The sequence below is a fragment of the Larus michahellis genome, chromosome 2, assembly GCF_964199755.1.
Source record: "Larus michahellis chromosome 2, bLarMic1.1, whole genome shotgun sequence".
NCBI lineage: Eukaryota > Metazoa > Chordata > Aves > Charadriiformes > Laridae > Larus > Larus michahellis.
Window position 1 is genome coordinate 46,362,104 of NC_133897.1, and position 55,392 is coordinate 46,417,495.

Here is a 55,392-nt window from a genome sequence, read left to right on the forward strand (position 1 = left end):
CAAACCAAAAAACACCAACGCCCCTCCAAAACCCTCCACAAACATCCAGCGCTAAGATCATGATGGCGTTCATGATTCAGAGGCTCAAAGCACAACTGCAAGAACGCTGCTGGAATGGGGAAGAGACACACGCTGCGCCCAAGGACGGAAGATTTTTCAAATATTGAGGGCTTACGTCACCATCTTGATCTCACTTATGATTGAAGAGCCTTAAAAACCCAGGAACTTCTATACCCAAGAAAGCAGAAATTTTCAGCACAAAAAACCCTAAAGGGGATGGAGAGCAGGACAAAAAGAGCTGTTATTATTGGCATGTTGGTGAAGGGGGGGAGCTCAGGTTCTGTATCTACATTGACAGAAGTCCCACTGATTTGCCACGAGAGTTTTTTGATATGAAATGTTTGTTTCTTCTTATTCAGGCTGCAGATCAGTAGATGAAGAGTGACTTAAGCAATTCATGCTCTGAATCTGATTCAGGATTTGCAGGTGGAAAAAAGAATTCCTGAAGAACCAGGAAGGCTAGAAACAGCTTGCTAGATGCCTCCATCTCATCTTGCAGTTGGCAGAAACCAAAAAATGGACAAAACCATTTCCCTCTAAGAGCACAATCAAGGGAGAAAGCAAGTTTTCCTTTTCAGTGTAAATATGCATATATACAAATGTGAAGCCATATACAAGTTATTAACAAGACACAACTAAACCTTCAGCCGTGAGCAATTTGCATAAACTCTCTCAGTTCTGTGAAGGAAGGTATCCCAAATCAGGCATGTCTCAAGTGATTTTGAAGCTATTTTATCCTCAGTGCTTTTTATTGGTTTTTTGGAGTAAGGAAATTAAGATCTAAGAGGCACACAGATGGGACAATATCCTCACAAGATACTGTGAGGAAGACAAAAAGGAAACGTATTACTTCTACAGACTGTGAAGCAATGTGGAAAACATCTTACTCAAGAACAGTAGATGCACTCAATCAATGCACTTATATACTATCACCTGCTGGGAGAAGAGTAACAGTTAGTGCTAGATTCTACGTAAAAAAGGAGAATGTAGGTTCTGAGGCTGCACCTTCCTCATTATCTAATCATGCCATTACAAAACATCTATGTAAGTCAGTGTAACAATATATATAGTTAGGGAAAAAAATGACTATTTCTGTGCTACTATCTGCATTATCATCAATATAAGTATTTAAAAACACAACTTGAGTTTGAAGCCTTGCTGTAAATCAGTAAGGCGCAGCCTGAACCCAGTGGGAACTGCCTTTATTAATTTGTATTATTTTCAACAATGATCGCTTTAACCATTACAAACCAAAAATCTTTACTATTTAATGACTACTGAAACAGCCAGACCTTCCCAGCCCATTTCATATTCTCCTGAAGCCATTTTAGAGCAGATGTAAGGTCCAAGCTGTAAACTTCTTCCATGTTAACATTCATTGTCATATGCTTAAGAAAAAGCTTTGGATCAGATACACGAGCAGCCAGGATCAGTCTCTCCACTGCCGCTTGATAGTCCCTGTTATTCTGAACTGTCTGATCTTCACTTCTGCAAGTGAATTTTCACAAATGCAAAATTAGGTACCATACAGGCCCCGTGTCACTTGCCTGACACTTTATACTGGCAACAAGATTACAAAAACATTAAAATAACGTCTTGTGTTCACTTCACTTGTAATAGATTATGTTAATTTCTAGACAAATTTTAGCTGATTATTCTGAAGAATTAAAAAGTTAGAAAAAGTATATTTTTAACATACTTTACAGTAATGAAAAGTAATAGGATTTAATGCCAGTGCAAAGTAGGTCTGCAACATTCATAGCACATATCATGAAGAAATGTTCGACTCCAGACTGGAAAACTCAGTAAAGGAGTGTAAACCATTTTATGAACTGGATATATCAAGAATTCGTGTACGTGATTGACTCCAAAAGGATTAGTGATTTTTGGCATGTAAACACTTTTGGAATAAGGATGGGCCTCAGTGACATGCTGATGTTTCTGCAAGAGCAGAATTTACTCTTTAAGCAAACAAGCAGAGGTACAATAGCATACATGTGAAAACAAGAGATAAAAAACTTCTCATTTATCAAAAGAACAAAATTAAGACAAGTACTCATTGGGAAAGGTAGAGGGGAAGGAAGACAGACTACTCGAGTTTGAGATGTCCCCGTTCATCCTTCTTAACAAATGTAGCTTTTCTATGGAGTTTCACATTTTGATGCTGAGCCAGAAAATGGGGTCTTGAAAAATTAATTATAGGTATAATCTAGTGCCAGTGGTTTGTGGTTTATGGACAAAAGGAAAAAGCAAACCCCCACATTTTTATCTGAAGGTATTAAGTCTCACAGGAAGGGGGAAAAAAATCTAGCAAATTTAATATTGAGATATCCCCTATAAAGAGAACCAAGTAAAATGTCTACATGCACTTTCCAAAAAACAGCCAAGAAATGTTAGAGTAACATTTTGACTGTGCCCTGCTACTCCACTGCTTAACCACAACACAAGAATCCATACACCAAGATATCAAGCTATCCTGGTTGTGAAAATACAGTACACCCTTAGTGTGGTAGACACAGTTAGAGAACACAGGCCAATATCACTCCGGAACAATTACTTTTCTGCCGCTCACATGTAAAACTAATAATAAAAAACTGCCAAACATCTACTATTCTATAACCAGTTTAGAAACAAGGATTAAAAACAAGTTTAAAACCAAGCACTCTTTCCCAGCCAATGGAAAATTAGATCTCTCATTAATTACACGATCACACGGATAAATACAATCAAAATGGTACATAACTGACAACAAACCTTTTCAGTATTATTTGAAGAGTCTGACTAGCAGCCATTGGACTTTGAATATCACTGGCATTTGAAACAAGAAATATTTCAATGGCCAACAGCATCTCAACCTCAGACAGGTAAGATGGAACCATCAAAAGTTTGTGATATAAATTTCCCTGCAGTGGTGGGTAGCAACCCAATGATAAAGCACCTGAGAGTAAATACAGAAATTTAAGGAATTAATTAGGATTACCGATACTGAACATAGTTCTGTTTTCTTCAGTATGTGGCTAAGAATGTGGACACCCCCCTTCCCAACCTCTTAATGGATTTTATTATTTCACCTGTGAAATGGCCTGATTTGAGTACACAGAAAATAGTATGCACTGTTGTAAAATGTTATTTTTATCAATGAATATTATCAGCGATGATTAAAAAGCTCTGTCAGAAATCTGGAGCCTCCAAGTACGTAACAACGACAGGTCAAACAGAAGCTTTATTAACTATGATCACAGTGAGAGGACCTCTGAACAGCATCTCCCCCTTTGCTTCCCTGTCCTCTGCCAAGTGATCCCAGAGACCCAACCAGTATAGCATTTCAGGGGAAAAAAAAAAAAAAAAAAAAAAAAAAAAAAAAAGAGAAGAGGTGAGGAAAAAAAAAAAAAGAGGTGAGGAAAAAATCACTTCGATGTTAACAAAGCCAAGCATCCATCCCTCCCAGGACGGACTCCTTAAGTAGCCTGCTAACCACCACAATACTACGATGGAATCAAACAGTAAATAATGTGACAAAATGGAGAGATAGGTGGACCCTATCAGAGTGGCACACCCAGTATTATCTTAGCTCAGAAGTGGGGAGTTGAAAATAATCACAGACTGTTAGCTTTTAGTTGAAAGAAATTCTCTTTTAGTTAGGATAAACTTCTTAGCCAGACCTCTCAAATCTTAAATAGTAACGCTTTTACCACCAGCTCTAAACATAAGTATAAAGAAATCTAATTTGCCTAGATAAAAAAGTGAAGATTATGCACTTTTTAACTATTTAAAGGTTCACATTTTTAAAATTCTGAAATCGAATGTGAAAAGTTAATGTTATTGTTACATCTATTTCATGACAGGTAGTATGCACTGATTCGTATTTTCAGCCGTCACTATTTCCCAATAAACATTTTGTTTACAAATAAACTCCTGATAGTGATACAGAAAGTACCGTTTTCTTTTTACAAATTAAACTGTTACCCATTTCTCCCCAACATACTGAGCTGTTATGAGCATATGTTATCTAAAGAACATAAGGGAACGATATTGTTTAAGAAGCAACTTACTTTTGTAATAGGTCCTAGCTTTAGACCACAAAGAACTTCTTCCCAAAGCTGTGATTAATCCTCTAAGTAGAAAAATATCAATTGCTATGTTTTTTGAAAGCATGAAGTCTATTGCAGAAGATGACACCCCGAGGTTCTTGCTCTCAAAACAGGCATTTATCAGGTTGTTAAAAAGGGAGCTGTACTGAGAAACATCTACAGTATCTGAAACAAAATGAAGAATATTAACTACTCAATTAAGTCAAATGCAAATCTAATTGAAGGATCGCTTCTCAATCAGTACCTAAATCAGGACTCTATGCTATCAGCTACCTGCACCTATGCTATGAAGACAGGCTGAGAGAGTTGTGGTGATCCAGCCTGGAGAAGAGAAGGCTCCAGGGAGACCTTACAGCAGCATTCCAGTACCTAAAGGGGGCCTACAGGAGAGATGGGGAGGGACTCTTTATCAGGGAGTGTAGTGATAGGATGAGGGGTAACGGTTTTAAACTAAAAGAGAGGAGATTTAGATTAGATATCAGGAAGAAATTCTTTACTGTGAGAGTGGTGAGGCACTGGAACAAGTTGTCCAGTGAAGTTGTGGGTGCCCTATCCCTGGAAGTGTTCAAGGCCAGGCTGGATGGGGCTTTGAGCAGCCTGGTCTAGTGGGAGGTGTCCTTGCCCATGGCAGGGGGTTGGAACTAGATGATCTTTAAGGTAGGTCCCTTCCAACTGGAACCATTCTGTGATTCTATGATTCTTGCTTCTAACAGCAAAGCGGAACAGAAGTCTTTTCATAGTTAGTTCATTCATGTTGTGAAAGAGAACTGTTAAGATCCAAGTAATAATTTGCTGCCAAAACCAACAGGATCAGATAAAAATACATTAATTTCTCCAAGCCTATAAATAGAATCTTCACCTGATGCCTCAGACTTAAAATTTGCACCAACAGAATTCACTGTGGTGCTTCGAGTTCTGCTTCTACTCGTACTCTGAACTGTCCACTTCCCTCCAACTGTCCCTTTTGGCAGGACTGAGCAGCCTTGTATCCACCTCACACCTCAGAGGACCAGATACTTTTAGGATTCTCTAAGTAGATGGTCTTCCAACTAAGCTTTCCTAACATACACTGGCAATAAGAGTGAGACCTACACACAGGAAATCAACTGAGGTTTCCTCAGCAGAACCTAAGTAACTACCCATCTCCTCTTGAAATACACATCCAAAATTTTTCAGATAAGTTGAGTCCAAAAGAGCACTCAGTTCTTAACATGGTGCGTAAAAGCAGCCTTGGTTAGCTAGTTCAGTTACAGAAAACACCAATGCATTCATCTGAAGTGAAGATGAAACGAATCAATCAATGATATCCCTATTTTAAGTTATTGTATAGACTGTGAATGATCCTTAAAAATTTAGCGGGTCTTTCCTGTTGCCCTGTGTAAAAGAACCAATTGAAAAAAAGAAGATGTGTATAAACTGTGTGCACGTACGTGCATGTGTGTATGTGGCAACAGCTGCAGAGTACAATACATACTTTAACTGAGCCTACACTCTTTGGGGGGGAAAAAAACGGGCTTGTCTAAACCATCTTACTTCTTCAACAAATTTTAGCCAGAAAACAAACAAAAAGAACAGTACAGAATCATCTATTCAATTTTTAGCTCTTAATACAGTATCTTTTTCGTTACTTACCAGAATGATTTTGAAAACCTGGTAAGTTCTGCAGAACTTCAAATGCCTGCCTGTATAAACTCTTCCCCAAGTATTTGTCCACTAGTGTACATAACAGATTATGTCGATTGAGGATGTCCATTTTATCACAGGGCCACAATGGTGCATTTGTTGTCCACTCTGACTCTGTGGCAAGCAACAGTGCAGTGTTATTTCTATGAACTGAAACTGCTGGACGCTGAGACTTTTGGCCATTAAAAATATACTGTAAACTGTAGCAGAAAACAAATTTCAGAATTTCACAGAAAATGGAGTTCTAGTTATTAATAATTTGTTCCTTATCACCAATACTTCTCAGATTGATTCTCTGAACCTTCATATTGTAAATAACCCCTTTTACTAAATATCATGGTAGTAAATGGACTGTGAGTGGCATATATATAAGTGTGTACATAAATACATAAATATCTATATATATATATAAAATTGAGTAGCAAATTTTAGATCCTCAATATTACTTTATAGAACACCTTCTATTCTTGTTTATACTTCTGAATTTCTTCTCTTTTCAGCAGATCAGAATTCCAAAAAGCCAGTAATTATGCATTATTTAATTGCAGAAATATGGTACTGTTCTAAAGCTATTTTACTAAATGTGGATATTGTGAGGGCTAAAGAAACTACGCCTTGACCGAAGCCTGAAAATTTTTTGACGCTGAACGTCACCTGGCTGAAAGGAAAGGTACATGGGGCACGGTCACTTTCTAAGATGCACCCCTCCCTTATTATGGTAGGCTTTTGAGTAGATTGGTCTTGATAACAGACTACTAAAAACTTTTCGGAAAAAAAATATGGTATTAGTCATAATATTTCTTATACATATCAAGAAGACTGCTAACCAGTAAGATGGACAGCATTTTATTTTTGTTGTCCCAATATTATTAACATTATTTAATAACATTGGCCAGATCATAACTTTTATCTGAAATCTGTCATAGAAGGTGACTGTTCAAATTTAAATAAAATCTCAGTTTTTTATAAGACAAGCTTACCTTTCAATACCCACACCGCTCCATCCAAACTTCCAGTTTTAAGAAAGATTTCTGCAGCTTTATTAACAATTTGACATCTTGATGCTAACCTCTCTGCGCCTATAAGTCCTTTCAAGACTGTAAAATGTATCTGCTTCTCATGCAACTTATCCAAAACCTTCCTTCCCTAGCATAAGAGGGAGACGGGAAAGGGGAAAGGTCAGAGAAAGGAGCGATAACACTGAACACAGAGTATATTTACACAAAATACAGCAGATTTAATTTGGTGATATAGATGTATAGGCACCAGTTTAGTTATCCAAACTGAGTTGGGGAAAAAAAAAAGTATAGTAAAATTTCTAATGAATAATAAGTTTTTTTTGACTGTGTAGGCAAAAAAACCCCACCACCAGCCCATTGTTGAACAGTTCCCAGCACACTATTCCCTATAACATTATTTTTTCTTTATAATGTTCCTAGACAGTATTTTTAATATACTTTGTAATTCATTTGTATTTATGTACGTTAGTATATTTGTATTTTTACTCTTGATTCCATTCAGCACTACACAACCTATAAAATTCTAAAAAGATTATACAGGGAGTTTTCATTTTGCAGAGGCATAATCGTTAAACTGAAATAATTACTCCAGCATAAGCCAAAGAAAACACTGGTAGTTGTACCCAGCAGGACAATAAGCTGCAAAAAGTTGGGCCTATCTGGCCAACAGTATAACACCCAACAACTTTATCATCATATTCCAGGTTGATATTTAGACTGGTTTCCTACAGAAGCTTCCTCTTAACAACTTTTTGGTTGGCCTTTTCAGTCAAAGATGGAAGAAAGGTAGCAGTCTCAGAAATAATTAAGATCTGACCAATCTAAAAAAAGATGATGATTGAGTCAGGGTGGGATATCAAATTAACATCCCCAGCAAGGCAAGAATAGGCCGGATTCAGCACTTGTCCTGTCTGGCTGTGCCTTGCTGGTCAAGCAACACAAATGAAACTCCAAACTAGATAGGTTTCAGCTCTTGCTTAGTGGGTGTATCAATGAGGTGGCGGCACACTGACACAAGGTGAAGTTCAGAATGTCATCACTGACCAAAATACACTCCAAAATCACTGGTGGTTTGTATTGGTGGTCACGTAGAGGATCTAGCTGGTATACACCGCTTCCTTTCAGGAAGAAAAAAGGCAAATTTAACACTGAAATGAATCTTGCTGCAGTGAACTTATGATCAATACTGCATGAGGCCTAAACAGTGTAAAACATCCAGTGAAAGGTCTAGTCCCTTAACCATGGTGCTCTGTAATATCTGAAAGCAAAGAAAGGATTATAAACGGCATTTCTTTGTGAGGTCTGAGTCTTTGCAGGATTCACAGAACTTCGAACTCTAGATTCACTGGAAGAAAAGCATTTCTAGTGATGTTCTGGGGAATGAGCAGTTCACCAAGTGCAGTAGCAGCCTTGCTATGCTTCCCTTCTGTCTTCCTGGCCTTATCCATTCCATTTGAGGTCAGGTTCAGAAGCATCGGTGCAGGAAAGGGCCCACTCAAACTTCTGTAATTATTGCTTGAGTTGGGAGGTCTCAGAAATACAGCAGTATTGCCAGACAGAAGGAAGTGACATTTCTGGGAAACAATCCCATCAGCACCTCACCCCAGAATCTCAGGAAGACCTATCTCCTAATCCAGATTCATCCTTAGCTCAGAGAAATCAAAAGTTGAACCTAAACAATCAAGTTTCTCAGTTGCAAGACAAAGTTATGATGGGCTCCATAGAAAACTGCTATGGACAATTAAAACTACTGGACAATTAAGAAGTACTAAGATGGTTGGGAGGCAGGTGGTACATCCAGCCATTCAACTAGAGAAACACATTTAAAAAACTAGAAAAGAAATGACTCATTCTTTTTCTTCCACTCAGGTTCCTATAGTCCAGTATACCTTTATCCACTGCAGTACTTTGTGATAAGAATACATTACACTTATCCCAATCCTTCCAATGAAAATTCTGTCTGCTTCATTATGTTGTGAATTTTTTATTACTGAAAAGAAAAAAAAAAGTATTTTTAAAAATTTATTTTACGTGTAAATGCAGTTTTAAAGAAATTACACACTTGAAAAACACGGTCATTGTGAAAATATTAAATGTAGTTTCTGAGATATTTGCCATTGAAAGTAGCAAAGTCCTGAGTCTTAACACCAGAAGGAGGGTAAATAACTATAGTTTAATCAGACACTATTTCATAATGTCATGGTCTAATTCATCCATAGTATGCTTGGACACATTATGTCATAATTTGGTAACGTCATTATTTGTAAAGTATAAGTTTTTAATTTCTGGCACCATGATGAAATGATGGCAATTACCAAACTGAGTAATTACAAGTTTTCCCAACCATATTATACGACCACTTTGGAAGCACTGTTGGTATTGTAGAGCAGTGGTCTCCAAAGTGGGGTGTGAGCACAACAATCCGTTCAGGTGTGGGAAGAAAATATTTTTTGTACCATTAAAAAATAAAAATAAAGAAAATAAAATATTTTTAAAAATAGTGTTTATTTCATCTTCATCTCATCTTTTTAATTTCTATTTTTGTGTATGTTTTATAATGTGTTTAATGTATTAGTGCAGTAGTACACGTACATAATTTGTAAATAAATAAATTGGGGGTGAACGCTCAAATATTTTTTACTGATAGAGGTACCTATAAGTTTGGAGACCACTGTTCTAGCGAAGACAGACTAAGTTCCAAGCCCCACCAAAATCTTCTGTCTGTGTCACAACAGGAAGCTGCAGTAGCTATTTTATAATATTAAAGTCTGCGGTCAGAAAGGTCATGTCACATATCTTGAATAAATATTCATTGTGTTTTAGTAGTTAGTACAGGTTGAAAAAGATGCAAGTCATCCATTATAAAATGCTTTAACATCCCACTGACACTTCACTGAGCATCAACTTTCTGCAAACTTATTAGGAAGAATGATACAGATATGTAAATGAAGAGGCATAGGGAGGAAAGGGGTAAGAAAACCTGCCAGAACTATTAAAAAAAAGTAGAAGGTATTTTGTTGAACCAGCTCTTGGTTCTTCAGAGAATGAAATAATTCTGAAAATCTAAATTACTAAAATAAAAAAGTACATGATGTAACCCTGTTCAATGTGTTTGGAAATACACAAATATACCTATAGCTGTATTTACATCTCTAAAGTTTATTTATGCTATTAAGAGTTGTGACACTTCATATGGCAATACTTAATACATTTGCCTTTGTCCTGAGAATAGGTCATTCTTATAAAAGACAGCGATTTTGGTTTTTCTTCTTGATTTCACAAAGCTCAAATGTTCTTCTTTCAGAACTCTGACTTTAAATGTAAGCACTGTGGATTTTACTTCCACTAGAAAATGGCTTCTATTGAGCATTTTAACTGATTATATTTGCACCTTGAGAAATTCTGAATACTGTAGCATATAAAATTAATATTCAGAAAACAGTATATGAATTTGGTTTTTTACCCCTTTTAAAACCTTTACAAAGAATAGGAATGAACAAAAAGCATTTATTGCATCTTTATTTTACCTGCATCAGCAAAATCACAAAAAGGAACTCCTGGTCTGTCTGTCTCAGAATCTCTGGTTAGTATTTCAGCAATACATACAGACAATTTCTGAAGATCATTAAAATGTTCACATCCAGTTCTCGCATTAACATACAAAGCTCCCAGCTTCGTCCAATCACTATTTTCCCTGCAATGCTGTGAAGAAGGCAAGAGATAAGTGTAAGCAAACCTGCCTCCAGAACACCAAACAGAAAATATATTGAAATTCGTGAGATACAGCTGGGATAGACTTAAAGCAGAAAAAAGACGCAGATGAAACGCTGCTGCCAAGAACACCATGTTCGATATGGCACAGTTACATATTGCCTAACTTGCATGGACTGCTGATCCCTTTTTTCCCCTCAAGAAATCAAAATTCTTTTTTGGTTTATGTCATGATCCAAATTGGGGAAGCTCATAACTTACTAATCCTATTTAAGAACTGGCATTCATCCAGTATTTTACTATCTTTTTTTTTCCACAATGCATGCCAAATTGATGGTTATTTTCTATATGAATTAGTCTTTTGCTTGCCAGATCACTGATGACTTTGGTGTTAAAGGAGTAAAAAAAATCAGTCCTGGTTCTTTCCTTCTTAAATTTTGGTCTCAGGATGTGTGCAGTAAGTGTGATAATATGTAAACTATATTATAAGCCTGCATAAGAAGTACTCTACCCTTGAATATGAAAGATGCAAGTGTCCGATTAAAGAATTGTTTATAATATTTTCTTATTCTTTAAAATACCTGCTTAGTGTTGCCAATTACAGCCTTTTACCATTGTGCCTTTTTATACTAGATGAATTCTATCTACTAAATAATTTTTTGGTGAGGAATGATGTACACTACCAATTGCAAGCACAACACATGTAAGGCATAGGAAAGAATTGCTTAAAATTATAAAATCTTTGAATTAGGTGAAAAACCAAGATAAAAGCTACAAGTATGTAAATTAATACTGATGTCACAGAAAAGTCAAAGACAGTTTTACCCTGCAAGTTAATCTTTCCCCAATATGGCTTTGCATAAAAATATTTTATCATAATCTCAATATACTTAACAATAAAGGCCACTAATTTTAAATGATATAGAAATTGCTATTTCTTGTAGGTTTAAAAGAAGTCATGGTTTAAGTATTCCAACAGGCTTGGAAGAATGCACATACTGTACCTGAATTTCAGCCACTGCCAAGTTGAAGTCAAAAAGCCAGTTCTTTTCAAAATGTCTTTCCTGAAATCTTCAATAAGAAAAAAATATTAACAGTTAATTTTAACACATCCTATTGGCCTAAACTATGCACTAGCAGAAGGTGTTCAAAAAATTATCATATATGAACTAATAACTGATGTGATTTTTGATCCTATTGACTACACACTATGCAAACCGTATACTGAAAACAGACGTTTACAATCATGCCAAGGGAAGTCAGTACGCATATTAAGGAAATAATTGAGCACAGCTTTTTTCTCAGAAAATACTCCCTTGTCTCAGTAGAAATGTAACTGAAAAGGTATGAGTAAGACTTGCAATCCATTAAGTAAATGAAGAACTGTACTGTATGTATTTCTGACATAAAGGTGGAAAAAAAAAAAAGTTAATTATATGAGAGAAAGCGCTTTTCAGCTTCACAATACTTTATTCTGATGCTGCCACTGAAACAATGGGTGTATCCATCCAGTGTGCTGCTATCATGTAGATACATAACCTACACACGAATGAGCAAACACTTGTAGCACAGCTGCTGTGTCTTCATCGATACAGACCGTTTCTCAGTTTGTGCTGAAAACACATATATACTGAGGCAACCTGGAAGGGGTCATTCCTTTGTGAACCAGATTCCTGATGTGAAAAGTGATAAAAATTACCTCCAACACGTGTGTTAAGTTGCACTGGAAAAACACCGAGATCCGTGGCTGAAAGGTCCTCTATGGGAAAAGTATGAAAAGCAGCAAATAATTTCTACAGTGCTTTCACTTGAAACAGCGATGGCTTGTTTTCACATAGTAGATGCTGCGTATTTGATTTCCTCTAAGAATCAAAGGTTGCTTTATGAATCACAAATTTAGTTTCTCAACTTGTGTGTGCACGTATGATGCAGATGATACAAAAAAAAAAAAAGGATCACAGTCTTGTGCAAATGATGGAGAGACATCAACAGTTTTGGACCAGATCTGGGCTGTGATTTCACATTTTGCCCAGCATAATCCATCAGTACGTAGAAAATGAGCCTCCTCCCCAGTTGTGTTAGCACAAGGATTTACGCAGTTGCACAGTAAATGAAACTAGAAAACTACTTCACATTATAACTAATCCTCTTATTGCCTAGAAAGGTTGTTTATTGCAAGTACTGTTTGCTTATGCAGGACTAAATGATACATTAAACCATGGTGTTTCTAATTTGATTATAGTTATATAAACTTGTGGCACAGCTGGGAACAGATTGTACAATGATGATCACTATATAAAAAACTAAAAATAACTGCTGTCAGAATCTAAGTTTTAACTTAACAATCCTTGATCTTTGAAGCACAGTACTTTTGACTGACAGTACTTTAAAATACGACTACGCATGATATGATAGTATTTTCATCCAAAACACTAAATTTGCATTTTCTAATTGCCTTTTAAAGTTTTTACATAAATTCATAGAAATGGAACCTGAAGCAGGAACTGTATAGGTATAATTACAAAATAGCTCCTTAAAGACATACCTGGATTTTACGTTCAAAACAGTATTTATTTCCTGACTGGAAACTTGCAATTGGTGAAGGAACTTAATAATACAGTCAAAATGTTCAAACTCAAGGAACAAACCAGCATCAGTGAGCTGTAATATCAAACAGGGGGAAGACAAGTAAGCATACAAAAAATTGTGATCACTTACGTATTTCCAGAGGCAAGTGGCAAATGACAGTGGGAAAAACATGTCACAGGGAATCTCAGTCAAAAAACAAGGGATAAGCGGAAACCCGTACCACAAATTCAGCTAGTCACAATAAAACTTTTAAAAAATACTACTGAAATAATATTAAAGTGATATGTTTGAGTTTTAAAACAGGTAAGGAATTTCAGAAATTCCAACAAGTAAGCAGTAGTACAATCAAACTCATACCTTACAAAAGGTACTGATTAACGTAGGCACAGCATCTCTTCTATTCAAAGAAGCCACATGCTCAAAAACTTTCAGAAGAACATCTACAGCTGGCTAATTTAGACAGAAAAGCACAATCAGTTTTGCAACTCTATTCAATTAGAAAGCTTAAGAGTTTTTACAATAGGAGCTTTTGATTTGCTCCTTTTTTCCCCCCCAAGATTTGAGTAACAGAGTAAAACCAAATTTATTACTACAAATGGCATAGCATTCAAAAAACTAAGAAACCATGGATCAAAGATTTAAAAAAATATTACAAGGTCACCTACCAGTGTATTGATTTGTACAGTTACATTCAATATCTGAAATACTTCCTGCAACAAACAGTTCTCGAGCAAAGAAATGAGAAGATCATTCAGCACTTGAGAAGCAAAATCCACACCAGGAGTAACTTCTCTGTAATATTTCACAAATATTTGGACTGAAAAAGCAATTATATTAATTTCACTTTGGGGTAACTGATGCTAACTAGTTAGACAAGTTATTTCCTTAAATTTTAAATGCAGCGTAACAACTCTTAATTATCCAGGATATTATGGGACAGGGATATGGAGAAAAATGGGTAAAAGGATCCAGTTTGAATACAGTGTTAACCTTACTAGATCCAGACTGACTCATGTCTCTGAGCTGAACACCATAAGCCCTATAGGTTTCAAGAAAGTTTAGCTGACTTGGTGCAGCCCAAGAAAAATCAACAAAACCATGTTAGATTTGGTAAGCGCATCAAGGCCTTTCCAGACACGAAGCTCTACAAAGTGTAATGCAGCAATATGATGGTGGATTGTCTTGCAATCTGTTGCAGTGCCAGCCTTGGCAGACACGTACTGTATCTGCAATACAATGCTCAGTATTTCAGCATGGGAACATTACTACACATGGTGCAACTGGATCCCACGCTCACATTGTGCTACACTCTAATAAGCTTTCAAAAACTTCAGACTGCTCAGGACAGGTACAAAAGGAATGACTGTCCAGAGCTCTTTCTGACTGAACATAAAAGCTCAGATGGATGCGAATCAACTACAGTCCCTAAAATGTGTTAATCATAATTGTCTGCATACATGGTAATGTGAAAGGACTAAACTACAGCTGTCTGGGTGCTGTAACAGCACTTCATTTCAAGATCTTAATTCTAATGTTCTTGGATTTGTGATGTTTGGCCAGGGTGTTCAAAAGTGCCCTAAAAAATTTTGGTTCTGTTAAACCTCCCCCCTGTCCCAGTTAGTCATTTCTACTCTCAAGTCTAGTTCCATTCAGGCTAAGTTCATTTTCCGTGGAAGTAGGATTTATAACAACCTCCTGAGATAACTGTGTATCTAAATACCTAGCCTTACTGGGAAACTGGAACATGAAAACACATGGACTAGATGTATTCCTTCGAAATCAGAACTTCCTATTCACTGTTCAAGTAGCACCCATTTCTCTCCTGACAGCCTATTTAATTTGCTTTAAATAAGCTAAGTGTCAAAGATACATCAAAAGCTATTACTATATCATACCTGCACGTTTTAGAAGGCCTGATTCTTTGATACTAATATATGTCCTAAGTATTGCCATGCAAATCTAGAAAAAGAGGAAAAAAAATCCATAATAAAATGTTACCTCAGTTTATGCCAAACAAAAGAACTACGCAAAAACATAAGGAAACAAGCTTTACATTGCTTGTATTTAACCCATACATACTGATAAATGGTATAAGAAGGTAGCTGGCTCTCTAGGCAAAGGCGCTATCATTAGGACAGCAGAAAATTAATGTAGATGAAATGTTTGGTAAAGGAGCTGCTGGGGCCACAACTGCACACATATGTGTGCATATACTCATAGCAAATGAAAAAAAGAATTTGAAAATACCGTTACTTCAGAACTAGTGTAAAAGTGGCAGACTGTAAACAAACAGAAAAAGGGAAACAAAAAGGTGAAAGTGAAAAGACGATAAAAATTACATGAATGTACCAACTAAGAAGTCAAAAAATAATCTAGAAATGAAGTTGGTAACACTGATTGTCACAAAGAATTACTTATAATGACATAGAAGAAAAAATTCAGAACTAACTCAATGTAACGAACCATTTCACCCCAGACCCACTTGGTTAAAAAAAAAATAATCGATACCTAGGTATTTTAATACGTTATTTGGTGTTGGAACATTCTTATCTTAACATCTTAAGCCGTCAACTTTGTGATACTTACACACTTTGCTCCATCTCTGCAGATGAAGAAATAAAGACTACTGAGATTAAATCTTAGAATTCTAAGTTAGGAAAAAAACCACCCACCCCTTTCAGATACCCTTTGTCACTTATGGAACATTTACAGTCTTTCTGCACACAATGTAAATGGGTCATATTTAATACTATTTTGTGAAATAATGAAAAAAAATCAAGAGACAGAAAACGCCCTAAATTAGTAGTCATGTTATTACATAATTGAGTTGGGTTTATTTTTACATGCAACTTCAAAATTAAACAGGATACACTCATGGATTTTGTTACACAGCAAATGAATCAATCAAAGGAGAAGATACTGGCTTCTGGCCAAGACCTCTTCCTTTTTTTTAAACCACTAACCTGTTCAGATCAAAGAACACAAAAATTGTACATGTAAGTTTGATGAATAAAAATAAAGCTTATTGGTTTTATTTTGAAACAGTGTCATAATGTTGTTGATATGATAGTCTATGATAGACTTTTCAGAAAATCATGCTGCATCTTTGATCATTTATATGCAGTGTCACTTGGCAATGGGTTAACTCATTTAATCCAAATCTACAATCCCAGGTGGCTGAGGGCATTTCCAAAACAAACTTTAGCACATGCTTACAGTATGTAAATTAGTTTGTTTTCTGTTGGAATCTGTTTTCCTCCTTCTTTGGACTGACTCCCAAAAAAAGCCAAGATTGCATCTGGAGCTCTGACTGTTCCAAGTATTAGTGAAATTGCTCGGAAAATCCAGTTGTAGTAGTATTTAACCATGGGACACGTTACATTACATTCATAAAGGAAACTAAATGTGTTACTCATTTAAGCTTCTAGGAGGCTTCAGTTGATTTAGTTGTTTCAATTTTAAAACGTGTAACTGAACCTACAGACCATGTAAAAGTGTGAGAATCTCTAAATTTTGAGTTAACCAGAATAGATTTTGAATGAAGGTACATGAAAGAGACAATTCCCATTTTCAAAAGGTTGTAGAGATCAGACTATTTTGTCACCTATCAGTTGATTCCACAACTCATTTAACACAATTAAAAAAAACACATGTAACAATGAGTATTTTATACAAGCAACCAAATGCCCAGTAAAACACAGTTCTACTACAGTAATATAGAAGTGCTTAAATCAGAAGAACAAACACCAGAATTTATAAAATCCTTCAGCATCTCCCAGTTAGCGTGCACTCTGATGTTTAATAAGGGGGAAGACCCCATGCTGCAGCCCTTCGCTCAGTGAGATCAAAACCAGGACCCTTTTTACAAGAGTCTGTTTATGAACCATGGGTCATCCTTGAATGTTTATGAATCCCATGGCCATCCATCTTAAATGTGGCTGAAACTGACCAACAGGTTCAAAAATTATTTAAAGGTGGCTAAAGACAGTGCAAGGACGCTGCAACTTCAAGTCTCATTTCTTTAGGAAGCCAGATTAAAAAAACCACAAAACCTAAAAAAAACTCAACAAAAGCATACACCCAAGGCCCTGAAGTTGCAAGACAACATTAATGAAGACAGAAATCTTCCTATTTTATATTTTGTTTGTTTCCAGTTAGAGGTTCATAAGATCAAGGAAAAAAAAAAGAGTGGAAGAAGTCACAAAAAGTAAACGCTTCTTTAGTGGATACAAGTACAAAAAACTTAATGAGTAAGGTGCACAAGGCTAAAATAAAATCAGAGAGAGAAATACAGTTTGCATAAAGACATGTTTTCAAAGCACTTATCTAACTGTGCAATTTATTATCTGTGCTACAGTCTGAAGTGTCATTCAAGCCAAACTGAATGTCCTGTAATTTCAATTTATGCCCACTGTCTCTTGTCCTTTCACCGGGCACCACTGAGAAGAGTCCTCCTTCATCTTCTTTACGCCTCCCCCCTCCATCAGATACTGAGACACATTGTTAAGATCCTTCCCCCTTCAAAAACTTTAGGGAGTATTTATAACACAGTCTTTAATTGTTTTGTTTACTTTGCCTAATACAAAAGAGATTTCACTGTTTGAAATTAAAGGCATCTTTTTAAAAGAAATAAAACCCAGTAACTTGTAGAACTTGCTGAGCTCAAGAGTATTGTGATTTTCAAAACATATGATGTTTTTATGAATTAAATCAATTCTGTGTTCTGTGATGAACCACAAACCGTGGAGAGTGTTAAATCCTAGTAAGTTATGCCTTAAAGCATCAGCCAGTTACTTAATGAAAAGGAAGGAATATCCATTACGGGGAAAAGCATTTATCTTCAAAAATTCGGCTAACCATCATCACCGAAAACATAGTACTAAGCAAGTGGACCACCACCAGTCTGCGTAACAGTTCCTAAAGGGATTTATTTCCCCTATATTTGACAACATGACTTTGTTGCTGCTTTACCTGTCTTCCATTTATGTACTTTGGTGCCACCATGAGGTGCTTGGTCTATTATAATTTTTAAATGGAGAGTTCTAAAAAAATAAATAAATACACAAACAAACAAAACTCAAAGTATACTTCCAGACTACCACGAAAGCTAGGCTAGGTTTGATGGGCAGAACAGTAAGTGTGCTGGAGTGCTGCACCACAAGTAAAATCAAATGGAATGGATTTTTAATAGTTTTAGGCAAATAATTTAATTCTTTAATTTGTCTCTATATAATGAAGCACTACAAACCATGTTAATTCATACAAACTAGCTGAAAATTACTGATACTCATTATAGCCTGCCAAAGATATTTCACAATTAAGGAAAAGGGAAAACGTCCCATGCAAAATTACTCTCAAATAATCTTAGTATTTTTAAGGTGTCATACAGATTTTCAAAGGGGTTACAAAGCATTAGAAAAAAACCCACAGCTCTTTTTGAGACATAAAAAGGACAAGAGAAAACATTAAGAAAAATAAAACCCAATTACACTGATGTATTTTAAAAGTTTGGACACAGTATATTCAAAATATCAAGGAGATGGATGAGCTCCTTTAGATGCTACCTTTTTTTTTTAATAGTATTTACATCTAACAGGTTCACCATAGGTTATTTTTCACATTTTGATTCTGTAATTTCTTACTTAGTGACACCAATGATAAAATTGTGCTCATACCAATAAGATGGTAGATAAGAAATAAACCTTGTAAGACCTGATGAGGACAAGTTTAGGCATTTGTCTTTGGTTGGTTGTTTTAATGTTTTTTGTTTTTGTTTTTTTTTACTTCCAAGTGATTTAAAGAACCACATAAGTCTTGGTTTCATACAGCCAATTCCAAAAATCGTATTACATGACAGCACAATTATCTTGCCTTGCACAGTTTTTAGAAGTATTACAGACTCATAGTTTCTGTGTTAAATGGTTTGAAAACACATCTGTTTCGTCCACCACTGGAAATGTATTTTTTCTTGCAAATATTACGAGAATTGTCACTCCATTTAAGGAGATTACAGCATCTTTAACCAAACATGCCCCTGTTGCATAAAACTTGCAGAAAGTAATACACCATAGATGGCTTTTGATTTAAGAATACATACAAAGTCTGTGTTTGCTTACAGGTCTCTGCTGCTTGGGATAGAAATGTCAGAATCTCCCCATTCTACTACTACTCTATGCAGCCTGATTCTTGCTCTTTTGCTGATGTCTGTTTTCTTAAAAAGTCTACTAGTTCAAAATTCTACCATTTTTTAAGAAAAGAATTTTAAAAGACCTTGAGAGGAAGAATTTCTGGACATTTTTTTGATCCATCAGTCTCTGAAATTTATTCTCTTTCCATATATAAATGAACAAAGGAGAGGTCATTTTGTATTTAAAAAGCGTTCATGTTTACAATCTGTTCCTTTCATCAATAAATCTCTTTACCTTTTCATCTCCCTGTTCAGGAACATGCCAAAACCAACATTTTGCTCTTTCACACCCACGCAAAGTCATGAAATAAAATCTGCAATATTTACGGGGCAATTCAATCGTCTCGAGGATCCGTTGGACTGAATGAGAAGCCTAAAACAAAACAAAATAAAAACAAACACAAAAACCCTAACAGAGTATTTTTTGAAAGCAAACATGCTCTTTTTTTGTGAATTTCAAAATACCCACAAATTATAAACATAAGCAAAAATTACATGATCTACAGTTCAACCTTTGAAACAACGCTCATCTCTATACTATATTTGCAGCATTTCAAAGCAGACCAGATCAATCCCTTGTCATGTCGTGTTAATGTCTAACACAACAAAAATCTGTCTTGAAGACCACGGACAGAGAGAATGCGAGAACTGATAAATGAGCCAGACAATGAGTAGAGAAGAGGAAGAAAGGTGACAAATTCCTGCATGGTTCTGGGTTAACACTCTGAGAATTCTGGGGCGTCAATTTCCTTTGCCCTTTTTTAGTCCCCAGCATAATGGATAATGCAGTCTGTCTTAAATATGTGAAACCTTGTCTGCTTTTCAGTTTTACAAAAACAATAAAGCAAAAAGCATCATTTGATTTTGCTTAAGCTGGAAATAGAAATCAACAAAGCTCCATTGAACAGCTGTCCCCTCATTACTGATTTTGTTTTCAGAAATTGTATTTATTCAGTGGTAATATCTTCATAGGAGTAGAAATGTAAACATACATAGATTGATAATTTCTGACTATATATATGGAGAATTGTTTGAATAACCATAACAAAATTAGCGCCAAAGGATCAGTGATCATTAAGGATTTAACAACTCACAATTGCATTTTTTTCCATCTTCCATGGCTCAAAATCTCCGTGATTTTGTAATGGCAGTAAAGAACTTTTTACTGAAAATCTGTAATCTAAAAATTAGAATGAGGGCAATAAATGGTTCATGTAATAAAACGAATCATACTGAAATCATTCTCGTTTATCTTATTTTCCTTTATAGTTCCTTCAAGTCACAGCAATGATTAATGAAAATTTGATTAATACAATCTAAAGCCAGTAATTTAAGTTACAGCTTTCTTAATTATCTTAAGACTGAGACTTTACACAAACTTCAAGAGTAAGCACGTTTAAATCAAAAACTTCATTACTTTATCCAAGGTTTCTAATCTAACTTACAGAGACAAGAAAAGAAATGTAATAAAAATAACCCAAACTTTTAATTTTAAAAGGAGGCCCCCCCCGACTTTATCAGCAATCTCTGCATTCCCACATCACTAGCCACAAATTTAAACTATTTTTCCAGAATTAATATATAAAACCTTTCATACCGTATGTTTTAAGCAGTGCATTATCAAGCTAAAGCCCAATGTCAGTTACTGGTTTCTTAACCATGAAACTTGGTTTTAGAACTTTAATTATTATTGGTAACAGATTTCTTCCTCTGAAAAATGAATAGTGGAACATAAAAGTTCAAATTTTCTACTCCATAAAGACCGGCAATATAATTTGAAACTAAGTAAAAACCTCTGCCACTGTTCTCAATTCAGGAGATCCATGTTTATTAACATCCATATTAACCAGTAATTCTAAAAACACTAATTCCCAAAACAGCTGTTGTAATGCACTGTCTATCCAAAAGTAATCGATTTGTATCATCAGCAAGTCTGCAGATGACAGGAAGCTAAGCGGGAGTGTTGATCTGCATGAGGATAGGGAGGCTCTACAGAGAGACTTGGATAGATTGGACCAATGGGCCAATGCTAACCGTATGAGCTTCAACAAGGCCAAGTGTCAGGTCCTGCACTTGGGCCACAACAACCCCATGCATCGCTCCAGGCTTGGGGAAGTGTGGCTGGAGAGCTGCCTGGCAGAAAAGGACCTGGGGGTTCTAATGGACAAGCAGCTGAACATGAGCCAGCAGCGTGTCCAGGTGGCCAAGAAAGCCAATGGCATCCTGGCTTGTATTAGAAATAGTGTGACCAGCAGAAGGAGGGAGGTGATTGTCCCCCTGTACTCGGCACTGGTGAGGCCACACCTTGAGTACTGTGTCCAGTTCTGGGCACCTCAATACGAGAGAGATATCGAGGTGCTGGAGCGAGTGCAGAGGAGGGCAACGAAGCTGGTGAAGGGCCTGGAGAATAAATCTTATGAGGAGCGGTTGAAGGAGCTGGGACTGTTTAGTTTGAGGAAGAGGAGGCCGAGGGGAGACCTCATCACTCTCTACAACTACTTGAAAGGACATTGTAGAGAGGTTGGTGCTGGTCTCTTCTCACAGGTAATTAGCGATAGAACAAGAGGGAATGGCTTCAAGCTGCAGCAGGGTAGGTTTAGGCTGGACATTAGGAAAAAATTCTTCACAGAAAAGAGTGGTCAGACACTGGAATAGGCTGCCCAGGGAGGTGGTGGAGTCACCATCCCTGAATGTGTTTAAGACTCATTTAGATGCGGTGTTAAGGGATATGGTGTAAGGGAGAACTTTGTAGAGTGGAGTTGATGGTTGGACTTGATGATCCCAAGGGTCTTTTCCAACCTAAATGATTCTATGATTCTATGATTTCTGGTTCTCTCTATCTTGTATGCCAAATAAAACAATGCATTTATGTACAGCTAAATGTCGAAGTTGTTATGTACGGAAAAAAAGAGAAGGAAACTTTGACCACAGTTCCATTACATTATGATTTCTCTGGTGGCAGAGACACTTAAGAAGTACCTGTCCCAGGTGTGAAATATACCAGGTCAAAATGAAGTGCTGCTTATTAAATCTAGATCATTTCCTTGATCCAGTCTAGTGAATGCCTCACAAACATGTGAACTGGCATAAAGAACAAGTTCTGACCTTTGGCAAGGTGGGAAAATCCCTTAGCCAAGTTTTGCCAACAGATAACAAGCAAATCTGCAGTCATGTATGTTCTCTGACCACAAATAAAGAAAAAAAAGTTACTTGCCAATAACATGTCTCAAACACTATCCGTCAAAATACTAAGAATGCAGACATTGCTGTACCATTAAAGAATCTGAAAACCATACATACCAAGCTAGAATGATTGCTATTTGACCCTACCTAATAGGATTCTGATAAAAAATCCAACCCAATCAACCTCGCTAACCTATCATATGAGAGCTTGCATTTTTGCTTCTGTGTATGCAAACTAAAACAAATACCAGCCAATGCCCTCAGGAACTGAAGAAATTCCTTATGATTTTGTGTAAATAAAACACACATAAAAATAAATTCTGAAGGGTTCACCAATACAGCATACGATACCATTTGTCCGGGGTTTCGTCACTGTAGTTTCACTAAGGACATTTACTTTTGGGGCATGCAATGGCAATCGTGGTAGCAATTCACAGTTCACGAGATCTTTGTATTTAGAGTCACTGTTGAGTATCAAAAAACAAAAAGTTGTTTAAACAAATTAAACAGGTGCCTCTCCCATACACTAAACACCTAAAAAGGAGGATTAAGTGTATAAAAGAATTTTTTTAACAACTTATACAACACTTAAAAACTTGCTGTAAGTTTAAATAGCTAGTAGTCCCAAAAACTTTACTTTCGTTACTCTCATTGCCTGTTCCAATGTGATTATGATTTTAGCTGAGATTATTCTGTTCTAAAGTGTAACTATATGAAATTCAATAAATAAGTAGAAAAAGCAGCCATGAACCACTTCTATTTTTGTTCCACTATGCTGACAGGAAGACTGAGATGATTTCTGTCACCTCTGAAGAAGTATCTACTTTTCAGTAGTCTTTTATGTAATATCTGCCAAAGAAGTAATCCACAAAGCTTTTGAAATTACATTTGAAGAGCCAACTGTTTTCTTTCCTAGTAAGCGACTCTACGTGGCAGAAGATTTAGGTGATTTCAAAGGAACTCCAATTAAAGACACTTCTGCCTTTAACTACTTCCAAATATGTACATTGCAGGTAATTAAACTACTAAACTATGATGTTTTCCAAAATAAGCTACAAGTATCAGTAGCAAAATATTTAGTGATCTCTTTCTTATTTGTAAATAAAGCCACAGAAAAAAATAAACCCCTTTCATGAGCTCCTCCTTCCCTCCCCCCTTCAATTAAGAATCTAGGTTCAGTACAAAGGGCACTTCAGCCTGCTTGCTGTTTGGAGACAGCGAGAGACTTGCTATCCCCTATGAGGGGCACATTCTAGCTATTTAATACTTCTCATAGCCACGATAATTCAAATCTTTCCTAAATTGCAGGCTGCTTTTTACACAGTTCGAAATAAAAATGCTATGGCAGAGACGAATAAATTCTCTCTAATAAATCCACACTCTTCAAAATGAATATTTATTTTTATTCTAGTCAATGTATTGTATTGGTCTCCAGAGAAAAAAAATTTGAAGATCTAGTTATTCTGAATTTTCAAGTTACCATGTAAAATTTTTTTTATGCTTCCTTGTGATGCCAGCCTCAGATCTGGCACAACAGGATTTTCATAGTAGCTTACCTTCAGGATAACAATCTCAGCTTTTTTTTTAATCTAGACATGAAACTACACACCGTTTTGCCAGGAACTGTAAACTATATAGCTCTACAATCAATTTATTTTTTTTAAATAACAGCATCACTAGAAGCGGAGTTTGCTAAATTAGAACTCTAGGCAATCCTGCTTTAGCAGGGGAGTTGGACTAGATGATCTCTAGAGGTCCCTTCCAACTCTGAAAAATTCCGTGATTCTGTGAACAGTAACTGTTTTCTTCTGGATGAAACTTTGCAATGGTAATATTTTTGAGTAAAACTAGAGAAAATAGTTTGACTCCAAATGAAAGAATAAATGCCTCTTCTCTAATCACAGAGTGTGCTGCATTTCAACTAAGGAAGTAATGCAGTATCGCTTGCACAAACATTTTATACAGCATAATCTACTTATTCTATAGCATAAAGAACTATTTATGCTACGAAGATAAATTTAAATGGGTATTTTACCAGGAGGAGGAGCTTGGAGCTCTCTAGTGGATTAATGAAAAGATGCAATATTCTCCATTTAACAGAATTCTGGTACACTTCAAGTCTGTCACAGAACTGTGACCAGTACTGGAAAAAAGCAATACCCTCTTCTATGCCAGCTAAGGTTTCTTGATTATTGTGAAAATGACTCTGAAATATCAGTTGTTTCTCTTCTAATTACTTAAGTATTTCATCAGTTAAGTATACTTTTTCTACTAAGTTTTATTCTGCTTCTGTTTTGGGCTGATGTTGAAAGTAAGTTTCTTCGTTTGACATTTTAAGTCATATGTACAATAAACACTGTAAGCACAGCTTGAAGCTAGCAGAACAGTAAAACACATGCTTAATTCCACATGGCATGTTTTTAAGCAACTTTTTCTACTGCTGTTCAAATATTTGTCAGCCTGAATTTGAATGAGATCTTTCAATTCTTTCATTGGTTTAGAAAGTCCTGAGAGGCAGAAAAGAAAGCTTAAAGTTTCATGGATTATTTTTTTTTTTTAAGTTCTGGTAAATGCTGTTGTGGCTGGAAATGTATCTTATGCTATACCCACACTGAGATGCCAAGGTGAGACACTGGCATAAAGTGGATATATTTTGTCACCAGCCAGAGGACAAAATAACCTCTATTGTCCTGTCAGGCTATGACTATACTTGTACTTTGCACAGCGAAATTATATTATTTCACGTATTTATTTTCTTCATCACATAGTCACAATAACATAGAAAAATTGAAAATGGTGATGGTGTTTCGGTAAAAACATCACATTTCATTTGTACAGTAACTGGGGAACATCACAGGTTACATGAAGGACACAGTATATATACCTTTTTTCAGCTTCACCCTTTTTTTCTTGTTTAACAGCAGGCACTCCATCTGCAAACCTGTACTGTGAAGATATTTAAAACGTACTTTCAGACACAGCGAAGCACTACTAAGCCTTTTATGCTTTACACTACAGACTTAAAACTGTTAGTGATGGTTGGAGGGTGTGACATATAGTCTTGACTGTAAAAACTGCAATTTGGACTGTAGGTTTACTCTTACACCATCTTTTTAAATAGACACACTGCCAATATACTCTGTGATCTTTAAAATTGTGATTTTTAATTGGAAAAAAAGTGACATGATTGTCTTCAATTCTCTTTGCTCCCACTGATAATCCCAGCAATTTTTAGGCCCACTGCCCTATTTTAACTGCACCTAACAGGTTTGTAGAAACCCGCAAAAGACATTCCACCGTTTAATGAACACATAAAGCTGTACTGAGGAGAAATCTAAGACTGTTGCTCAGCTGCAGAACATGGTGTATAGGTAAAAAAAATCCCCAAAGATATGGAGAAAAAAAGACAGCACCTACCATATTTACAGGTGAGAATCTGAGAGACTGATGTAGAATAAAGTCATGGAATCCTGGCTTTGTTTTGTCCATTATTCATGAAGTAACTTGAACTTCACATTGTATCACAAATTCACAATAGCCAAAGAATGAGACGTGGATATGCTCTCATCGGATTTCCAAACTTCATTTGACTAGTTCCCCAAATATTTTTAGGGTTTTCTCCATGGTTAGTTTTAGTCCTTCTCACGGCATTATTAGTTGGAAAAGCCATCAAAAAAAACCCCCAACACCAAGTATCACCCTAAATGGTAGAATACTTGCAACAAGCGTTCTGCCATTCCACTCCCTCTCCAGGTCGGCACAGCTACTTTTCCAACCACATACAGGAATAGTTTTAGGGCTGTAGCATGTATTTTGTGTCTTAAGTTTGCGGTTTGGGTGACATTAGCTGTACGTATTTACTGTTGTCCAACACAGCACAGAAAAGCCAACATTAGGACACTATGAAATAGCCCAAATGGGACTGACCTGGCAATACCGCAACAAGTACTACACCTCCAGTAACGTATACGATTTGACAGACCCTCTCTAAGAGGTCAGGGAACAAGAATGGCACTGTTCACTTTGTGAATCAGATGTTAGCAGCCCCAACCCCATTTGCTGAAGGGAATGTTTCTATTCTGCTTTTAAATAATTATTTTGCCATGGAAACTGATTCCCTACTGTTTGATTATCTTATCAATTACTTACCAGTTTTTAGCCATGTGAATTTTAGTTTAACTTATCCAGTTAAAACCATTATCCACTCTTGAAGTAGTGAAAAACAGTAAATGCTATCAGCAGCTATGTCTGAATGGTGGTGAGATGTAAATTCTAATCCATTATCAAAGAAGTAAATGGTATAAAACTTCAGCAAGTCTTAAAAGACCTAGACATTATCTAGAGGAAGGAGGACAGGGAGATCAGAAAGGTCAGAAAAAGTCAGTGAGCAAGGAAATGGCTGAATGTTCCCTCTGAACTGTCATGAAGTCAGTATGTTAATGTTAATGCCCTTCTGCCCAAGCAATGAGCCACAGAATGATCCTCATTGGATGTAAGATGGCTCTGCGGCTCCCCAGCTTTCCAACACCACCCCATCCTTCTGAGACTGTGTGGTGAGACGCATTTAACACCAACTTTTAAAACTAGGCATGTTATGTAAAAATGCCACATATGCACAGTAGTGATTTTAGGTGTTCACTGGAACAGTAATTTTCATACAGAATTACTGTAACAACTGACATAAAATACCTTGTTTCATTTCAAATTTGCAGATGAATTATTAGTGACATGTTAAATATGTTCTGTCAAGTAAAACTTACATTGTCAATAGCACAGTAATCTATGAAACGCTAATATTCTTTTCATTATAGGAAATTAAAAATTTTATCGATAAAACAGCATTAGTAATTAAAATTATCCAATTGCATGGACTATCATTTCTTAAACTACTTAGTGACAGAAAGCATGGCTTCTCAGTACCTTTCTTTCCACGTCATAACTCTTTAGAAGTTCATCTAGTTCTCTCAGTTGCTCATCTTCAAGAAAGTCCTCAGTAACACCTCCCAAAGGACTGCTTCCTCTGTAGGAGTTGTGAGTTTTAATATCCGTAGCTGAAAACGTATGAACACATTACTTTACGTGTTTTCCATGCTACAAGGCAACAAAGCTTTAATTTCCCAAATATTACAAAGCCTTAATACTAATGACATTTAAGAACTCCTAGAAGTTCCTAAATGTGAAATTTATATGTAAAATTACTTCACCTTTAAAGCATGAACCATTTCAAATAAATATTAAACTGAATCTGCAATTAAAATTCTATCCAAGCTGCATGTTCTGTAATAGCCCCTGTAGAACAGTACAACAGGTTTATTTATATAATATTGAATTCAATATTTTAGAGATAAATTCAGTTAATCTTTGTTATTAAAACACAGCCAAAGTTATGTATGGTAATTTGCTAAGCAAATAAAGACTTAGTCTTTGCTGGAGAAGGGGATATGCTAATCGTAATGACATGATGCAGCCCTGAACTAAATATAGACAGCTCTGAGAAACTCCAAATTCCTGTAATACAGTAAACTCAATGAGAATCTAGTGTCAGGAAATTTCAGCACCTTTTGCAGATGCCACAGGAAATGAACAGAACACCTGACTGCAGCTTTCTGAAGCAGCTGTTTATGTACAATAGAAGAGCTCTATACAGAAAAGAAATTCACTATTTCATTAGATCACATGAATGAATTTCAACTGCACTGCATTGTCCAGATACAGGAAGAAATAATCAGATTATTATCTTTTATCTTCTAGTCACTGGTTGCTGTATGATCATCAGTACAAGACACATCTGCGTGAAGACAATCTACATTAAGATTTCCACCTGAAAGATGAAGAGGATTGATGTCATCCAGAACACGTTAACTGTAGTGTTTGTTGCCCTTAGACTGTGAAACCACTGAGACAAGCAGCCATGAACTCACTACAGAACACAAGACACCAAAGCAGTAATACACATTTCTAAATAAATACATAAATTGACAGTAATCACAAAAACGAAGCACCTTTCTTTTGTTCTGTACGGGTATTTAAAAAGTCATACATCAAACATAAGTTACCATACGCATATTAATTTAAGAGTGTGATGTGATCCTAAGTTTCTCACATGTGGGAAGAAGGACCTACTTAAACCTTTTTCTTTATTTTAAACATGACAAAAAGACCCAAAGACTTTCAGACTCAAAATTCGTTAGAACATGAAGTAAACCAACAAACAGTCTAAGAAAATGCAGACATTACTAAATACTACAGGACTCACTTGCTCCCAGGTTTGTTTTCAATCATCTCAGTACTGCAGATGCCATAGCACCAGCCCCTCCGGCTCTTTACATCACCAGAGGCCTAACTGTGTACTTCTTCCCTACTCCTCCTCAGGGAACTTGTGTCTACTTCTTGGTGTCTGAGCTCTTAAACCCTCATTACCTTTTATTTTGCCCTCTAATCACTGGAGCCTGAAACTTTCTCTCTCCCAAACAGTCACTATTCAATCCTTTTTCTCCAGGAGGCTACATCTTCCCAAATCACTCACTCTTTCTACATGAACATAATACACTAATACAAGAAAACAGCAGACGAGGTAGTGTCAGACACTTTTCCAGCCTGCAGCAAAATCAATACATACTGGCAGAGTGCCAGACACCAGGAAGAGAAACACCAAGAACCTTCAAAAAACAGACTTAGCACTCTGTGCCTTCGCCAGCGTGTCAGTAAAGGGCTTCTGTTCAAAGTCAAAATCCTGTTCCTCCAACCTATCTAAGAGAAACTTCCACATCAGACATACTTCGCATAGTAGGTCTGTATGCAAGCTGTAGAAAACAAAACAAATCACATTCAGATGCTGCCAATTTGGACTGTTCTGCTTAAAACAGGAAGAAAAAACCACTAAGTCAGAAGTATCCTTCTCTAAAAAAACAGAAGCATCCTTAAAAAGCAAAACCATTTGTCAGAGGAATGGGCATAGCATACACAAAACCCAAAAGTACAACCTGGAAAAAAAACCTATTATAAAATTCTGTCTGCTGATGAACACAAGAGAACAACCAAGCGAGATTACGAGTCAGACTCCAAAGCAGTATCGCAGTACTGTCTCACTATCATCTCATCAACTAACAGAATTCCTTGCCTGAAGTATCAGAGAGATGTCAAAAAAAAAAACCAACCCCAATCAAAACCCCCAAATCCCCCAGTGCTATGAACAGACAAGTACCACAGAGAAGTAGGTGTTCTCTGTAAGGCTCAGGTTTGTATCATTTCAAAAGACATCCATTTCGTATGCATTAGAAAACAAATCGCTTTCACAATAAAAAGATACTACTGAACTGACAAGTTCTCATTTGATGTGTAAAGTAGAAGTCCAAAGACTCTTACCTTTTAGCACCCAATCACAGGAATTTTCAATATCATTTGACACTGCAGATTCTTGCATGGTAACATGTCTGTTTTGAACAGAAATTGTATTTAAGACTTCCATTTTGCACAAAAGCAGAATTAATCTAACCAGTTACATAAAATTAAAGTTCTCAGTAATGCTTTTAGCTATGGACAGAAGCCTTACATACAGCTCGCTGTTTTAAGACTGTTCTTAATTCTCTCTTTTGGCTTTCTTACGTTCATCCCTGTAGATATACACCTAAATATGTTAAGTAAAACCAAGACATTTCAAACGTCATTTCAAATTTTGGGATTCAAAATTTGTCAGTAAAAGCTGATTTTCCCTTTTCACCTTTGCCTAAAATACTGAGAAAGGAAATCTCTGTCTAGCAAATTATGGAAATACTGTGATAATGAGGCAATTCATCAGCTTCTACAAAATGTGATTTATAGTAATTTTATATTCAAGGCAATTTGTATAACAATGAATCTCAAAGAGTAACAAAAACGTTTGTTCATAGAAAGATATTTACTTCACCGATTTTAAAGGTAAGTAGGGAAAAACCAAGTATTTCTCCATAGAAAGTCTCAGAAGGTAAAAATACATATTAAAATATTATATATACAATACATATAAAACAACAACGTCATTATTGCAGATCTTGGAAGCTCGTACCTGGTGAATGATACCAAGGATAATTACAGCAAGCTGTCTAGTAAAGTGGAAAAATGAGAATTTGCAACAACCTAGTGGAAATGAAAAGTCCCCCAAGTATGTGTAACTTGGAACTATACAAACATTCAGGTACAGGTATCTATGTATATACACAAGACACATTAAGAAGCGGAGTTTAATAAGTTACAGAAAGTTTGCAGAGACAAGAGGGATTTTTTTATTAGAGGCAGGCTCTCTGTAGGCTTATTTCCTCTTTCCCCCACATTTTACGTGAAATGTAAAATTTAAGTGATTTTGCCTACAACAACAAATTACTTTCTTTTTTTGTAAAATTGCAGTGCAGACAGTTCCAGAAAGCTGTCATCTTCATAAACATTGTTTAAAACTGAAAATACTCAATGGCATCAAGACACTGAAATCTTCATGTTCAGGTCAAAAGCTACTTTCAGATCTTTACCAGATTCTGCTAATTGTGTAGTTACAGAAGCACTTTATGTAACTTCTTGTAAAGAAGCTGCCTAAAACATATACAGAAAACCACATTTATTACAGTACTTGGCATTTAGTCACCAGTCTGACAAGTCTAGGAACGCTGACAGAACCAGAACTAATCAACACATCTTAGAGATCCAGAAATGGAGACAGACTAGACCATGTCAGAATGTGGGATGCTCTTGCATGCTGCTGCTGATTCAGTTTAAGCAAATCTCCCTTTATAGCACAAGTTGCACAAACCACGCTGAACAGTTTGCTGTTTTGCATTGAAAAATTGATTCAAGTCTAGGCTTTTTATTCAAAAGGAAAACAATAAAATGCAGAATTCTCCAAAGAGCAAGAATAGCTGCTGATGTGTTTTCAAAGGTATCCACTGAACCTACTAGTTCTGTTGGGATGAAAAGACATACTGGATGCCACTTAGAATTGAGTGTCTAGATTCACTACATCAGAGAAAAAAAAAAATACCTCAGCTGATTGATTCAAAAACCTGCACTGTTTGGAGTCACTTTAAGGGTAGGCAATAGAAAATGGCAAACAGAAGCACATGTGAAAACTAAGTTTCTCTGCCACATTCAGGCTGCAGGCCCAGAATCCTTTCATTGTGACTGGCAACTAATGCCTGGAAGTGACCAGCACTCACTCTTCTCTTCTTAAAATGCAACCACCAGAGGAATAACCAGTCCTAAATCCTAAAGGTCAGAGCGTGGTCATCTGAATCAAACCATTCAAGACGGAAACACAGAGCCTTTTCTGAATCTTCCTGGATTAAGAGACAGGACCTGCTTGTCCTGCTTACTCAAGAGACATCGGTTCTGGGCACAGGCACAAGCACAATTACAGCAGTTAGGAAACTTTAAGTCAGAGAGATGTATAGCAAGGTTAGGTGCCTCCTTGCTTGTTGGGTGCTTTGTTAAGATTGCTTAAAAAAAAAAAAAACCCAAACCCAAAAAACTCAAACCAAACCCACAAACCAAAAAACCCCCCAAGAAACAAGCCTTATTTGAATTTTGGACCTCAATCACTGTTGCAGTGTGTTCTACTTTTGAAGGACGTGCTCTCATTATCTGAAATTTGGAAGCCAAAAATTATTATCCCTGAATTTTCAGAACTCAGAAAAGCCCTCCAGATTTTAAGGTCACAAACAGTCAAAGATTAAAAGTGGCATTGGCTAAACACGTTTTTGTGTTTAAATTCACAGCTCAAACAAAATAGATGCCACTGAACACTTGTCAGTTACTGAATTAACCTGGTACATCCTTCACACAGTCTCAGTGCTTTGGTTTCAAAATAAAAGTTGAATAAGAAGCATCACTTCATTATAGCAACTGTCATTTTGACAAGCTGCTAGATCTCAGATTTTTGTGGTTGGAAGAACACCACAAATTAAGGCACTAATCATTTCCTTTACAATTACAATTTAAATGCTATTAAACTCAAAAGTAACACTCAACAAACTTTGAAAAGCTTTTTAACAACCCAGCTATACTTCCAGAATAACTTGCTGCTAGCAGAAATACGGTTCCTACTGCTGTGTACAATGCCAGACTAAAAGATCAGTACTCAGGAAGTAATGTACTGAAGCCCATCCCCATGGACTAAAAGAGTTTTAGCAAAGATCCAGATTCTTTCCGTCATCATTTGCCTGCTCTTATTAATCTGAAGGAAAATAATAACAAAAGCTATGCATTGATACAGTTAAACAAAACATACCGCAACAACTACCAGGTGCAGCCATTAAGTGCTTGCATTGCTCTTCTACCTAAAATCACCTAGATTACATTCATCTAGAGCGTAATGGCGAACATTAACCAAACATTAAACAAAACATACATATAAACTAATATTTATACAAGTAAGAGATTGTTTACAATAGTGCAGTTCTGACTCGCTGTTCTGTGTGGACAGATTGAAGTGGCATTACAAACTAACAGTCCAACCAAGCAAAACTTGAGTATGGATAAAATAAGAAGCCAAACAAGAAAACATACACAATACTCTAGAGTATCTCTAAAGAGAAAAAAAAAAAGGACATTAACAGAAACAACATTTTATTTAAAAATATGTAGTGATGTGAGTGCAACTCTGCCAGCATAATCACTTCTTTTGGTTGGCCAAACAAAGTTGAAGTCCCAGTTGTAGCTGGTAAATACTAACAAAATAAAAAACAACAGTATAAACTGGCCATTCTTAGTATTATCTGGTGATATCATAAGCTACCTGATAAAACTGTGGTAAGGTCTCTTGCCTTACTTTAATATTCTCATATACAGCCTAGCTGCTTCTTAAGAAGTTGGATGCTCCTACTAAAGACTTGTCCCGTTCTTCAGAGGCTTGTTTTTGCAGAGGTTTTGTTCTATTAACATCTGAAAGTTTTATATTCTCATGTCTGAAAAAACTGTCCAGCACCTCAGAAAAGGTTCCCTCCCTCTTTGGAACACGGATTTAATGGAGGGGAAAGGATAAGGAGAGCAAAGATTAAAAAAAAAAAATGAATGCAGTTATAAGATGGTACAATTACTTAAAATAAGGATAACATAAAGCCACCCAGAAAAAGCAGAGGAAGAAAATTAGAACACCTCTCCCAATAAAAAACCCTTATCTTCACAGGAAAATCTTGTACTGTTTCTATGCAAGCTTTATGTTTTTCCTCGTAAGATGAAAAATTTAATCTTAAGCCTCATTTATTAAATACAAGTATCAAAGCTCAGGGGAAAAACAGAGTAGACAGTTGACAAGTTAATCTATCCTACGAAGGTCTACCACCTCTTTTTACAAAAGTTTGTTTCTACTTTAAACTTCCCTTCCCCCTTCAGTGACTTTTATTATCATCTCAAAACCCAGAGAAACATTAATGCCTAACAATTTACATGAGGAACTTGCTGAATGAAGATGCAGGATCATAAACATCTATAATGTCTTAGTCAAATTACAGATTGAAAACTATTCATGTCTAGGGATAAAAGAAAAGCAGGGAAGGAGAATGGCAGAATGGAATACTACTGTAGAGACAACCATCTACTCAAATAGATACAGCAAAAGAATAAGCTACCCCTAGAAAGTTAAAAATACTTCTATTATACCACTTTACAACTAAAAAACTACCTGCAAAGGGATATCTGCTATCTCAAACCGTCAGATATTAAAAAATATTATTATTTATTAAGAATATTATTCTTAATTAGCTTTGTTTATACTTTCATATTTTAGTCTACTTGGGCTAAACTGATTTTTTAGGATGGTATTTTCCTTCGAGTTTATCCTAGTCCTTACGAAGAACAAATTTATTTGCATTCAGAATACTGTCATACCTCAATCAAATTTAGACAAATTACTGAAATTCTGTAAGGAAGCCTGACCACTACAACCAAAGTATACTGATATGAGAACAAAGTATTTAGGATTAATGTAATAAAATGAATGATATGCATACCTAAAGTTATCATCTACTGAATCTCTATTTACTGAGATAACAGGATACTCGGGCTTAATATCCTGATTTTCATCTTTAATGCAGATGCTATTACAGGATGACTTCACAGGACAATTTTCAGGGTCTGTGAGTGCAAGCTCCTCTTCATTACTAGTTCCAAAAAGGTCAGGATCATCCTGAATCACATCAATTACAAGAACATCTTCTTTGTAAGCTTCAAGAATATCTGGAAAATTTCGACTTTTGTGTTGTGAAAGATTCCCTCTTGATTTGCTATCATCATCTATTTCTAGTGCAACAGGGTGGTCAACTGCATTACAAAACTGATGAGGAAAATTAGATTTTAGTACGCATTCAGTACCATGGGTATCAGGTACAGATGACTCTAGCTGTCCATCAAGGAAAAGATGTGGATATAATGGAAAATGTTCAGGGAGCGCAGGTATTTCATTTGAAAGGTTTTCAGGGATATCATGCTTAAGGTCCTTACTGTTGATCTCAACCACTCTTTTCTTCACGGAAGCTGTAGACGTAGCCTCACTCATGACAGAAAGAGGCTGCTGCTCAGAATTTACCAAAGATGTCTCTTCACTTGTTTTCTGCCTTTTTGAAACCCTAGTGCTGTCAAGACGCTCTAGCGGACTACAGGTTTTTCTTTCAAATGAATGGACAGATTCCAATTTCCTGGATTCAGGTTTGTTTCTGCATAAAGGAATTTTGAATTTTGTCACGTTTCCAGTGTTTAATACTTTCATCAGCTTTAAATCAGAAAATGTCTGCTTTGTTACCAATACTTTACGGCTGAAGTTTATTCTGTTTTTTTTACCTGTAGAGGTACCATTCTGGACTGTCACAGACAGTTTTCTTTTTGTTACAGCTCCTTCATTTTTACCTTTTTTTTTTGTTGTAAAATTCAAGGTTGCTTTAACTTCTTGCGTATCATCACGGCTAAAAGCCACGGCACTTCTATCCGTATTAACCGGTGATTCCACATTTTCATTGCTCATTCTCAAAGTCTCATAAATATCTACAGAACAGGATTCTGGTGTTTCAGGTGAAGCCAGACTTTCAGTATTTGGATCCATTATTTTACATGTAGATTCTTTGTTAATTTCTGCTGATGACATACACAAATCCAACTGTCTCAAATTCCCAGTCACAGCACTGTTTCCTACAGCTTCAACGCTGCTTTTATCAGAGGATTCCTCAAAGGCAGCCCTCGAAAGTCTTTTTCCTTCTGTGATGGACCCATGATTTTTATGAAACCATTCAGAAGTCCTGGCACAAGATTCAAAAGGCCAAGCATTTTTACCAGTCATAGGTACTGTTCTCTGACAGGTAAACTGCTGCATTTTCATATTAACTTTCTTCAATTTTTCATCTCTCTTGCTTTTGTGAAAATTAGAAACATCATGGACTTGAGCTAGCACTCTCGGGCTACCTGAGGCAGCAGAATGATGTGCCACACTGTTTGAATTTTCTCCTTTTGCTATTACAGAGAGCTCAGATGTCTTCTTAAGGCCATCTTCAAATGCAAGTAATTTGGCACTACTCTTTCTCCAGAGTGATATATTTTGTCCTTCATGAGTATTTTTTCCTATATGAAGATTTGATGTATGATCACATGAAGCTGACAGAGTAACTTCTCTATGGTTTAGTCCCAAGACTGCAAAGGAGCTTGAGATGGCAACTGCCGCTTCTGTTTGTAACTCACACTCACTGCGTTCATTAGCCATGTCTGTGAAAATTTTCTGACCTGCTGATTTCTCAGTGATTTTCATCTTTTTTCTAGGCTTTCTACCAATATTCCACTTTTTTCCCTTTAAACACATATTGTTTTCACTCTGACAGCATGAAAAACGCCCTTCTCCATTTTGATTTTTTTGTTCTTTATTGAACAAGAAACCACCTTTTATGGGTGATTTCTCATTTTGCATTCTACCAGTGCTGCAATTCATATCACACTGTTCTACAGTACCATCAGGAAAAACATACTTTCTTTTATTCTGAGCTACATGGAAGAATCCACTTAATTTGTAACTGCTGGTAGTTCCACTAGCTGAAGACTTCACAAATGTATTGATGTAACTACAGGCCTCTAATCTCACAAATGGGTTCTTTTCTGTTTCACAGACCAAGCCATTACAATGGTTTAGGGCGTTTCTGTGATGTTCAGCATCCCATTTTGCAGATACATTTCTCATTTTTTCAGCTGTAGTCACACTAGAACTTTGCAAGCACTTGATCCGATCAATTCTACGTTTCCTTTTTTTATACCGCACACCAGACTTTTTTGTTACCGGATGGCACAGAAAGCTCTTGCTTTGAGTCCCAGCTAATGTAGCAACCGTAGCAGATTCAGAGTGGTGAAGTTCCTTTTCCTTAGAATCTTCTGATATGTTTCCAATTTTCTTACACTTCTTCACAGCCTGTGTACTGGAGTTTTGCTCAACTGCTTTCCATTTTTCCTTTGCTGGTTAAAAACAAAGAACTGTCATTAAAGAATATGTTAAGGGGAAAAACACTACCATATTGCAGTATTTTATAAAGAGAACAAAAAACATTCAAGGCTACTAAAGAACATGACACTGTGGAAGACTAAAACATTTCTGTAAAGTTGTTTTTTTTTTTATAATTGAGCAGTATAATCAGACTTACAGTAACAAATGATGTTTTGTTTTCAGAAAATGCAAAGATGAACAGACCTTAAGGTGTCAAAGAGACATTGGAAGTTGTCTATTTAAAACATCGGCGGAAACCAAATTGGAGCAAGTCTAGCAAGAAAATGCAGGTGCTGTTTGGACATTCAGCCTTAAAATCTTTTGTTTACACAGCAGATTCTCTGCAATAGGAAAGCTTGTTTATAAGCATATAGTGATTTATGTAGTCCAACCAAATACATAAGACTGTTCAAAATGATCTAGGAAAACTACAGGACTTACATTTTTATAAAGTGCTATTTTTTTATTTAAGAGCAAATACAGATTACGTAAAAAACTGTACATCTGAAAATTACATCTGGATAATGGACTCAAGAAGGTACTAGTAGAGTGTTGGGTTTTTTAGATCTTAGTTTTCAAAGTAAGTAAGATGCAATTTGAATACCTCAGTTTTTCAGAATATGGTTTCTAGATAAAATATTTATTACTAATAACCTGTAGCAAATATTTGTCATTTGAACGTGCCCACTTTCAAAGTCAAAAGAATGTCTTTTAGGCAATAGTCCTGAAAAAAAATCAGACTTTTAAAAATCCCTTTTCAAAATTGTTCCAGTTTAATACAATCATAAAACACCATAATACAATTTTTGTTTCCACACCTTTTAGGATTTTGCAGAGAATAACAACTAAAAAGCAAAAAGTTCTGAAAACAAAACGCCAGCATCTTATAAAGGCAAGCACTAAAACAAGACAGCATGATACATATTCAAAAATAATCAGATAATATATGGATGAATGAAGAATTGACTAATTTTGGCTTTGCTGAAACTACTGCCTCCTTTCCTGCTTGTGTGTGACCTCCTACACATAAATGAACAGACAGTATTTTAGGCTGAAAAAAATAGTATCATTTTACTTGGGGCCTGTTGCTGCTGATACCCCTTCCTCCCTCCACCGCCCAGAAGGTTATCTGGTCTCCTCTCCTTTGTGCGAAAGAGCTGCTTTTCTCCTTCAAGAAAAGCTTTTCCTCTTTCTAAAAATCTTCTAAGACTGGTTTCACAGCATTGTAAAGCAGACCCTAATTCTTTATCTCTACGCTTTTTGAGATAAGTTAGTAGCCACCCACTTTGAGATAGAGGACAGGCCGCCTCCTCCTGCCCCCATGACTTTGTCCCACACAGACACATCTGCAAAAGAAAAATGATCTCCTGTTTTTTCCACTTTCTAATGGGGTCTTACTACAGCTCCAGTCCCTTATCATGCTACACCCTACAACAGGGCACAAGTGCTTACCACTTTCCTCCAGGCTGTGTGCTCCTTTCTGAAGGTTTGAGCTCTGCTGCTCTTCTTTCATGCAACAATTGCACACCTTTCCTCTTGCTGTTGGCTGTTCTTGGCTACTTAGACCCTGCTGCCGCTGTGACACCAGTGCATTTCTGCCCCTCTTCCTCAGACGCACGGCTCCTTCCTTGGACAGTGGACACTGCGTATGCAGTTCTAGCAAGGCGGATCTACCCCTCTCTCTGGGACCTTGTAGTTTTGGTTTCATCAAAGATGTCCCACCTTTCTCGCTCAAGTTCTCCCGTGTCCCTGGCTTTCTTGATCCAATTAAAGAACACCGATTCAACTTCCCTGGCATATCTACCTCCTCCTGAGGCTTTGGTTCAGACAAGGATTCCCGAGTCCCCGGATTCATCTTAAGATCTGGGATCTGCATCTTCAGTATCATCATGGAGTCAGTGCTTTTCATTTCAGTACTACACATGCCCTTTCTGGGCTGCTGCACCTCTGGTTCTGGCAAACAGGAAATACCATGTCTCTCTGTGCTCTCCATTTCCTCATCTGAGGATGAGATTTGCAATTTTATTTCCATAAAAGAATATTTACCTTTTTTTCCTGAGCCACCTGAACTCTCCTGGAAACCTGAGACATTTGGTCCTTCTGAGCTATGTTCTCTCCTTTCAAGGCCTGCTAAGAATTTATTTTGCAAAGCAGTTCCTGAGCAAAATAGCTGTTGACCTTGCCCTGTCCCTCTCCTTCCAGTGTCTTCCCACCACATTGCTGGAGCCATGGTCCCTGGTTGCCAATCTTCACATACAGCAATGTCTGAAATGGGCAGAGCTACACCCTTCTTGCTTCTGGCAGCCCTTCTGCGCTGTATCCCCTTGTTTTTTTTACCTGGGAGTTTCTGGCAACTCTCGCCGTGCTCCTCCTGCATGGGCACATGAGGAGCAGACTGCTCACAGGAAACGCTGGAGAGCACAGCAGGTTGCAAACAGGAAGATACGGGCTGCTCGGGTTTTCTCTCTGCTGACAGGTGAGAACTCTGCTCGACTACCAGCTTCTCCTCTGGCTCACGTCCTACCCCCGCACCCAGAGAGCCTGGGCTGGTGACCATCCAGTCAGCCGACTCCACCTCGCTGGCAGTCACCACTTTGCCTGACCTTAAATGTGGCATCACAGGAGCCTGGAGACAGCAACAAAATTCACAAACCCCACTCACCAGTGCACTGGTAACAGCACTCCAGCTAGCACAGCACCCAAGGCGGGCACAGGCCCGACCAGGAGGGGAGCACAACCCCCCTCAGGCTGTTGCCTCAGGGAGTCCAGCCTGACAGAAAGCCCAGGCCGCCTGGGGCAAGCCCACGGCCACCAGCCAGCCCCAACACCGCCCTCCCCGCCCCGAGCCCGGAGCAGCCCCTCACGGCGGAGGGGGAAGGAGGAAGCAGCCCCGCGCCTCCCCCGCCTCCGGGACGGGGACGGGGCCGCGGCCGCCCCTGCCAGGCAGCCCGCTGCCTCCCGCGCCGCTACAGCAGCCGCTCAAGCCACCCCCGCGCCCCGCTCCCTCTCCCCGTCCGTCGTCCACCGAGCCGTCCGTCCGTCCGTCCCTCGACGCTTCGTCTAAGCCCCGTCAGCGCCGCCTGCCCGCAACGCGCCGCTGTCAAAGACAGAGGCAGGCACCCGCCGCAGGGGGGTGGAAGGGTAATGGCGGCGCGGGCGGCGCAGGCGCAGGGCGGGAGGCGGCGGAGGGCAGTGGCATGAGGGAGTCTCCGCGGCCGGACGAAGCCGGGGACTTTGCGCGGCCGGGCGGGCCGACACTCACGGGCAGGGGGAGAGGAGACGTCGCCAGAGCAGCCATCCGCCTGTGCTCGTCCTCTTGCCGGGTCAATGGTGCTGCCTTCATTGCGGACACTGCTCTCTTGAGCACAGGGGTGGCAAATGCTGGGCCTCTTGTCTGTCAGAGCTCGGTCCAGGCCGTGGTTTCTCAAATTTCGGCTGAGGATCCTTCGTGCAGCTCCCTTGTTGCCCAAAGCCCTGAGCCGCAGTGGCTGCAGGGTGAGAGGCCGCTAGACCTGGCTGCAGCCGCAGGGTGAGAGGCATCCCCAGGCATCCCCAGATCCTGTGTGGAACCACCAAACCTGCCCAAGTGCCAAATTGCGGCAAAAATTCAGCTCTCCCAGAGCCGAGAGTCAGGTAGGAAAAAGCCCAGACTGCCCAGCTTGCCAGTTTCTTCAGGTGTTTCGTCCACCTCAGTGAAGCAGCATTACCTCCTTTGTCCACAGTGCTTCATAGGCCCTCCAAAACTGAGGGGTGATAGGCTTGTTTTCATAACCTTTAGCTTTACGTAGCTTACATAAACTTTGTGTTTCAAATTCCAGTCTCAAGACTGGAATTAGGGGAAAAAAAAAGCTCAAATAGTTTGGCTACCTACTCAGAAAACAGCCAGAGTTGGTGTTTGGGCTTCAAGTGCGGTGATAGTTTCAACATGGATGGAGGACACCAAAAAGCTTCAGCACCATTCACTGCGTGATAACACGGACGCGTAGAAGTTAGCTTACAAAAACAATGTTGTACAAAGCTTTAATTTCTATGAAAATCATAAGTGATTACGCTTCATAAGGTGATACTTCAATGCCAACAACACAATCAACAAAATAGCACGTGGCTGATAAATGACTGTGTCCCACAGATGGTCCTTTTCTGTTCACGGGTGGTCTCTGAGGGATGAAGTGCCTTATTCAAATTCATGTCACCCTGACTTAGTGCTTGGCCTTGTTCACATTTCAGGCACCCTAGCTTGAGACCCGTGCACAGAAGTAAAGCTTTTTGTGTCACTACTTTCTAGAAGTGCAGTACTGTGGATGTAAAAGAGTAATTGAAGAGTAAAGGCATACTTTACCAACTGGCATTCGCTCACTATGTGACTTCAGCTCATGTTACTCACTTTATCTCTGTTTCTCCATCTATAGGTAGAGATAATACATTGCTGTCCAAATAAAGACAGAGAACACTGGATTTTTGGCAAAAGCTCTTCATAGATGAGGAAAGAACAGGCAGGCTGGGAAACAGTTAACATTCTTTTGCTTATCATCTTAGGCTGCACGTATGTGCTTAAGTACAATAAAAAAGTCAGCGAGTGGCTAACTAAAGCTAATCAAAGCAGAAAATACGGATTTGTTAGGCAATTTCTCCTCCCGCTCGGTATTGTGCTTCAGGTCCTTGGGACAGAAAGGACCCAATAGAAGGAAGTTAACTACACAGCATTTATCATCATCAGTGTTCTGCAAGGCTAGTATTACATAAAACGTTCAGCTCTGGCAAAATTTAACCTTCTCTAGTTCAAATGTAACCTTCTCCAGTGTGTAACATAGTCTTTTAAGTGTGATAGCAAGACCAGAAAGAAAAAGATACGCCAAGAAGCAGTAGTAAAGGAAATCTGGAAGAACGGTGTATGAATTATCTTGCTGCTCTCCAGTATCATTTTTTAAGATTTGGGTATTTAGTCAGTTATTTACAATGATAAGAACTCTAGTCAGACCAGATCTTTATGAAATGAATAAAAAATGTACTTGAATATTAATTAAAGACATTCTTCATGAAAGTCCTTTGAAAAAAGGGCTAGAGCCTCAGAAAGGACATTTGAAGCAGCTGTGGATTATGTTAAAAAACAGATTGCATTCAGTTTACAATACTGCTAAAAAGAGGTAGTATAAACATTGTCTTGCAAAGTGGATCAGTTTGACCATATTTTTCAAATGCTTGAAAGAAGAGAGAATTTTAATACACAGACATTATTTAAAGAAATTCTATGTCAATTGTTTATTAAAACTGTAGGTTATTAAAGTGGAAATAACTTCAAAAAGTCATATAAACAGCTTAAGGGGGAAAAAGGAGTTATTTTCACATTCTAAAAGCATATGAATTAGTAATACTACTAGAAAATACTTAAACTTTATTTTAAAATTGTATCTTGCCTGTCTAATTGCCTGACAATTTCCAAGAGGAAAAAAGGAACTTGCGTGACTACTTTTCTGTAAAGTCCATTGAATTATGATTTCTTTCTTCTCTTGGAGGAGTAAGTGTGCACACTTAGCCCTCCGACTAATGTAATTTACATTACTAGTGTGGAGAAATTGTGTCTGCAGATCTAACAACGATACATTTGAGTAACCTTCCAAAAGTTTTTGCAGGATTGAAATTTTTAAACACATAAACCAGCAACATAGGTGAGCAAATCCTATAAGCTTTTTACCGGTCTGTATTTTAGACTTTGCTAATACACTCACCTAGCAACAGGAATTAAGTCTTCTTTTTTAGCTAGGGAACTGAAAAGAATTAACTTGAAAATGAATTGGGTTTTTTGCGAGGCAATGGGAAAAATGTCCCCCTCGACCACTTATTTTTGCACTGCTTACATCTTTATTCTCAGCTGAGGGATAGATCTGTTATCTCTAGCAAACCTTAGTGGAAAGAGCTTGACTGTGCTGTAATAACTGAGACTGAGCTCTGAAGAATATCTGTAGTCGGTTACATTCTTAAAATGCACCAACCAAATTAATCCCTTAAGTAATACAACTAAAATGAAACAAGGAAGAGTTTTAGTCCAGTATGTCTAAGAAAGTATCCTTTTATAACCCCAAGGATTTATTTATTAACAGTTCTGAGCTATTGGTTTTGCAAAGGTAGCATCCAAAGACAGTAAACATAGATATGATTTTAAAATCACTTCTTTAACCCCTGTTCAAACACATGGGTGTTTTAGAAACAGGTGTATTGCTAAGCTGTTGAACTGAGGAGTTTTGTCTCAAGTTGTTCACGTGTATCCCTCTAAAACTGCTTTTGCTTTCCGTTCCCAGCCCATTAACACAGGACCCACCTTTGACATGACACCTAATGAGAATCATGCTTCTGCCCTTGTTAGGTGTGAGGTACAACGTACACATTCGACTCATATCCTTGGTAGCTCAACTGTGTAGGTGTTGATCCAGTTTATACAAACAGCTCTTTGGCTACTTGTCTACCCTGACACTATGAACTCTGTTAGGCAGGGGACATGCTTAGAAACCACTGGACATGCTTGGAAACCAAAGAGCGTGCTGCTGACATTATTAGAAATAAATATAGGAACAATACAACAACTGTTAATTGATGCACAGCCAGTATGGTGTTGAGAGCAGAGGTACCTCGGTCATCTGTTTTGTGAAGAAGCTGGGTGATTATGCTCCATGACATCGTGATGGTAGACGAGGTGAACCCAGTGAGTAGCTGGATATTTCAGCCTTTATTTTGGTGGCTGTTTTTATTATAGAGCTCTACAGCGTAGATTAAAGTAACTTTGTTTTCTGTCAGTTTAAAATGAGACACTGGAGGAAAAAGGACAGCTGGTCTATTTCATAATGAACCATCTGGCATTTTTTGGTAGATCCTCTGATTCCTAATTTATTACTGAATTGTGACAGCATGAAAATCAAAATTATTGATTGTGTGGAATCAGTGTTTCCCTCTGGCACATTTTGTGCTCCTTCAGTTTCTGTCAAAGGGTAGTCATAGGAGGGATAAGGACCTCTCACACTGAGCTTTGCAAAGCTTGAAAGTCATCTATACCATTTGCCTTTTTTTTGGTAATCACGTTGTTTGACATTTATTCTGGAAGACCAGCTTTCCAGATGATCACATCTGATCTGAACCTTACAAAAAGTGGCACTAATTGGTTTTAAGCTTCCACGAGGGAACTCCTGTTTCGTTTTACTCCCTTTCATTTATGGCTCTTTTTAAAACTTCCACTGCTAGGAGTTTAAGAAATAAAATGAATTTAAAAAACCTGAAATTTGAAATTCAAAAAATACAGATGCAGTAGAGGAATTAACTAGTCAAACAGGAGGCTACACATTCAGTCTTCATTTATTTTAAAATTCTCTAAATAAAGCATATCTTTGCTTTAACTAGATAGTGCGTAACCATCTAAATCTGCCTTTAGAACCAGCTTCTTTTAGTGGTTGGATAAAAAAGATGTTGGACTTTTGAGGAAAGCATCTGCACACTAGCAAGTATATGACACCTCTATCCCAGTGCCAAAAAGGATTATGAAATGTGATTTCTAAATGAGAAAATTAAAAAAGAAAGAAAAAGAGGAAATAAAAGATGAGTAAATCAGAGCTAGAAAAGGCATAGGATTAGAAACAGTAGGGTGGGGTAAGGCAAGACAGAATGTAATAAAATGGATAAACGGGGAAAACGAGTGCTAGACAGAAATCAGACCAAAAAAATATCAAATGGCTTCAGAAAATTGCTCTTAAAAAAAGAAAGAAGAGGTGAAGACAAAACACAGTAATGGGAAATTTCTCTGTGGTTCAGACTGACTGAAGAAACCTGGACGATCATCTTCAGCAGTGCTCCTAGGAAAAGTAAAGAGAGCCTTGAACTTTGAATGGTGACAGTGATCAATCGCAAACTGGAATCCAAATCTGAATCCTAATTAATCTTGCTGTTGGATATTGAACAGTGACTGGCTCCTAGGTTCAATTTCTTGTACTACGATGATCCATTAAAGCTTACATCTCTGCTTAATAGCGTCAAGGTGGCTGACACACGAAGTGTGGAGCCTCGGAATAACTTGCTATATCTTTTTTTCCTTGAGTAATTCATCCATAAGGATCAGATGACTCCACATCCCCCAATAAGTATTTGCAGTTCCTGTGTTTTCAGAACTTGAATGTGAGATTTTTAGAGCTGCAGATCTAGGAAATGGCTGCTGCTTACCTCTTGTTTTTCTTTGAGACAATATTACTCTCTAGCAATGAAAAGTACCTTTTACAGTTGATGAAACATAATAGACTTGTAAAAAGTCCCTCTTCAGCTTTCTTGTAGGCCCCCTTCAGATGTTGGAAGGCCGCTGTAAGGTCTCCCCACAGCCTTCTCTTCTCCAGGCTGAACAGCCCCAACTCTCTCAGCCTGTCCTCATAGGAGAGGTGCTCCAGCCCTCTGATCATCTTTGTGGCCCTCCGCTGGACTCACTCCAACAGGTCCATGTCCTTCTTGGGCTGAGGACTCCAAAGCTGGATGCAATACTCCAAAAGTTGCATGAAAGTTGACATTATTGGTTCATGTATGCAACCAAGTGCTGCATAGGGTAAGGGAGAGGAGACCAGAGATTTACCTAGTTTTGCTTTCATACTTCTACTTACTTCCTTGTATGAAATTAATTATGCTATTTGAAAACAACAAATATTATCTTCAGATAAAACAAGGGCATACTAAGTTCTGTTGTGAGGGTTTGAGATAAAATTCACTGATGCTAAGTCAAAGCAAGGCACCCATTCAGCAGGGAGTTGTATCCAGCATAAATTCTTCAGTTAATGATGACATCACTTGCATGTCTTCAGACCTTGATGAGCTGAGTGGCTGGGTCATAACCTCTAAGTGGTATCTCAGCTATTTGTATTCTGCGTATGAGAAGATAGGTTAGTTTAAAATCTAAATAATCCTTGCCTGTATGCTCTGCTGCTTAACCAGCATTTTGGGGGCAGATAATTTCTTTTACATCTCTTCACTAGATAAATATTTTTCTAATCAGCAAGAGGGTTGTTAATGAGTTTGTGATTGCCCAGGTTCCATACTGTGTTAAATGCAAGAGTGTCCACTATTCTGCTTGGCTGTAATCAGGTGGGTCAGACTGACCATGTAAGTAATTATGGAAAGTGTTATTTCTGGAATCGGTGTTCCCCAGACAGCAACTCTGTGACTGCAGAGAGATGATCAGAATGTCCCTATACCTGTCAGGTGTAGAGAAATATGTAATTACTGAAGAAATTAGACTATTCACTGTTAAAAGAGGAATTATTTGCTGTCCTTCAGCCTTGCCACTTTCTAGAGCAATTCCTTTGACACTAAATAAAGAAAACCTCCTTTAATGATGGAATACTCACAACAACTCTGAAACCCTGTTATGAGTCATGACTCCACTGTAGGCTTTCTGAATAACATTACTATTACTATTACATTGGTAGAATCCTGAAGTGCATAATTACATTCCTGGTACCCAGGCCAGTCAGCTGAGGATGGCTGAATGAGCCATCTCAAGTGCTGGTTTCATGAGTACTTTCTGAGCAGAGACTGTACATGGATGTTTTAAAGGCTTTTACTATTGATAATTAAAACTGTAGTTTCACTGCTTATTTGGCCTGTTGCTCAACATGAGAATCGGAGTGCTTTGCATTAATCATGTTGTGATGATCAGGTGAGAAGTGAGGTTACACATTCCCACAGCGTAGGGTGCAGAAGTCAAGAAGAGTAGGTCTTCTCCGCTGTTACTGTATCTATACAGAAGTACATTTCTTGCACCTCAGGAGCCTCTCTTTCAAAAGCTAACTCACCTGTAATAAGGCTGGCAATAAGTGATAATTCTCAATTAATAGCAATGTTGTTGTTACTGTTCAACAGAGTCAGAAGAGCAAGGCAGTCTGTTTCCTTCTTGGCTGCAATGATGTTGTTGCACTCACTGTATGTGTGCCTGCTTATGTCAGTCATTCCTTCCTGGCCTCTGAATAAGGGGAATTTTGTCTGAATTTGACTGTTGTAGGACAGAGACCACAGACTTATTAAGTTCCAACATATTTCATGAAGATAGACGTCAAAGTAGGTGAGAAATCATCCATGGAAAAAAAGGCTCACCCTTTGTTAAGCATCGGAGAATCCACAGAAAAGAGAAATTTCAGATACGAGGTCTTGTTGTCCTACTGCTCACAGATCTCTTGAACGGGGTTTCAGGCAGGACTTGCTGCCAGGGAACATCTTGCTTATGAGAAGACCTGCTGGAGGAGAGAGAGTTTCCATGGGAATAATGTTGTTCCTGAGGGTTTCCCTAAAGTTGGGGCACATGGGCTAGTGGCTGCAAAGTGGTATTAATCCATGTGTGGATTGATATGTTTCCATACCTGACGCAACCAAATGACTTTTCAGGACTGTACCAATAAATGACTCTCTTCCTTTACAGCAAAATCATTTTTATATATAGTTTATGTTGTGTAATAGAACTATAAAGAAATGTAAATAAATGATATCTTTATTTATATTAAAAGTATATTGGTTGCTCTTGTAAATATGCAAATAGTTATTTATCTTTGCAGCCTATGTTTGAGTTTCCTGTTCTGTTTGGAACCTTGAAAAGAGCCAGGTAATAATTTGTATTCATTTTGCACGTTTGGCAGTCTGAAAAGAGACAAGTGAAATCAGTCAGTTGCCTTACGTGAGCTAGGAGTGACGCCTTCAGGGATTCAGGTGATCAGGGCTAGGCAAATGCTGAACTGAAACCTCTGCCCATGGCACAAGGTACACTTGGTACCTTGTCTTCTCCCCACCATTCCATACCATTTACATTTCATCTTCAGGTGGTGGTTTGTCACATAAATCTATATTGTGGTCTTCCTGGAGGGTGTTATCTTCTTGTTCCTGGCCATTGAGGAAATTAAAAGATGTAACCAAAGTTATACATGTTTGGATATTTTTAACTAACATCTTTCCTTTGGTGTAGTTACAGACTTCTGTGAATACAGTATATTCCCTTACTTTATGGGCTGTATTTATTAAAACAGAAAGACAAATTAAAAAATCACTGCCTCATTAAAAAAAGTTGGGCACTATGTACAGCATTTATTTTTGATGCTGCTTTTTCAGGGACCTGTTTTCAGACACCCTCATCCTCCTCTTCTCTTTGCCTAAATAAATCTTTCTGTGGAGTAAGATGGGAAGGAAGTTATTGTAAGGAAGTTATTGAAGGAAGTTCAGAGACTGTGCCAAGTCCTTACATTCGCTTTGGAATTTGTTGGTGCTGCTGGACGTACTGCACTGCCAAGAGGCCACACATGGGGTCGTGTAGAGCTCTGCAATGCGTTTTTTTTTGGTATTGCTTAGCTCCAGAGAAATAGGAATGAAATGTTCCCGTGCAAGTCACTGCCTGATCTCTTAGTAAAACACCCTCGCACTCTGGTGTGACCTTTTGTCCCCAGCAGTCCTGAGCAGTGGATGATAGGCAGAGACTGTCATTTCAGTTGGTTTCAACTGGGTGTTAGTAGCAGGACAAAAACCAACACAAGTGTTGCTAAAATGTAAAAATGAGGCAGGACCCTCCAGCATGTGTTTCTGGCAGGCGCAGCCCTCCGGCACTAAGCCTGGGGCTGCAAGGAAGCTCTGCTCTGGCTTCTGCACAGCGCTGGCCTCAGGCTTCGAAGCCTTAGCCGATGTTTTAGCTGAGCCTCCATTTTGAATGGCTGCCAGCATTCCTGGCATTTGACCACGTTTTTCTCTCAATAAAGCGATGTAAGGATTTAAAGATGGCCCGAAGGTCATTTGAATCTATGGCCAGCCCTGGTACCTATGTCTTGCTCTTTGATGTGCGAGTAGATGCTAAGGGCACACCCCAGTGTGAAGGAAGAATAGTATTCATACAACAAATCCCTCCATGCCAGAAGCGGCACGCTTGAACCCTCACCTCGGGTTTTGTGTCTGTTGTCCTCTTTCAGAGTGACAGCCGACCTGCTCGACCAGCACGTGCTGGCCCCATGAGCTGGAGTTTGTGCTCTGCCACTACGGTCAGACTTCACGCACGTACAAACCTCTGCCTTTTGGGAGAAGAAGAAAAAGGAGAAGCAGGAGACTTTGGAGAGAGAGAAATACTGGCTTGTTCTGTGAGGAGGCTGCTATTTCTTTTCCCACCTCTGCTTGCTGCTCCACCATGCAGAAAGTCTTCAAGCTATTTAATATGAATTAGTACATAGCCTATGTGAAATAAAAGCAAACTAAAACAGCATGCCTCATTAGTCGGGTGGAGATTCAGAGGTACTGTTCTGAAAAGGAATTATATACACTGCAGTAGTATTCACTAGAACGCACAACCTATACATTTTTATTATCCCCTCTCATATAACCCCTCATTTATGTCACTCTTTTGGGGAGACTTGGCTTTGAAACTGCAGGCTTTTGGGTCAGGGACCATTATTCTGGGCGTCTTTGACTCACAGAGTGAGGCACCAGCTGGTGTACCCTCAACTTGCCACTGTGCGCTGTACACATGAGATAATAGCAATAACGTTTGCAGGGGCAACTGAACGAAGAATTTTATCATATATGGCCCTTAAGTATTGACTGACTGATTTAGCACTTGAAAAATATTTTGGGCTTGTGGATTTGTCTACTAAAACTGTAAATAACTACTGCTAGCAGTCTCCAGCTGGATTTGGAGAACACTGTTGGTCACAGTGACCTTCCCTCCTGTTCATTTTTTGTTACTAAAAGTAGTTGGGAAAAGAATTAATCAGGAATGTCATTCAGATTATTCAAACTATAGTAATCTTTATGTCAAAATGTACCTTTTGTGAAATGAAACCATTTTTATGAGGAGGAAACTAAATGATGTTGAATTAAAGAGCCAGAGGTTGTTACACTTAGGTATTTATATAGATATATGCGCTCAGTTTTCCCTGCTATTTTATGAAATTCTCGTGATAGAAATTGTTTTCCAGAATCATAAAATGTTTTAGGAGAAATATAGGTTGTGGGTAGTAGATTGGATTTTTCAGGAGTGAATGGCTGCTCTGCTTGCAAATGCCATTGTGGGGCAAATGACACAGCGGCATAGTGAATTTGCAAAGCTGTAGACAAATAGTGATGAAACCCTAGTAATATTTTGATACCTTAATAACTGTGAATAGGAAGCGTTTATTTGAAAAACATAATGGACGTCCCTTTCTTGACTGTTAGTCTATGATGATATTCTCAGTGCATAAAAAGTTAGTTCTTGATGAAAGTTTGAATGCACAAGCAGATTTACCTGTGCTAACTCAGTCCACTGGGATTACCAATAAGAGTGGAAAAGAGTTTCTTTAACAAACTAGATGAACTGGCTCTCCTAAGTGCATCTGGTCTCTAACTCTCTGACATATTTTTTCATCCTGAACCACCTTACGGCATGCACAACTGGTTAGCTGATCCTGAAGAAAGCCTACAACTCTGTCAGGGGTTCCTGGGGGTCTTTCCTATGTTTTTTACTCATTGTAAAGTTTATCCCTTAAGATAACATCATTTAGTTCAACTCACCCTTACCTACATCTTACTAAGAGATCCTTGGCTCTTGGAGGTTTTGTTTTGCTTTTAAAGGACATCCAAGAATTAAGGTTTTGCCAAAAAAACCCCACCAAAACCACAAAAGCCTTGGGAGTCTCACTGAATAGAGCATTTTTCAAGCAAAAAGTTTGGATGTTTTCCAGTAACGTCCTTCTGGCCCTGTCTGTGTCACATAACGGGATGGGGTGAGGAGATCCCTGATGAAGGACAAATTGAGGTATTTCCCACAGCAGCAGCAGCAGTATGGTTGTCTCAGTGTGTTGCCCATACCCCTGACCAGCCCTTCTGAGGGTGCAGAAATTCTGTCCTGGAGTACCCTTTGAAGGTAAAAGCTTTCCGATTTACATCAAAGGTTCAGACTCCTCCAATGGATGTTTTTCTGAGCAGTAAAAAATTTCTGAGAGAAAAAAAAAAAGCCTGCCAAAATTTTCCAGCTGGCTCTTGCTGTTAATGTGGGGAGGCTGCATGGTGTTTTTCATAGCTAATGAAGATGTTCATGTCCTACTTTATAATGAAGCTTAGTTTTGACTGTGGAAATGTGACTAATTCTTCCACAGATTTAACACTGGCAAAATAACACAGTCAGTGCTATGCTCACTAGCTTAGATCTCTCACCTAGCACCACCTTCTGATGAATTAACCCTTGCCTTTTCCGTCTCACTTTTGAATGTCTGAAACCAGTCTCTTTGGAAGGGTTGAACACCTAAAACCATTGTGCAGTCCAAGGGGCCCTGCCTCAGGTTCCCAGCTTCCTTTTGGCATCACTAGCCTGTCCCAGTGTCTTGAAATTGCCTGCCTGTGTAGTTAGCCCACAGAGATTAGAGGCCACCGTATCAAAATGTCTTCTTGGGTAGGACCTTAAAATCCAAACTTTCTGCAGGCTGTACTGTGCTTTTTGCCAAGTCCTCCGAGCTGCCAATTGCTCAAGTAACAGTCTGATTGACTTGCAGTGATCAATCACTTCATCTTTGCTGAAAAGAAAGGCAAAGAACCAAAGAGGTGGAAATTTTCAGGGCATCTTGTGTTCAGGAAGACGAAGTGGTGACAAATGCTCGTGCTGGAAAGATTTGTCCAAAGTGTGTGTGTTCCCAGCAGATGGTGCTGCGCTGGTGGCCATGAACGAGGGATGAGCCCACGACTGCTCCTCGTCCTGCAGTTTGTGATACACAATTTGAGATGCAACATTTATTGAGGGAAAGGGATCCCCAGGACACTGGAAATTGCTGTCGTGCAATGTGGAAGTGGTCTGTTTACATACATGCATAGGTGCTGCACAATCTGAATTTCCCCTTGTGGTGTTTCGTTATGTTTGCATTAATCTTTAGTTCATTTTCTCTATTGGCTTTGTATTGTATTGTCTTAAGGACTGCATAATTTGTATCAATATACAGCATACTTCTGGGGCTAGAAATAATGTGTATCTTCATTTCATTAGTCCTTTTGGATGGGCCAGGGCAATGCTTCTCTTCCACACTTAATAAAAGAATTATTGAGCTTTTTGGTAAAAAAAGAAAAAAAATCTTTGTATCACCTCAGGCTCTGCTATTTTGGAGTGATTTGTAAGTATGCTTAGCACTTAGCAGTTAGCTAAGCAACACTGCAATTGTTTTTTGTTTTACAAAATCACATTTTTGCTATTGTAATCGCAAGCACTGTACTCAGGAATTCACACTAAAAAATGTGAGCGTTCACTAAGCGCTGGCTTGCATTTCTCAAACAGGAAGATGCTGGCAGCAGTCAGAAACAATTTTGCTGATGTCCTCCTGCCTTGTGGAGGAGCAGTTGTCTGTGGCCCATGGAGTAACTTATAGGGAGGGGATCAAGGTTCCTGAGAAATGGGGAAGGGACCCCACAAAGTCACCTCATGGCTGATAAAGCCCTAGCAATAGCAATTTTTTAGTATTAATTTCTTCCCACAGAATTTGTCTAAGTATCTCTGAGCAGACAAAAATTTTAGGGCAGCCTTCATATCATTGGCATGTTTTGTGCCTCTTCTAAACACATAGTGCGTAAATGCTGTTTTGTAAGTATGAAAGAGGAATGCAAAGTATATGCAAAATGCTGTGGATTACCTTGTGCTTTGAAATACCACCTGATTTTTAAAGACTTTATTACAAAGGTCATAGTAGCAATATATTAGAACTCTTAACATTATTTAGTGGGAAATTTTTAACCCTGGAGTCAAAAGACCTGATTACCAACGTTGAGTGTAATGAAGTAGAATAAGCGTATGAGAAATCTTCACAAGCAACACAACAAAGCAGCTCAGTGTTGTTTCCCTTGCAAGGCCGTGGCCTTTTCATCATGTTGACTGTGCAGATATAGCAGGGCTTGCAGTATTTTCTTCCCCGCCTTTGTGATTATCACTAAGCAACTGGCCCTGCAGTGTTTCTCTGATCAGAACTGGTTTAGAGAGATTTGCATCATTTCGAACTTTTTTCTTTTTTAGAAACTGTATCACAAATTAATGGACGAAAAGGAAAGTGCCTTAAATGAGTAACATTACTTTGTTGAAGAATTACGGACGACATTATCTTCTCCAGCCCTCTATGGAGAGAACATGCAAAGCGTCTCTGCAGCCCCCACAGCATCCTACCGCTGTTGAAATCTTGCGGTTTTGGAGAAGGTGAATTTTGGAGGTGCCTACAAACAATATATCAAATGTATGTGCTTGCACATAAATGTCCTAGTTCAGCAGTTGAGTAAATCATATGCTGTCAGTGCAATTCAGATGGTTTGCTACCTTGCAGCACAAGACAAGATATTTCTATGCAGAGATCAGATTTATATAACCTGTTTCCCCTCTGAGGACGAAATCTACTGCAAAAAATCTTTCTCTACTGCTCCTTGTAGGTCATTTCTTGGGAGAGAGGCACTCTCTGTAATCACAGAGGTTGAACTGGGCTGGAACGTAACAAATCCACTTTTCTAGCCCCCTCCCTCCCAACATGTGTTGCAGACATTAGAACATCACACGTTAGCTACAGGAGAAATAATTTTTAGAAGTACATCTACATTTTCATTCTAAACACTGAGCATAAAAGTGAATGCAAGAAGAAGTGTGTGTCTGTACACTAGCTCTATCCCATGCTCACTGAATCTGCTTAAAAAGAGTGGTAGCTTTTTCCCGAGACGGTGAGCTCTTAAAAACTGCATGACATATTGTTTAGGATATCATCTGTTTAAAGCCTTTTGTTAGCCTCCATTTAGTGTCAACAAAAAGAGACAACAGAAAAGGTTGTCTTGGAGGTTTTCCAGTGCAGACTTTGTCCCTTTTAATTCCACCACGAAATGAAGAGACACCCCTGAAGGTACCACACATTTCTGATACAGGAAACATTGAGGTGCTTTATAGTAAAGCAGCAAGATGCAAAAGAGATGCGCCACCCTGCCATTTCCTAGCGATGCATGCTTCCCACATCAAATGTCTTCAGGGAACGAAGGAAAATCAAGTACCTCTCAGCTCCCCCTTTTTTGTGCTCTAATGCACTTCTGAATGTCATGGAAATGTGTGTAGTGAAAGTTGGTATTTTTAATTCAGGTTTTAATTCCATAATTGATTCGGATTTTCAGTTCATCCTTGTAGCGAACTTTCATTAATAAGTAGTAGGAAATTATCTGAGAAACTCCATTGCTTGATACAGATGATTATGGTGAGTTAATTGCCAGTTCAAAATTCGTCCCCCCATGATTAAAGTTTCAGAGGGCTTGGTGACACAGTTATGGGACGTTGCTTTTCTTCAAGATTAGTTGTCTTTCATTAAAGTCTAGTTTTACAACTTCTGGTATTAGACGTTTCATTTGAAGAAACCTCATTTTTCCATGTGGATAAAAGGCATTCTGCTCTCCCCGTTGAGACTGTATGGAAAGGGGTGTGCGTACCATCGTGCGAAGACGGTATGAAAAACCCCATTTCTGGACTACAGGTGTATTAGGAAATGCCATTCCCACACTCCGCAGAAACACCAGGGAAAGCGCGCTCCTGCCCCAGAGAATCAAACCTTTAATCGTAAGGCTAATGATGATTTATTACAGCCTATAATGTGATTTTTTTTTCCCCCTGGCGCTTCCTCAGAGCAGCCAGGTCTCTCCCCTTTCCCTCTTGCCACTCTCCATGCGTGCGGTACGCAGGGGGCTGAGGTAGCTGCGCTCATGCCTGGAGTCGCAAAACTTCCTCTTACAGCAGCGCAGCAAGCTACCATTTATTTTTAATTGCTCCCCACCGTGTAGGCCAATTAAGGATGAAGCCAGCAGGGCAAGGATCACTGGCAAAGCCTTTGAAGGGAGCAGACCCAGCATTTGCTTCGCCGGAAGGCTGCCATTCACACATTTGTGCAAGAATGCAAACAATTGGGCTCACTCAGTGGGATCAAGTGCTATCTAGTTCAGTCTGAGCCACTTTCTAGTGCAGATGGCAGCGAGAGTGGCAGCACCACTGACTATTATCCCTGGGGTTAGAAACTTTCCAAATGAGATTTACATTCGTGACCCTCCCTGTTTCAGCAGGAAACACCTGCTAAAGCAGCTTTAGGAAATGCCTCTCATTAGCAGCTTATGTTTGAGCTCAGGTTTTCGTAGCCATTGGAGTTCTGCAGGCTTAAGAACTTGATCTTTTGATAATATGAAAGGGAAAATATTAGAGGATGGTAGGTCCAGGCTCCATTTTTGGCTCCCGTTTCCTGCCACCTTAATTAGTCCTTTAAAAACCTTCGACACATTTATTTTCCTACCATTTGAACCTCCCAGGAAAGAGGGTTGCTAGGTATCCTAAAGAGCTTGGTCATTTCCAGGAAATCCTGGATGGAGGGCTCGCTGGGTAGGTTGGAATTAGCAACCAAA

At 38.3% G+C, this 55,392-nt stretch overlaps 1 protein-coding gene across 1 annotated transcript; it reads right to left on the minus strand.

The window, feature by feature from the left end:
- Positions 1-1,334: 1,334 nt before the first annotated feature.
- TOPAZ1 (testis and ovary specific TOPAZ 1) lies at positions 1,335-40,339 on the minus strand. Its single transcript, XM_074575123.1, has 21 exons — positions 40,259-40,339; positions 38,449-39,622; positions 34,496-36,968; positions 29,889-29,956; positions 27,444-27,574; positions 25,408-25,469; positions 22,875-22,987; positions 20,435-20,520; positions 19,576-19,713; positions 15,049-15,112; positions 13,819-13,970; positions 13,511-13,603; positions 13,110-13,225; positions 11,569-11,635; positions 10,381-10,555; positions 8,743-8,843; positions 6,815-6,980; positions 5,784-5,948; positions 4,113-4,316; positions 2,815-2,998; positions 1,335-1,548 (listed from the first exon to the last, which is right to left on the minus strand). Exons 1-21 carry the CDS (start codon positions 40,337-40,339, stop codon positions 1,335-1,337), a joined length of 6,027 nt encoding a protein of 2,008 aa, XP_074431224.1.
- Positions 40,340-55,392: the final 15,053 nt, after the last annotated feature.

What these genes read in the sequence shown, in the direction of transcription:
- TOPAZ1 (XM_074575123.1), bottom strand. Translation starts at nt 40,339, where the DNA reads ATGAAGGCAGCACCATTGACCCGGCAAGAGGACGAGCACAGGCGGATG. An exon ending in GTTATGACGTGGAAAGAAAG is followed by an intron (nt 25,470 to 27,443) that starts GTACTGAGAAGC and finishes ATATCTTCACAG; the next exon opens with TACAGGTTTGCAGATGGAGT. An exon ending in AGCTAGGACCTATTACAAAA is followed by an intron (nt 2,999 to 4,112) that starts GTAAGTTGCTTC and finishes ATTTACTCTCAG; the next exon opens with GTGCTTTATCATTGGGTTGC.